At 44.9% G+C, this 72,089-nt stretch overlaps 1 protein-coding gene across 1 annotated transcript; it reads right to left on the bottom strand.

The window, feature by feature from the left end:
• Positions 1-30,858: 30,858 nt before the first annotated feature.
• On the bottom strand, positions 30,859-42,978 carry LOC144143385 (uncharacterized). Its single transcript, XM_077675149.1, has 4 exons — positions 42,538-42,978; positions 37,633-37,907; positions 34,332-34,501; positions 30,859-31,337 (listed from the first exon to the last, which is right to left on the bottom strand). The coding sequence occupies exons 1-4, from the start codon at positions 42,976-42,978 to the stop codon at positions 30,898-30,900; spliced, it is 1,326 nt and encodes a 441-aa protein (XP_077531275.1). The 3' UTR covers positions 30,859-30,897.
• Between the last annotated feature and the right edge of the window lie 29,111 nt (positions 42,979-72,089).

The following is a 72,089-nucleotide window of genomic DNA, read 5'->3' as shown; positions in this document are numbered from 1 at the left end:
GCAATGAGCGTATGCGAGGATGTTCACCTTAGTAACGCGACTTTTTTCTACGCCTTTCAGGCGTAAGTCTAAACCCTTTTGTCTCCAGTAATTCGCATTTAGGAGAAATGCCGGAAGATTGCTTGTTCACATTAGCATGTCAGGTCAGGTAAAGCGAAACGAAGCAACCTATTCAAGCAACCTAGAGGGCGGGCAAGAATGGCATCGAGGTCGCGGGAATTTCACCGGGGCTCCGGAGCCTTGCAGGAACACCTCCGCAAAGCATTCGTTCGAAGTAATTTTATTACTATACAAAAGACTTTCTGCACGACAATCTCAACTTGACTCAAACTTATGAAGAACCGCCGATAAGCTCCCTCATTTTAAATATTAAAGAAACTGTTCTTTGGAGGAACAAGGAATCTCCCAGGGCCACCAGCCGCTGCGCCTTATTTTCCAGATTCAGCGGGGGCTCTTGATTAGCTGCACGCTTCCAATTTGAATACCGTGTCGCAAGCAATGCGGCAAATATTGGCCACGTGCCTCGCCCCCAAAAAGTTTCAAATCACAGAACTGTACAAAACCTTAATATCTTCAGAAAGCTCTTTATATTGACTCCCTTTAGAGTGCGACCAGCAGTTTTATTTTTATTGTTTCGGAAAAGTGCAACTGGCAAGCACAACGGTGGGAATACACTTTCAGTTTTGTTTCAACAAGTCGAATATTCCAATCTATTCCTCAACTATCCGGGGATGAAGCCTGGGACGTATATTGGCTTCTCAATTCAGGGCTCTTGTTATGAGGCTTAAGTGGACGTGCTGTTCAACTCTGAACGCGGCTCAAGCTTATTCCCACGCTAAAAGAACTTGGTTTCTTAGAGCCTCATGCGCACGTGTGATAGCAAAAGGATACTGCTGCAATTTTGGCACTACTCTGAAATTGGGTGTTCTTGAACTCTAATAACGAAACCCGCGATCATAAAAACTGCATACGAGTGTCATGCTCGGCGTGAAGCCTTTCGCGCCCAACGTGAAGTCTTACAGAATCGTCTCCTGCGTCGAATACCTCCATTTGGGTTCTGGCGATGAGTTCACAACAGCGTGGTACAACATCTGTTGGTGCAGTTAGCAAACTTTTGTAAAATCATCAAAGCAATCATCAAAGTGATGGTCTCTCGTTTCTTTCACGAGTCATTCACCTTCTTCAAGAAAACCCGACGCCTGTGGCAATGATCTCCTCAAATAGCGGCAGTGTTTGCTCAGAGTTGGCGGCTAAATTATTAAAGGTCTTTGCCCCTGGTGTAATGTGTCACTAAGTCACTCCGCGCTGGCGCGCCCTGCATTGGGCGGCAACAATGCCTTTGCAGAAAAGGAGACTTCTATTACGGTCAGTCTGCACTTACGGGAATGAATTGTACAAACAATTCCTGGAACTGCAGGATTCTTCGACCCAACTAAAGCCTTCCTATTTACTCCTTTTCTTGTGGTGGGCTACTCACTAATACAGAATATTGCAACTGCATTCCGAATACAACGGGGTTGACCTGAAGTTACAAATAAGTGAAAGCCTATTTCGTTTTTCGGAATTCCCAGAGATGTATCAGATGATATGCGACATGTCCGTTTCGGGGTAAATACAAGACGCTCCAGAGAAACTTAGGCAATACCAAAAGTCATCACTTACCGTTAAATTACACAAATTAGGAAACGCCTCATCGCTTGCGGTTCATTTTTTCGTTGCGCCGATTTTATTAGCACAGTTTTGTTAAAGTCTGCTCACGTTAGAATCATTCGCAACTCTTAAGCTTGGCTACCAGCTTAATTAATTGATGTTGGCTTCAGGGTGAGACCACACAGAACGTGTCCATTTGTAGGAAATAAAATTAACCGCACACGCTCACTGCAAAAATTGGTCAAAGACGATAGTCTTCTGCCCGCTGTGGCAACTAGCTCCTCTGCTCTTTGTTCAGAATGATGATGGTCTTGCGACTCCCTTGTGACGCCTTCGCGCTGCTACCGCACCATCTGCTTGAACAGAGCGCTCCTTTATCTTTCTCGTTGTATTCGTATCTCAAACAAACATCCCTGGCTTCAGTTCATTTCGTTTTGTGTTTCTATTTCTTGCTTTTTTTAGACGCTTTAGCTGTTTGTTTTGTTTCTGCGTGCTGTGTATAATGCCATCCAGCAGCGCTTCGTGTAAGTGGTGCAGCAAAAGCTTGAGTGCCACATGACGAGATTCAAAAAGACAAGTGTTGCACAGAGCAGGGCGTCGGCCGCTTTAGTTTAAACTTCGGTCTGGCTCTTGCCTTGCCCGTTTATGACTTTATTTCAGGTTATAATTTGCATGGCTTACGTTAGTTGTCCGTGTTTTAAGTGACCGGTTTTTTTTAATTTTTGTGTTAGGTTACGTTACCTAGCGTTAGAAACAGCGATGAAATAGTAGTTGTTGCGGTACTTCTTTAGAACTGCTGGTTGACGCCGCTTTAGTGGGGCACTTATATACAGTGTGATCATAATTAGGTCGACAGACACAGAATGAGGTGGTAACTATTGATGTCGGCGGAATAATTAAAGAAAATTGAATATTTATATTTTAGTGGCGGTAGTAGGAAGGCATTTTGTACTAAAACGTTAGGTGCAATCGTGTTTCTACGCAGTTTCATTGAGTAATACTGTTCTAGGGCATCCGTCATCCGCGATACTGAACTGCGAAGTTTAATGGCTGTTTGCATGATTGCGCATGTGAGACAGTGAGGACTGGCGCAAAGCTCCTCCCTTTTGTGACGTACCTGCTGTGTAAGCTGTTTAGTTAAACAACAGGGTGGGGGCATAGGCAAAAGTGATAACTTGCAACATTCAGTCTTGGCTGGCGTTTTCACACTCTGCAGTGCTCAGAACCCCTATCGAAACACGGAACGGAGGAGCTTCGGTCCGGTCTTTACTGTCTAGCATGCGTAATCAAGCGCACGGCAACTCAACTTCGCAATTTGATTTGTCGCAGCACAGATAGGTTAGACGAATTTCGCCAAATGAAACAGTGTAGAAACACGATTGCGTCTAACTTCTCAATACAAAGATGACAGCTTACTGCAGCAACTAAAAGAATTTTTTTAAGTTTATTTAATTAAGCCACCGACATCAATAGTTACCCCCACATTCTGTCTCCCCTGGGTGCATGAACTAATTGTATAGGGGATCTTGACGTAAATCTATGCGCCTTAGGCGCCTCATTTGAAAAAAATGTGTATATAACATTGATCACCCAGACTTTTTTCCGTGGCATGGCACTGTAGACATCAATCTTTGAACTTCTGTCGTTAGAACCAAGCCGACGCCGAATTTTCGAATAAATGAACGCGGGTTCTGTTGCTTATGTATTTAAATTCAGCTTTGAATGTGTATCAGGCTTTTGTATCGGTAAACATCGAGGACGTGTACGACCGAAGGTAGTGATTTCAGTATTTTGACGCCTTCCTGCCAATATGTACCTGATGGTCAAACACTTTTTTTACATTGACGACTGGCTGAATAATGTGACAGATGGAAGGACAGACACACAGGCCAAAATTTTGCATTTACTTTGTTGAATAAAAATGCTTGCTTCGAAAAAAATTACGCCCACCTTCCCTCGCGGAAACCGTGGTGTGATGCGACGCTGGGGAGGGTTCAAGCGCAAGCGGAGAGCAACCGTCGACCGAAAGGCCGCCGGAGAGCGGCACACCGGTTATATGCGCAGTGCGCCCGAAGGAGATGAGACCGCGGAGAGAGAGAGTACTGCTCATGCGCAGCACCGGGCGCAGCGCCGCCCACTGGCGGAGTGAGAGCGCGCTGGGCCGCACACCCGCAGATGTTGAGCGAGAGTGTTCGCTCTCACCTGCTCACGCGCAGGCGCCAGTGCGTCTGCCGCGGCTATGACGCAACACAATCCAATACAATTCACTTTAATCCAATCCAATCCAAATGCAATCCAATCCAAGCCAATCCGAGCCAATCCAATCCAATCGAATCCAATCCAATGCCCCTCGCGAGAGAGTGTTCGCTATCGGAGAGGAGAGGGGGTGAGCCGAGGAGAGTGCGGACACCGACGACGACGGACGCACGCAGGAAGGACAGGGCCGCCAACAAGAGATGCTCTCAGCGTTGCATCTAAAAATATACGCCAGATATCGTGAGGCTCCCCCCCCCCCCACTCGAGCACATGGCAGCTAGTACGATTAGATCCCCTGATAGATGACACCTTCTGTTACATTCTGCTGGAGAACCTTAGGGGTTTTTGCAAATGTCCTGGTAACTCCGAGAAAGAATGCCGCACGACCAAAAACGTAGCTCAGTGACTAGAAGAGATCACTGGCTGTTAGGCAGAGCGGCGGCTCTAGGTGCAAATTTCAATGACCTAACTGCACTGTGCGCAACAGAAATTACAGGTGATGAAGAATGTTGAGCGCATATAGATACAGATTTGGCTTACGTGAATTTATGGTGTTTGTGCAGTATGCCGCCTGTGTCGCAGATATCGTCTAGTTTGTATTTCAGTCGTGTACTCGTGCCGATATTGTTGGTCAGCCTGGCCCTCGCGACAACGAACAACAGCAAAAACAACGCCAACCTCAATGATTATCCTTAGTCCATGGTGTTGATTAAATAATGCATGCAAACCTATCCGACCTGAGTAGGCCTTTGCCACAGCAGAAAAACCACTCGCACCCACTGGAGTAAGGCGACTATAAACATTTTTGTTTCTTAACTAAGCTACTTTTATCTGGGTGGGCTCTTTTTGTAAGCATTGCTTAAACTTGAGCATATTATGTACTAGTAGTGAGTTTCCAGGCAGTGTGCCGTGTGCTGGTTTTACAACATTTGGTTGCTTTAAGTGTTGCGACATTCAAACTCCCTTAAACGGGACCGACGCATTGGGGAATAGTTGCGTAATTCGCTGAGTATAGGTAAAGCCCTTTTTCGCACTTCTTTTTTACGTTTTCTTCATCGTCGCTCTCGCATTTCATAGCCTGTTGGATTATGTTATTTTTTATCTATCAAATTTTCTAACGTTGTTTAATTTACTCATTTCTTTTTATTTTTGTGTGCCTATTGTTTTCTTCTTTAGCCGTATTTGATTGTTCTGGCGTCGCAAATGGGCGTCGTCACACAGGTCCATATGAGTTAGGTACAAGGCAAGAACATATTTCGTGTCTGTTAAGCTTTTCATTGTCCGCGTTTTTTCAGTCGGGGTGGTGTTCGTCGGCTGTATGACAGCTTTTACTTTGCTGAAAGTTGTATGCAGGGTCCCATGCAATTTGGCGCAAGAAATTCCAGAAGTAGAATTTTATATACGGGCTTCTATCCAATATTTTCCATCAGCGCTACAATAGCACCGCTCTCCAAAATTTGTTTCGGCCGGTTGCTTTATAGCCTGAGGGAGAACAACGAGTGTGCATCGACGGAACCTGTAGCACGAGACATCTTTCTTCAACTGCTGGAGATGTGGTGCGAGCACTAACTGTTTGTGCATTTTCAGCGAGTTAACCAGACAGTTCATGGTGGAACGTTCTTGCAGACTCTATGAGAAGAGCCATTGCACCGACATCATTTGTCGCATTAACCAGTAGGACTACCTGCTTAACGATGTATTAGCAGTTATGGGATTCTAATTCTAGAATATTAATCTACACAATAAAAAATTCAACCCATAAATGATAGAGCTGCTTCATATAGAGCAGTGTTATTTTTTGCCGCAATTTGGACCTTTCTTGAGCTCGTCTTCCTGTCAAGGCAGTCTTCCTTTGGATCGTGGATGCTCCACAGGAGCGCATTTATCAGTCAAAATTTATACTAGAGTACCCTGACCCTCACCGGCACTTGTATGTATGCAGACGCCGCAGGAATCCAAGGTAGCAATCACGTCTTAGAAACTTCATCGCGACGCCGATTCTTGCCGTGTCGCGGTGCTTGGATGGGCAGGCAAAACTACAAAAGGAAAAGGACTACGAGCCAGCACAGAAGATGTCGTTAGCGGCGCATTTCGGACCTGCGCTCAACTCGTCCTTTCTGTCAATGCTGGGGAGCGTAATTGCACTAAGCTATAACATATATTGATATTGCCACTAACTCCACGCTGCCCGTGCTTTGTATCTTCATGGCTGACGCGTGCAATGTCTTCGCAATGCGGGTTATTGGAGACACTCGGTTTCCGACATGCTGCGATTATTCTAGGAAGTTTCATTGAGACCGATGATGCTCTGAAGAAGCAGCGACCACTTTTGCGTTTGTGTGGCCTAGGGGAGAGAAGTGGCGTTGAAAGTATTGCGATGGTCCTCGTGCCTCTCATTATGATTCATGGAACATTTCACCACTTCTGAGGGAAATGCCTTGCAAGCTGTCTGTCCTTTCATTAAGATAAATTCATTCCATCTAATTTCTCGAAATTAAGTTTAACGAGCTTTTCGTGTTGCAGCCACAAGAAGAAAAACCGGAATATTTCGTCCGTGTCTTTCAGTTGTCCTCGTAAGCGCCGTCCAAAAAATACGACTCTGTAGTGTTCAGCGCGAAGACGTGTGATGGCGTTGTTGATGCACTGACCGAGAGAACTGCTTCTCTGGAACGCCGCTTCAAATGAAGCCTGACTGCCATAACAGTGGTCTATCATTCCAAGGCTGCAATCACACCTGAATGAGTCAGAGCCATACAGCAGCACCTCACACCTTGAAATACCAGTCCGCCCCGCGTCTGCTGACGAGAAACTCGGGGTAGTCCTCTCTGGCCTGAGCCAAACAACGCCAAATTGCTTTATTTTTGCAAAATTATGTATCAGCTATACAGAGGTCTCCTAAGCGAAGAGCGGCCTTTTATGAGCTCGTGTCAGGATCACAAGAAGAAAAGTTCGGGACTGCTGGTTGGCGGCTCGCTCTAAACTTCGCACTTTGATCATCATGACGGCCACCTGCCTCTCTACTTCGCCGGGAACCTTACCTGATTCTACAGGAAACTTTTTTCACCTCACGTGCTGTGGCTAAATGACACGAATTCCAATTGTAAGGGTTAAAGAACTGCCTCATCAACTACCGGAAGAAGGAAGGCGATCCAGATATTGAAATTCAGCAGCCCAGACCTTGAACGGCAGAAGTAGCCGGTCCGTTCCCTTCCTTGTTTTGCGCTTTCATGATAGCGGACATGCTTGCATTCAGATATTTTCATCCACTCAAGGACTACGTTTTGGCAACCGCGGTTGACTCCATCCCTTTTATTCATGTAAAAATGTGTAGCGTGCGTACACACTGAGACGAATTTGTGTGTTATCGATAAACTAACATACTCTTCAGACGCCGTTGTTCTGACCGAAAACAATATTCATAATGTTCTACCCAACAGTTCTAAGTTGTAGGATAAGACAACCAATCTTTTCCTCATGCCAGCAGCTTGGGCGTTTGCATGGCTATTTTCTTCGAGCATACACGGCTTTCATCTACCGTCTCCACTACTTCTTCCCGAGCTAATCCTTAGTCCGTCTAAGTTAAATGGCAGCCATAATGTCGAAGAAGTGAAACAACTCACTTGACCTGCTGGACGTGTTTTCATAACGAGTGACCAAAACGTCGACCGTTTAAAGAACCAAAAACAATATCTGGTAGAATATCTAAACATGCTTGCCGGCGACGATGTTGAAGCCCCGATTATCTTCTCACTCGCATTGAACTTCTCCGAGACCAATTTGGTTCTACCTATTTTGATCACGTTAACGACTGGCTACTACGAAAGGTAAATAAAATACGCGTGTGCCCCCGAAACTTTCGCCCGATAGGCCTTCGAAAGTGTGCAAACTGCGAGGAGGGAATCGAGGGCCGCGCCTTATAGCACGCAAGCTGCTTCAACTCTAATGCAGCGGATTCAGTCGCCGATAATTGCAGCGAGTGCTAATGTAACCAGACCCATTACACAGCGAAGCGCTGCCCCGTGATAATTGTCATGCGCTGTAAGAGACATCAGCAGAGCGACGATTGAACATATCTGATAAGTAGGTTGGGTCAGTGTGGACGCATCCAAGAACGCCTATAGTTTTTTTGTCAGCGTTTCTAGGCGGCGCCGCGATGAAGATTTCCCACCGCTTTGGTGCTCTGTTTACTTCTGCGCGGAACTCTACAGATGAGACCGATATTTTTCATAGACAAGAGAGGTGGTACACATGTTTAAAATATAAATAAATCCAACGCTGCTTACCTCTATCTCTTCGTTTCTTCGCAGCATTGAGTTAGTGTTTGAGTGTCAGGTGAATGAGGAAGAATTGCGGGCTCGACTCGGAAAAATGGGCATCTACAGCCACAGAAGAGTAATACCCCAGAAATGAAGAGGAGACGGGACGACAGATGCAACTGAACAAATGCAACTGAATAAAGGAAAATACTGTGCAACATATTTCCATAAACGTTCTTACTCTTTCCATGGCGTCTTGAAGCATCGTAAAAAGTATTTTTAAGACAGCACGGAACTGCACTGCGTGACTTTCTCTTCGCAGCAAGATTCGCGTTCCGTTTCTGTTTAGATTTTGTGTCCTTTTTTGAAGTGGCAATCGAATGCTTTTACTGGTGTATCTGAAGAAAATCCGCCCGATAGATGGAAGAGGTCCCTAATGAGATTCGAGGACTCGAAGAAAGTCAAGAACAGGAAAGAGACAAAATGTTCTTGAGCCACTTTCGTATGTGCCTGATCGGCAAAGAGCAGCAATTTGGGGTTGAGATGCTTGTTGACCGATTTTTCTGAGTACTGGAACTAAGGTGTAGAAAGTGTACAGTTGAGAAAGAAAATTCTCCAGTCTTACTTAACGAACAGGCACCAATGCGTTTGTATTGATGATAACATTTCATTCTTTTTGCCCACAACAACGGGTGTACCGCAGGGAAGTGTGCTGGGCCCCTCCTTTTCAATGTATTCATTAATGATACCGTAAAAATTGACTCGGAAGCAAAATTTATAATGTATGCTGACGACTGTACTTTACTGATGTCTGGTAAATGTGAAGATAATCTAATAATGAAATGTAACGGTATTCTTGAAAGGTTGCGCTTATGGTCCCAATCCAACAGAATAAATATAAACCCAGCAAAAACAAAGGTAATTATATTTAGAGCAAAACACAAATCAGTGAAACTAAACCATATCATTAAATATTCAAGCAGTACCATTGAAATAGTAAATGAAATCAAAATTCTTGGTGTCACCTTTTCAGCATGCCTCAGCTGGGATGCCCACTTCAGTAACATTTGTAAAAAACTTTCTTCAGCAACAGGGGCTTTGGCCCGCACCCGGTCACTTCTACCTTCAAAAGTAAAACTGAAAGTCTACTTTGCATTATTTAAATCCCACCTCAATTACTGCAGCCTAGTCTGGGCAACCACCACAAAAACAAATATAACAAAAATTCAAATATTGCACAAAAAAATCATGCGACTCATTTGAGGTGTGCATTATTTATCACCAACAGCCGGTATATTTAACTCCTATAATATTATAGCTTTTCAGCATATGTATAAATTCCGCATAGTACGCTCCTTTTATTTTTCATCCTTCCCATTAAAAAACTTTTTATCGTCTACAGCACTGTTAACACATACAACAAACGTAATAAACAAGCGCAACACTGACATCTGGAACATACCCCGCTTTCGTACAAACTACAAGCTACAATCTCTTCGGCATAACCTTCCTGATATTCTTAACAGATTTAAAGCAGTACAACATTTTTCATTTAGGGAAACCCATCGATATTTTGTAGACTTGATACTACTTGATGAGAGTTGAATTATTTATGGTGTTTATCCTGTTTCAGCTGTTTTGCCAGTGTCTGCACTTATTTTTTAGTAGTTGTTTGTTATGTTGGAAGTAAAACCCGCTCTCTCTCTCTTTGTATTTTGTCGGTTTATACGTTTACTTATTCAAACAATTATCAGTCACTGCTGCATTGTACTAAGTTACGTACATCTGCTTGTCCCCTTATTTCTTTTTCTTTTATTTTGCTCACGAACAGTGATCTTTGCTAATGTTTCATTCAGTATCCTTCTTGTTATATGCTATGTTTTGTGATATCTACTGCAATTTTTATTGTTGTTGTTTATATCATACACATCTTCAAAAAAAACATTGCACTTGTTCCTAATATTTTTTTCCTGTATGCAATGTCTTGTATGCCCCGCCATAAATCGCCTGGGCCCTAGTCAAGTTGTTTATACAACTTTTAGCCCAGGAATCCATGTATATTCATTTAGATCTATTTTGGTGAATAAACGAACTGAACTGAACTGAACTGAATTAAAAAGTGTTGCGGAGTTCTTATCGAGTGGTTTGCCTGTATGTGTTGCGAAAGACGCGTGTTAGCAGTTCCCACATATGCGAGAGCCCCGAGCTGCCGTCTCCGTGCTGTAAAGCAACAAAAACATCTTGGAGATATTGCGGTGTGGCGCAGCATTGTCACGTGGCAGCCGAGCGTTGGTTAATCGCTTCTCGTTCACTTCTCTTTCACGATGTGTCGTGGAATACGTACACCGGGGTACGCCTGCTGGTTTTCCTTGGTGATCTGGCAGACTTGCTCGTAACCGGAGACCCCGGGGTTTAATTTTATCTTGAGGCGCAACACCTCCTACGTGCTGTCTTTACCTAGGGCCATCGCTAGCTGAAAAGACATGCTGTTTCTCTATATAGCTACCTGGAGAGGCATGAACATTCCCATTTGAAGTAATGAATGATGCGGGCCAGCCATCCGCTTTCCCGGAAGGAGCGATACGGACCCCCTTGCCCTCCCTCTGGGAGAGATGAGCGATGTGTCCGCAGAGCACGCTCTGCTGCATGGCTTTTCCATCCTCCTGGCAACCTCACGATGCCGGCGTATTGAAAGTGGTCATGAACCTCTAGATTCCCGGTGGATCTCCGTTGAAAAACTCTAGAAAGACACACCTTTGAAGCAGGCTACTTTTCTCTCACATCTTGTCGCATGTGTATTAGGGAGGTCATTACTATAGGTCAAAGCGTAAAGCAGAGTGTGTCCGCTGGAATTCCTGCATTACGTAAAAGGAATGTGCTAGAGGCGACACTAGCGCAGCCCAAATTTTTCTACAAACGAACAAACACCCATGCAAGCCTCACAAAGGGCCGACAGAGCTTAAGAATTCCATGCAAGATAAAGCCCCTATTTCTCGCACGTTCCGGCTCATTGATATGAGCTGTAATGGCAGAAACGGTCATCCTGTTGCTAAGGCCACAATCCTTGATACCCCTAAGCTGCAACTCCTGTTGTTACATTTGACTTCTTAGTACGCTTTTTACTCTTGTTTGTTTTTTTTATCTTGGGGGCCTGCTCCCGGCATCCAATGTCACCACTGCCGCATGCGGAAGTAAATTGGGTGTTTCACTTAGGGACAAAATAGTAATGTAGATTGCAAATGACATACATTGGAGTACCGTATGCTGCTACACATCCAGATGTGTCGGTTCTTTAAAAAAATGGTAATATCGCACAAAAACTGCCTAAGTGTGCGTGCGCTGTAACCAATTGGAAACGCAGATTTTGGTTAAGTATACCTACGAAGTTGTCTATGTTGTACGAAAAAGTTGATTTTATATGATCGACAATGAAGCAGGTCGACGAGAATGTGCTGTCGATATGTACAGGTATCTGACCACAATGAAGCAGGTCAAAGACAATGAAAGAATTGTGCATACAATGCAAAGGTATGTTCCCTATTTGTCACGGGCCAATGAAGACTCTTTTTTTCGAATGTACTCCTCCGCTGGAGTCGAAAGAACAGAAAGCGAGGAGGGGGCACACAATGATCACATTATCTTCGCCCAATCTCCGAAGGTGGGGGATTATACCTAGAGACAGATCTGGCTTACGAGCCCTACCACCATTACAGCGTACAATCAACGAGCTCATGCACATCATCCTCTGCGTCTCCAATCATCGCTTCGGACTTCGTGAACACGACACCCTACGCATGGTTCAAGCCATTCCCATCAGCAGGATAGCGAATGGCATGCCATACCTGGCCCTCAGATCACAAGAAATACGGAAACTCGACGCCACCATACGCCAGGCCTACAAGACCGCTATTGGGCTCCCAATCAGCACGGCCACCAAAAAACGTTTTCCAGCTAGGGGTCCACAACACCTGGGGGTAAATACAAGAGGCCCACCATGCAACTTAGATACGCCGACTACAGATAACGCCCACGGGATAAGCACCACTTCTCCGTCTACACTAGAACGTCCCATCACGACAAGATGAAAAAATTCGAATCCCAGCAGACATTCGGCAGCACATCCACGCAGCCCCCTACCTCGAAATATGCACCCGGTTTTACACAAACAGCGGCGCACTGCGCGAGCTCAATTGATTTACAAGGACAATCACAATTTACCATGCACTCGGTACACATGCATCGCCGTACCCTCATCAGGAAGCCCATGCATCCTGTGTCGTTAGCACGCAAGGCGCAGAACTGGCAGCAGCGACCGTTCTCACCACTTCCATCGACACTGCTGAGGAGTGTACCATCGCACTTGCTGCTACAGCAGGCGAGGAATTTCTTACAGTTATAACCGATACACAGACCGCGTGCAAAAACTTTCTAATTGGCCGCATCTCTCAACCAGCACTGCACCTTCTTCGCCAAGTAAAAAGACTACGAGAAATTAACCTCATCTGGTCACCCGGCCACCACTCCCTCGAAGGAAACGAGGCGGCACACGCCGCTGCCCGTGCTCATACACACCTGGCCGTTATCTCAGAGGGAGAAAACAACGACCGAAGAGTCTCAAAGCCAGCACCAATCCATACATACACCGAAATCTTATCCCACTACAAAAACGACCGCCGTCGCTTCCCGCCACCTCATGCACAATGAACACGCGACGATGAAACCACTTTCCGGGGACTACACACCAATTCGTATCCCCATAACACCCTAATGAACGCTGTGTACCCCACCCAATACCCTGCCACCTGTTGCTGCCCTGTTGCTGGCACCCTATACCACGTGGTATTGGAGTGCAAACGGACTCCCACTCTAACCCCAAATACCAATCCTACATCTGAGCAGTGGGTGCAGCAGCTGACCAGCTCCGAGGTCTTGGACCAGCGCCGAAAGGTGGAACGGGCCCGGACGGCCAGCCAGCTCCAAGGCATCTTGGAATAAGGATGCCTCTCACTGGGTGGAGGCCCTAACAACATCCTCCTGCTCATTACTAAAATAAATGTTTGTCTCTCTCTCTCTCTCTTCGCCCAGCCGTAAAACATTAAAAAAGCGGTCTTTGAAGGCTGCATCCAAAAACGTGTACTTGTTTCGAGCACAATCCCTCTCAGCACTGCAAAAATTCCTTCGTTCATACACCATGAAAAAAGATGATGAACGAACCGCAGCACACATAGTGCACGAAGGAAAGCAGGTTTGAGTGTAACTTGCGACTGAGGATAATTTTTTCTTAATTAGCTAAACGAAGATTGAAATTACCGGAATTTTGTTCGCGCGGGAAAAAAAGCGGCTCTTTGCTTCCCTCCTATAGAATCCCGTGTAGTGAAGACACCCGGCAGTTGCACCAGCTTTTGAACTTCCCTGTGAATTACGCAAGTACGCAATTGTGATGAGAGATGGTGTAATGTTATAGTCGTGTGGAAGGCTAGATCTCTTATAATTAAGTTCTCATATATTTAATAAAACAAATAACAGCAGTTTTCTTTATAATGCTTCTCCCTATCGATGTCCACGTGCTCAGACCAGACGAGAATGCTGGGATGCTCACAGTTTCCCGTTGGCCTACAACCTTTCAAAAAACTACATAATTATACAGTCACTCTACCGGCAATTTTAATAGAAAAAAATTTAAAGTACACATGAAAAATTGAACGCTATAGGGCGTTATAGTGCTAGAATGCTAGACATCTATATTGTGGGGGGGGGGGGGAAAGAAGATGCATGTTTACCAGAAAGGAAGGCAGAAGACTCGTTCCTCCACGGCTTTGGCACAAAATTCACCATGAATTAGTCCAATCCTTTCTCTGTGTTTCAGTTAAGAATTATACGCCATGAATAAGTTGCTCCCAATGGTAATTTGGGTACCGATGCATGGAAACAGAAAACCACTGTAGGCAGGTTTTTTGCTATAGAGGCATCAACTCCACAAGGGCAACTCCCGATGCATCCTGATCTATTCAAACAAAGTATGTACACGAAGTAAAACACGTGCTTGCAGGGCCAATTATGTGACGCCGCACCTAAAAAGAAATAAAGAACACATGTCTCTAACACAAGCCCGACCGAGTTTCGTTGCAAAATCAACGTGCTTCTCTAGTTGCTACATCGTTCCTGCATTTCCTCTGACAAGGCGCCGTAATCAACGTCGAGTCCGTTCTCCACTAACCGCCTCCAGAAATATCCCTACTTTCTACCCTGGGCTCCGGCTGCGAACAAGATAAGACGCCATGCTGGCGGAATTACACAAAACAGGTAAAGCGCTGTGTTTGCGGCACTTGTCTATGCAGGATCGCTGCAAGAAGCTTCCTTCGCGCACTGCGTGCAGAAATAGTGCAGAAATAGTGCAGACCGTGACCACTAAATTACGGGATTAGAGATGATGTCACAGCTGCATGACTTGATTAGGTGCCACGAGTCCTTCCTCGGGTAGATTGTTATAGCCTACCCGAAGAAACACTCCCAACGGAAATAAAAATACGCTTGCCTCTACTGCAGTTACCTGAATCTGAGGACATAGTAGCGCGGACTAAGGAAGAGGTTTCGGTTTGCGTCATTATTCAGGTTAAAGTAGAGACCTTGTAACGCAATGAAATCGTCCCCGAAATCCAAGCAATCATCGAACACGCTAACAAATGCATCCTCCTATACAGTTATACTTTTTCAATATATTTACCCGATTCCTCCTTTAAACTCTTCCAATACTAAAGAGATTGCGTCCACTATCGCACAAATACTGAATTTGCGTCGGCCTAATGTCGGCATTGTTAACTAATGAAGGCAACGGTATTTCGTATTCTCCAGTATTGGACATTCCCATAAAAGTTCAAAATAGTTCCTGGAATCTGGTGTCCAAATCACCTAGGTGTTATTAGCGAACAAAACATCGCATCAACACGGCGGGAACAAAGTACAGGAAACGAAAGCGTCATCCACCTAAACTAAGCGTCTAGCGAGTTAACGACCTCATTGAAAGGAATGATGAGCCGAACTCCACCCTGTGCATGAAGTTTGGAAGTTCACCAGAAGTGCCAGAATAGCGAGCACAGGAAGATACGCGGCACGTCTCCGAGTTTGTATCTACACTCTAGTGGCCAACCCGTCCAGGAAAATGAACCCCGCCCAATCGTACATTTGCGGGCCTGGTCGTTCCCATCCTAGCCGTGGTGCTTTAAACAAATCCGCGCAGTCTTTCTGTACCGCCCAAAACATCGGTGGTGCCGAGACGAGCTTCACCTGAGACTTCTCGTCTTCCGACTTCCATTGCCACCGTCACGGGTGACCAAGCGTCTACCACCCTGCCATAGGGTGCTCATTCCCTTTCTATTTTTCAAGAGATTTCCATTTTCAAAAAATTTCCAATATTGCCGCCATAGATGCTGTGTATTGGCATAACATTTAAAGCTTTAGAATTGCTTTAGTTCGCTTCCCCCATGTGTCGACACTGCTCTTGGTAACATCATTTACATGATAGCTGACAAAAATGGATGAATTGGCTGCTTATTCTTGTATCTATTCATCTGCCTTGTGCTGGTGGGGGCGATCACTTTTCGGTGTGACGTATTTGCCATCATGACAACAAACGCCTTGGTAGAATCACACGGCTATGAAGTACCCATTAATAATTATAGGTGCCTAATGCCGATTTTTCTCTGAAAGGGCAAATGAATGCTTTCGACCACGAGTACAGATTCCTGGGCGAGTTGATGTTGCACTGATGAAAAATTCACAGCGCATGCGGACGATTACAAGAAAGCCAAGGCACCACGGAGCGCTACTTTCGTGGTGTCTCCTTGGTGTCTCTGTTTTCTTGTCCTCGTCCGCCTGCGCTATGAATTTTCCTGCAATGCTTCAGTTTGGAAACGTGTGGTGTGCTGAGGTATTTGAGTTGCCAAAATATATACGAAAAGATCTTGTCAATGGGTTGGGGTAGTCACTTCGAGGGCCTCGGGTAGGCAGAAAAACACACCCGGAGTGTCAGGAGTGCTGCTGTTAGGAGGGCGAAAAGCGACGTGCACTGATCCATGTCGCTTTGAGCCCTAATAACAGCGGCACTCCTGGCACTTTTTGTGTGTTATTCTGCCTTTCCCCACACCTCAAAGTGACGGATCGAAAGCAAGAATACATGCAGTCGCGCGGTGCTGCCGGGTTGCTTCACAACTACACTCCTTTTTCGGAGAATTGGACCCCAGATTCAGTTTGTCAATAAACACATAGCTGGTCCGCAAGTCATCCCAGTGCCGGGGGATCGGGAAGGAGATCGGGTTTGTGGTTGGGTGTAGGAAATGCCGTAGCGTGTTTTTCGTCGTACTAGAGGGACGCTAAAATATTTTTTGTGTGGGTACCCTAGCCTCTGTGGGGAATATGAAAATGTGGGATGACACCAAGTTGCTCACTCCTGCTCACTCCCACCGTGGAATCGTTAGGAGATAATTAGGTACCATATACTGAACGTTTTCTGTAATGTTGATGTTTTGTTGTTCAGCAGCCAGCAAGAAACCAAAAACATATCATTCCGAGACTATTTCTGTCCTGTTATCTCTAGCATGACAAATTTCACATTTGAACCCAATGGCTCTCCTGCATACTTTGAAATTCTGTCGTAACTGATGCCTTTCAAAGTGGATGTCTTCCTCGGTGGTGCAACATGCAACATTTTTTAAGGTAAAGTCACTTTTTAGAGAAATGTGTGCACTTGCACATCAATTCCATTATTAGGCGCAGACTACTAACGAATTCATCATACATGTCAGCGCGCGTTGATCATCGATTCAAAGTAGGCATTCGATCAAAAATCCTCCATCCGACATCGTGACCCTGCTGTGGACACCAGCCCACACATGCGTAGCCGCTAATGAAGTGCTGCACGTACGTGCTCGCGAACTAATTGACCGGGTCGCCATTTTCACCAGGCCTACACGCGATGCCCCTGCAGGCAAGCCCGCCTTCTCCGCCGCCGATACCCACCCCCGCACCCACACCTCTCGCCGGAGGCGGGCCACATGCTGCGCATCCTACAAACACACACCTTCCCACACAGAGCTCAATTAATACACAGTCATCCACACCTCTTTACTGACCCTACCTGTCCGTCCTGCGGGGCACTCGACACTCACTACCATTCCCTCTGCGAATGCCCCGCAGACCCGTACCCCCCCGTTCCCTCCCCTCACCACTGGGAGCAGATGTTGCGTGACCCGGGGGAGTCAGGCCAAGTCCTGACCACCTCCCGGGCGCTGGTGGTCGCGGCGGCATTCTGGACCTCCTCCACCCCCAACACCTGATCCCGATGGACGACAAAACGTATTCTTTCCTTCCTTCCTTGTCATCCAAAGTGGTTTCACGATTCATTTGTACCGAGCGGATCTGTTAAATGGAATCAACTGTCACATGCAGTTGCGGAAATCTTGGACGTCATAGATTTTTAGGCGTGCAGTTTCAAGACTGTTTGAATGAAAATGTGTTTGTCGTTATGTTTTTACTTACCCTAACTTGGGCAGTGTTTGTTTGTTTTTTAGCCTTGTAGGCGTGCAGTTTCAAGACTGTTTCAATGAAAATGTGTTTGCCGTTATGTTTTTACTTACCTTGGGCAGTGTTTGTTTGTTTTTTTAGCCTTGTAGGCGTGCAGTTTCAAGACTGTTTCAATGAAGATGTGTTTGCCGTTATGTTTTTACTTACCCTGACTTGGGCAGTGTTTATTTGTTTTTTAAGCCTTCTGAAGTGAACTGAATTAGCGTCTCGACTCGGGCCAGTTGGTTCATTCTGATCTTAAACAACAGCGCAAAAGACAAGGACTAAGAAAGAAGCACAGAGAAGCGCTGAAAGCACAGCGCTTTTCTGTGCTTCTTTCTTAGTCCTTGACTTTTGCGCTGTTGCTGAAGTGAAGGTCCGTCGTATTTGTATTGTCCCCAGCCAAGTTTGTGCAGTGTCGAATATGTTGGAGCAGAGCTGGGTTATATGACTGCTTACGCTAACTTGTGCAACGCATGCTTCCTTAAGTAACGAACTGTTCATATAACTATCGCAGTGTCTGTACTCTTTGTGTAAAGAGCTGTTGTTATCGTATATTTCTCTAATAACTTTGTTATCCCCCACTCCCCTCTGTAATGCCCCTAGGCCCTGAGGGTATGTGAATAATAAAAAAAAAATTTGCCATTTTCCCGTAGGAAAACCTTAGTAGTATGCGAAGCAGCCATGGGGTCGAGGAGAATGAGGCGCGGGGCGAGAGGAGATGAGAGGAGCGGAGCGCGCGCGCTCATTTATACCTCGGAGCTACAGTGGCGCCCCGAGCGGAGTATGCAGTGGCTACCGTCGCACATCTAACACTAATCTGCTTAGCATTATCGTGCGCGGCGCCGCAGGTGTTGCCATTCGTCGCGCAATCCCGAAGAGAACGGTAGCTTTGGAGAGGAGAGGAGCATCATAAAGGAGCGGAGGAATGCCGGATAGGAGAGGAACTGGAGAGGACGCGCAGGCGCAGTGGGGGTGTGGACGCCCCACAACGGCGGCAGCACAACGGCGGAGGGAACAGGCGTGACCATAAGCTGCTCCGCATCTAATAAATAAATAAACAAAAGAGTAACCTGAGCAGTCACACAGCAAGATGGAATCCTGGCCAGGATTTCTGATATTGTGATTTCATTTTCGGAAAACCTGTGCCTACTTTGTAACGTTTCTTTACTAAGTGGCCACAACGCTTGCTATAAAGTTACACAGAAGAACATTCGGTAAGGCCGCTGGGAAAAGCCTCACACACGCTTACGTAATACGCTTGTCTAAGACACGCGAGCGGCGTTCACCAGACTGCGCGGGGAACTTCTAGTGACAACGCCGGGTTTGAGACTGATAGAATGTGAGCATGCACGAACCGCATCAGTGTCACAGCTGCTTCCCTTGTAGCTGTGCTCGTCGCCTTAGCTTCCGTACCTTCTTTCGCCGTGAAAAGTGCTGCCTGGCAGGGAAACAATACCGCAGATTAGCTATTGTTAGTACAGCTATTGTTAGTACAGTTTAATTACGTGCAACGCTTATTTTTTCCGGCGCCTGACGCAGTTCAGAGTGGAGTTTTTTTCTATATGCGAGAAAACAAGCAACAATAACCGGAAACGCATCGCGGCCGGTGTTGTAGATTGGCTATACATCGGTCCGTGATCGCTTGCACACTGCATTAAGCATTGTGGCATTATCCCGTCTGCAGTGATATGCAAAGCCGATAAAATTGACAGTTGGGCTAGTTGCTTTTGATTCATCGTAAGTAGCGCTTGATCCCGTATCTAGCGCTACTTACGATGAATCAAAGCCGAGCTCAGAAACCAGATAGTGGTGAGCACGGTACTAATGCAGCGTATTGGCAGAACGATCAAGCACTGTGCGCCAAAGCTAACTCAGACAAAAAATAACGAAGCTCACACTAATGCGTAAGACTTGAAGGTAGCTGAGCTGTACGCAATTGTAGCGTTTGTCCTCTTTTCCTCACCATGGTGTAATTGAAGCCTCGCCGCTGTACGACAGACCAGAGCTCGATGTCCGTCCTCCGGTATCACACACGCTTCTGCAGCGCTCCTGCCTTCGCGGCCTTCATTGATGGTGCGCTGTTACCGCTGCGGCGGCGGCCTCCTCATTTTGCTCCGTCACGTTAGTAACAAGGGTCCAAGCCCTTCACCCTTCTCTCCTCTTCTATCGCTCTCCTTCCACCGGTCTCTCCCCCTTCGGCCGTGATGAAAACCATGCGCGTCATCTGAGCGGCCTCCCAGTACCCTGGGCACCCCGTTTCCCTGCGTGCCTTCCGGTCCTTTGTCTCTCCCCCTTATCGGGTCACTCGTAAGTCCTGGCGCCTGCAGAAGACGGTGTGTTTTGACCTCTAGCGCTCAAGGGTGAAACTGGTCACCCTGCGAAGACTGCCCGGCGTAGCATTGTGTAGCAGGCGCTACCTAAACTTGCACAGCACGCTCTACGGGAGGTAATCTCCGCTCTTGTTTACCGACCCGGCAGCGCCGGCATGCAGCGCTTATTACGGTCAAACAATGTGCGAAAGCCAAGGTGACGGGCACAGCGAGGAGGAACGCAGCCATCACGCTGACACGGGCCGCGTATATTCACACTGTAGGTATCTCAAATCAGGCGTTATCACTAGGTGTCTCCGGTGCAGTCCGGAGCACGCCGCTCCCGAGTTATAGACAAGCCCTTCGCCGATCGTACTTGTCTGTTCTTGCTAGGCACTTACTAATCTTTTTTCCAAGATTTTCCCACTGCTTCACCTCACTCATTTTGTTTGCGTTGGATCGCCAGTCGGTGTTGTCATTTTCTGTGAAGTTGTATTTTTAAGCATGTTTATTTAAGTTTCTGATTGTTTTGCAAAGAAAATGGTTTACCAAGTGAGAGAGAGAATAGACTTGATTGAGCCAAACAATGCCCTAGCCGTCAGGCGCCAGATTCAATTGGGCACTCTTCGCGGGCTCCGTATGCTTTTCGGGCTTCCAGGCCCCTGGTGATCAGTTGGGTCTGGTCTTTCAGGGCGTAGCTGATCAGCAAGGTCTCCCATCGCTCAAGTACGGCGGTGCTGGTCGGGGGGTCGTAGAGAAGGAACGATGTGGGAAAAGTCGCACTCACCAATTTTGTGGCGGATTGTGCCGAGTCGCTTGCCAAAAGGGCATTGCTTGTCGTATCGCTCGGGGTAAATTTTTTTGAAGTAGGGTGTATCGAAGGGACCCTCCTTGAATTTGTCGATAGATTCATTGTTCTTGTCCAGTGAGGGAGTGGTGAGGTGGTGGGAAATGTGCCCTATCCTCCCTGTAGTGCCTGAGTATTTCGCGGCAGCTAGTTTGTTCGCGGCAGCTTCAGAGGTCTGGTGATAAACAAACTCATTGCACTCGACTTCGAAGAGCACTGAAACCCATACAAGCTCGGTTTTCCAAAATGTTCCCTCAAACACACACAGAAGCATGCAATAAATGCGGAAACCCTTCCAACTTATTTCACGCAACATGGGCCTGCCCTATCATCTGGCCTTCAAGAAACAACCCCACAAATACGGTCGCGCTATGGGAGGCAGCTCTGGCCAGCTCCGACTTCGGGATTCAGAAGGACTTAATTCTTCGAGCCCGGAGAGGAGCAGAAGAGTCTGGGGCCCTGGAAGGAGGGCACCACCCCTAAAGACAATCGCGCCACCTGCTTTTTTCCTAATAATAAACGTTTCATCTCTCTCTCTCTCTCGGTTTTGGGATTTGGAGGGTGTGTGTTTTGGTGAATGCGGGTCGCTGTGAGAGACACTTATACTTTTCTATAGTTGCTGTTTGCTCTCTGGGAGTCCGTGATGATGCTCTTGGTGCCGGGCTGAGTAAAGGCCACTTCCTCAACCATGGCTATGGCCACTTCCTCAACTTCTTCGGAAGAGGGTGTGATGAGGGAAGCGTAGTAGAAGCGGTTGTCAATTGTTGTCACGGCTACTGTTGCCGATGTAGAGTGGATGGGGAGTGATACATCTGTGTAGAGTATTCCGTCGTTTTTTTTCACACGTTTGGCCAGGGCTTCCACTCTGGCCTTTCGGCAACCTTTGTTGCACTCGCGGTTTGCTTTTGGGGGATTGGTGTACTTTCGATGATGGTGGCCCAGATAGTGGGTATGGGTCATTCGTCTTGGTGGTAGGCTACCTGCCTTCCGATTTCGGCTAAAACACATGGTCCCGCTGGGGTCTGGCTGAATCGGATTCGTTGGTTGGAGAGATGGGCCTTTATTACTTCGCGGTCGGTGTTGCGCTTGGCCATGCACAGGAGGTTTTCGTTTAAGGAATGGACGGGGAAGCGCACGGCCAGTTTGGTAGCTTTTCTGATTATAGCATCAATTTGGTCGATGTCTTTTGGGAGGAGTTGGAGGTATGGGGCATAGTGTACTATTCGGGATATTACAAAGGCTTGAACCAGCCGAAGTACGTCTTCCTCTTTAAGTCCCCCCCGCCGGATAATGCTGATGATCTGATCCAATGTCATTTTGAGTATGATGATTGCCTCCCCAGCGTGGACGTTTTCTTGGAAGAGTAAGCCTAGCATCGGGACTTGATTGGTAGGTATGATGTTGGTGCCGTCGACGGTGAGGGGTATGGAAGGTTTTTCGCTCTTTTTTGTGCGTGGTGTCATAACGAGGAGTACAGATTTTATACGAGCAGTACATGCCGCATGTTTGTGTATATTCTTAGACCGCGTTGGCTGCGTGTTCGAGGGCCTCTTCCATCCATCCGTCTGATCCCGCTTTGGAGGTCCATATGGTGATGTCATCTGCGTAGAGAGCGTGGTCTATTCCTTCTCTTGTGTCGAGGATGGCCGGAAGGGGGTAGAGGGCCTGGTTAAAGAGCATGGGCGAAAGAACGGACCCTTGCGGCGTGCCACCGTCGCCCAGCTCGATCGGCTTGGACGTTTTCTCTCCGATCTTGATGACTGCTGTGCAGTTGCTTAGGACGTCTTTGGTGTATTTGAAGATTTTCGCCGAATCCCGTCTTTGTAATGTTGTGAAGTATGCTGGAGTGAGTGACGTTGCCAAAAGCCCCTTTTAGACCGAGGGCGAGGATGGCTCTTGGCGTTTGCTTTTTAGCGCTCTTAATGACAAGCTCGTGAAGTTGTAGGAGGACGTCGTATGTGCCTATTCTTTCACGGAAACCATCCATGGTTATCGGCATCTGTTCAGTGGCGTCCAGGTGTCGTTGGAGGCGTATGAGAGCCATACGTTCCACCACATTTCCCTCGCAGGAGGAGAGTGAGATAGGTCGCATGTTGTCGATGTGCGGTGTTTTTTTTGCGATTTGGGTATGAACCGCACCTCGGCTTCTTTACATTCCTTGGGTAGTAACCCTTGTTCCTAGGCGTTTTTTATGTAGTCTAGGAGCTCTATGCGGCTCTTGTCGCTGAGGTTGTTGAGTAACCGGTAGGTGATGGTGTTTCTGAATGGTGCGCTGTCTTGGGCGGATTCGTCAATTGCCGCAATGAGCTCTTGGTCTGAAATTGGGACGTCGAAATCTTGGTTTGTCGTTCTCTCGGAGTCGGGGAAAGGCGTGGTGCTTTTTTCTGTTTGTAGATACTTATTTTTGAGGTCATGGATGAGTTAATATCTACCCCCCGTGTATTCGGTGAGCGTGCGCATGAAGTTGCAGTTGCTTGCACTTTTGCCACTTAGTGGTTCGAACATTTATCGGAGAGGTTCATGTTTTTTCTCATTCATAGGCGTCCGTGTAAGCTGTCGAACAGCTTCATCTAGTTCTCCCTGCAGAGTTGGGAGGCGTATTTTATTGCCTGTCTGTTGAGTTTGTGGATGCACCTGCGGAGCTTCTTATTGGGTCCTTGTCTCTTCCATCGTTTGCCCAGGGCGTGTCGAATATCTGATAAGTGGGCGAGTTTAGTGTGAACTTAAGGGTCAGTGCAGTGGTGGCTATCTATTGGGTATATTTGTCGATCAAGTCGAGATGCTCCTTGGCCCAGGCTTGATATGTGCGCGGCACCGTTTCGGATGTTGGCTCGGGATTTAAATTGTCCGTAATGCTTTTCGTAGCAGGTCCCAGTCTGGTACTCAGGCCTGTCGCACCTGTGCTCTGAAATTTGGCCCCTTATTGTTAGGCTGATGATGTCGTGATCAGGTCCGGGGTTTGTGCCGATGTTCGGCCGAGTCACGTCTGAGTGCCCTTTTAACAGGGAAAAGTGCGGGGTGTTGTCCTTTGACGCGGTCGTGCCCATGCGGGTGGGGGTGCCCGGTTCGTTGAGGATTGTAATGCCATGTTGTTGTATTGCTTGGATGAGTTATTTTCATCCCTTTGATTGATAGCAGTATCCCCTATGTGTGTGGGCCTCATGATCGCCGCTTGTAGGCAGTCATGGAAAATGTTCTCGAAATCGGAATCTTATTTCGATGGGCAGCAGTAGGCGCTGAGGACAAAAGTGTTTTTTTTGTTGCCTATGCTGCGGCTGTGTATTTCGATAAGGACGTGTTCACAACTGCGTTGGGGGGGATGTGCTGTGCCGCAGCAATATTGTGGCGAAGTAAGAGTGCGGTATCTCTTACGTTTTGGTCTGTGTACGTAATGTATCCGGAAAACGTGGGTCTGACATGAGTTTCCTGAAGGGCATTGCCGGAAGGTTTTGGCTCAAGGTTGTCGATGTTGAGGTGAGGCTTTCGGATTTAGTTTTTGACACCTCTGCAGCTTTATTAGTAAATGAGCGCAGTACTTTTTTGTTTTAGTTAGTCCTTTTGTTCATCTTGGCTGCGTTCGTCGCTTCTGAGGGAATCAGCCGTGTGTGGCATGCCGAATTGTTCTCATTTCAGTCCTTTCCTTTTCCACTTTTGGTGCATGTGAGCCTGGCGTAGAAGTTTGCCCCGCGTGTCGTTATTTGATTGTATTTCGCTTCGCCGGTTTCGAATCTCACTGTGACGTTGACCATTTGTTCCTGGAGGACTGTGACGTTGGGTGACGATTTGTGTCACTTGGGTGCCCATTTGGCTGAAAATGTTTAATATGGTTTACGTAGTGGGTGGCGGTGGGTATGTCGGGGGTGGAGTAGGTGTTGGTTGCTTTGTTGTAGTTTCAGCCGGTGACAGATCCGGTAAGGTGTCTTTCTTGGCTACCTTTCTTTTAGCTCCGTCGTCTCCGCTCCGAGTTTGAGTGATTGCCTCCACTTTTTCTGTGAGTGCCTAGATTATGAGGTTCTGTTTTTAAGTCTGCTTTTTTATTTCAGAGAATTGCATGCAGCTTTTGGGAGGAGGGAACCATTGGGGGGTTGGGGAAGGCAAGTGCTGTTATCGTTTAGGGCGACAGGAGGCTCCGCTGCCCAGCCCACCTGCTTGTCGGCGAGCAGCTTCGGCGTGGTGTTCCTTGTTGCGGAGCGGGACTCCCAACTCCGTCTCTTGGGCGGGGCGGCGTAGGTGCTCTCGGACCTATCCGGCGATCGCAGCTGTCGCCTCTCTTTCTCCCTTCACGGGAGAGGGAGCGGCGGCTGCAATGTCCCGGGTGTGTGATTGGCGGCGCAGCTGTGCCGTCACAGTCGGACAGCGAGCCGAATTCGTGGCCGGGTCGTTTTAGACGGCTGGCTGGCGTTCCCATCGGCGTCTTTGTACTACGTATGGCATTTTGAAGTGGCATTTGCAGCTTTTATCACCGTTGAGATGGGCCCCTCCGCAGAGGCGACATTTCGGGCTGGAACTCTTGTGGTTTTCGTCAGTGTTTTGTCTTTCGCAGCCACGGCAGATGCGGGGCTTAGGACCGGAGCAGACGTCCTGCCGATGGCCGAGTCAGGCGCATAGGTAGCATATGTTTTTTCGCTTTTGGTAGAGGGAGCACTCTGTCAAGATGTCGCCGTACTTGCTTTAGTTTGGAACCTTGGGACAGTTGAACGCAGTTATGCTCGTCCCGGTTCTTCCAATGCTTTTGCCTTGTAGTGCCGTGGGATTATATGTGGGGACAATGTTATCATTGCTACCTTGTGCTGTGTCCCTGACGAGAACTCTTCGGATGGCCCCCTTGACTGTGCCATGGAGGGCCGACTCGTCGTGGGCGCTAACCTTGTGTTCAACTCCGTTAATGATGATCTTGTCGATCGCAGCGTTGCGATCGGCGTTGGGTCATTTAGAGGTACTGACAATTACGGTGGTTTGGGGCTTGATGCGGTAGATGACGTTCGCGGCGGCGGTGGCTGTGGTACGGCTGACTTCGAAGCGGGAAGCGTCGCTGACGTCGAGACCACCCCGGGGCGACATGATGATTTTGATGTCCTCGCGTGGTAGTCCCGGCATTCTGGCAGCCTTCAAGAGGGTGGTCTTGAGTTCAAGCAGCCTTAGGCCGTTACCCGTAGGCTTGGTCATTTGTGCGTCTGTCTTGCGGTCCTGGATACGTTGTCGTGCTTGAGTTAGTTTATCACGGGCAATCCGCCACCCTTGCGCTCAGGTCACACGTCCATTCGGCTCAATGACGGTGGCGCCTCCCTTTCACGAACAACAAACCTTACCTTTCATTATGACCAAATGCATTAATATTGTGATTTCTAAGGATGAGAATGTAAGAAAACCACTGAGCTAAATTTCAGTTTATTTGCTGTATACTTTTGCAAAAACACTGGTTGTGCGGGAAAAAAACTCTGGTAAGTATTGCATTGAGCAAACGTTTCTTTTCTCTGTGCATTTCCTAACGATGGTTCTGTAACCCCGCAAAGACAATGTACACACGAGGCTGTCAACCTCAAAAGTTGTATTTTCCGCTGTTTCACCAAGAACACGAATTTTAACACACGACCTAAAGAAAAGAAACCTCTCTTTATTACAGTGAGTCACAATAGTTTGTGAAGACGCTACGCAACATGTACACGTAAACATCACACATTACATTCAATGGCGGCGTATTGTTTTTATCAAGGGCGGGAAAATTTTTCATAACAGAAAAACATAAAACCTCAATAGCAAGCCGCCGTTTTTAGCACGTTTGTTGTCACAGCCAGGTTAAAAGTAGTAACTTTTGAATAACATTCAGAGTTTTACGAATGTTCACATGCACCTACTGTGTCATATACAACTGTGTGGACTTCACAGCATGCCGAGCACCATCACAGGATTGATTCAATTTTTACTTAAAATTACAAGAAAAGTTGAAAAATTGCAGTTCAGGCAAGATAACCCCTCACAAGATGTTTTCCATAGTGATTGCTAGTATTTGTGAACTTTTTAAAGCAAAGATATGCTTTTTGTGAAAGTAGTTATTCCTCCTCCTTACATGCACAAGCGCGGTTTTTTCAGATTCGAACAGGGTCAACATGTGAATAGGCTAGCCATATAAGTTGGTCAGAAAAGCGTAATTAACAACAACTACCGAAATATTTCCGAGTATCTACTGGTTTTTATTATGCAGTCTTCAGGTGACAAGGCAAACACCACTCAAAGGAATAGTGACACAAAATTTTAAAGCTGAGATAACAATGTAAAATGCTTTCTCTTTATGAGGAGCTATCTCCCAGCAATTTTCAACAGTACCCGTTCAGCATAAGATATTGTACATCCATTTTAACCTCTGCCCACACGAGAAAGCCCACGGCGGGCCAGCATCACATCATCTGCTACTTGCCCCAAGCTGCCGATATCGGGGCTTCCGGGATGTAGCTGGCGCCCTGGGTGCGGTTGGAGGACGCTGGTACACCGTGTGCAAACGTCATGATTTTGCAGCTGACGTCTTGCTGCCCGGGCGCGCTACGATGGTAAAGACCGCGGCCGGTCTGGGCGAGAGCATGCGCTACGGTGCGACATGAATGGTGACGTTAAGGTAGTCATGGTAGCCGCGCGGCGTTCGCTTTGTCGAAACCGAAACTGACATGAATGAACTACGCCGTAAATGATTGTTTACGCCGAGATCAACCATTTAATATGCCATTCAATGATTAGTGGGCTAATAGCAACCCATAGCAGCGAAAAAACTGAAAGAAAAAAATTCGTGTCATTACTACTTTAAGGTAAATAACGCAAATGTACCATGGTTAATTATACTTGGATGGCATTAGCGGAAAACTAAGATATGGAATACTGAATTTTGGGCCGTGTTTAATAAGAGCGGAAAACACTAAATACTACGTAAATAAGAACGTTTTACTTGATACGCGTGTGCTGGCGCTGTCAATAATTTGAGGAGAAAATGTAGCTATTTTTAGTGAAGAGAATCAACAAAGCCAAGTAAATTCTTTTCATAATCGAAAAGTTTCACCTCAGACGTGCATTATTAAAATTAATTCCGTCTAGGTAATTTTTTGTAAAAAAAAACATACCTATGCACTAAGATCCACTTCCTGAAGAGCTGAGAACATTATCCTCCCAACAACGGCCGCGTTCGTGAAAGTTACGGAAATTGCCCCCCAACAAACGGGAATAAAAACGAAAGCATTGTCACAAGTTTGATATGCGGTGCCGATAATGAGCAGTATTGTCTACTAGTGTGTTGTAGGAACATCAATAACATATAAGTTCCAATTAAAGCAACACAATTGATGATGGCAATATAAGAAGGAAGGCGTTTTTCTGCGTCATTGTAGCAGTTCTTTCGCTATTTGTCAAGTGTGCACCAACCGTCTCGTGGAACTCCGCAAAATTGCAGCCGTACTGAAATAAAAAGAACGGCATTGCCTTTTTCAAAAATCATTAGGGAATGTTTCAAGAGGTAGGCAAATGTCCCACTGTAAAGGTATGCAAAATAATGTATTTGTAACTGGAAATTTCCAGAAATGTACATTGCTGACATAACCACCTTGTTGCGAATTTTATCTTCACTTTTGAAATACCTAACCCGCCAAAAAAAGGACTGAAAAAGCGCGTTTAATGGGAGATCTTTTAGAAAGATAAAAGGGTAACAGCTATCATACTGAGCCAAAGTTTTTTATCGAATAGCTTTTCTTTTGGTTGAGTAATTTTACATTGTTTTTTTTTTTCGGGATAACGTCCTAATTTTGGTCATATATTGATCGCTTTCACTTAATTAGGATCATGGGGATCGACGTTGTTGGTCACTTTTGTAAATACGTGGCAAAAATCAGAGCCCAAAAGTTTGAAATAAGACCGTTCATTGTTTCGTGGCACTGTGAAACAATTTTATAGGTTGCCGCCGCCCGGCTTGGCACTTTCCTCACTCTGAAACAAATATGTTCGAGGTAGCTTCCTCTGCTGTGCTCATGCAAGGTTTTTTAGAAAGGTACCAATTATTCAAACTATACATGATTCTGGTCTTGATTGGCGGTAATTTTGAATACAAATATAGTTGTACTAAAAAAGGACCCACATATTTCAAGTGTCGTACACCAAGAACGAATATTATTTTGTTTATATTACTACACAAGCGCTATCATGAGAGAGAACGAGTGGTGCAGTTTTGACGGTCCGAAGAGAAGTTAAAATGCTAAAATAAAACACGTTTAAAAGCCGAGAAGAGATAGCGTAATGAACTTCCTAATTATCGTGTGACATGATGGGCCAAAGACGCCAAAAGGTGGCCACTGAACGAGTTCGAAAATGGCTGCGACTTAGCTTCAATAACCTTGGATATGCAAAGCAAAAGCTTGGCTTAGTCTGGTTGAGTCTTGCTTTCGCTTGGTTAACCTTTTATTTAGCTGTATTGTCGACCAAGTCTCGAAGCCGTGCGGTTCCGTGCAACGTTAAAAGAAGGAGGCCAGGCGAACGCGGCGTTCATTGATGGTGAACGCACCCCTCATCATCGCCGGGCACGAGACGAGTCACGTTTCACGAAGCGACCCAGCGCCGCATGAATGGAAGGTTGCTGGGGTGGTTGGCTAGCTCGGCCGCAACGGCTGTCGCGACTGCTTTGGGCGCTCGGAGGCGCCAACAGCGGGCCCGGTAAATCCCGCGATGCGCTTCGAGGGGTGTGCCGCCGGGGGTGTGACTCCGGTAAGCAGGTCATTTGCGCATTCTCCACGAAATCGCTGGATGAAAGTAATAAAGCTTTGCTTTAAACGTTTAGGCAAACGCTGGTCCGGCTGCTTCATCCGGCATTATTGCAGCTTCACCGCAAAGCCAGCAGCCACGCGTAAATTGTAAATTATATAATGACCATGTGTTCATTTCTCTCTTGGGTGCTAACGATGACACCACGCATAAAAATTCCCCGAGTCCCCAAGCATAACCACGTAGAAAACTTCGCCGGGACTACACGCATAACCACACATGAACCTCTCTGAACCAATAAAAAGCTAGCTGGGGCCGCCAGCTGCATGGTTTGCACAGTATTCGCGCCGCTATTCCGACTCTGCCCCCTCCCCCAGTTTTTTGTTCTTATTTCAAAAGCTTCTTACGCTAAACTGCGGTTTTTTCTGCGGAGCAATATCATTCCCTTGTACAATACCTCCCAACGAAATATATTTCACTGAATTTCACGTGTGAGAGGTAAAGCAAAAAAAAATCAGGAAGGAAGAAAAAATTACCATCACATCCTAAGAAAGGTTACAAAAGTGCGAAAACTAAAAGTGCGCCCATGCTTAGCAGAAAGTGCGTCCAATCTATCACCAAACGTTCGAGGACCCAAATAGAGCACGAAGCACGTCCATGCAACAATTTTTCGGACACTAAAAACTCCTCCACCAACGATTTCAACATATATCGAGACATGGCTTAGAAGATAAATATTTACTCGTTTTCTTGTGACTGATGCTTATACTAAAAAGCCTAGAATGGTTCCTTTTTCGCGGTTTTCAAGTAAGCGTTTCGACCCGATGCAAGCCCAGAGAATCACGCACGGGCATGTGTCCAGAGATCTTATATCGGGCTTTCTGGTCGACCATCCTGTTTATGTTGAAATGGGTGCTCTTTTTAACCACAGAACGCCATCAGTGACACTAAGAAAGCTTTGGCTTTAATAAAAAATTCAGGTAGTGAATACAGGACCACCCTATGTCGCACCGCTCTAAAAAGCGATTCCAGATAGCACCACCCGAGTATCCATTGTCATAAAATGTATTCCCAGTATTTGTTGCACAAGGGCCAAACTTGCAAAACGTGACATTTGTGAAGCTCTATACATTTCGGTACAACAGAGATATTTCATAAAACAGTCCTCAAATGATATGTACACCTTGGTGTGTAAACGCAAAGCATACTGTTCAATGTGCAATTTGCCATTCCCCGGTTACCGTCCAAGCACGTCTTGAATGTTCGCCAACAGCAGGGCTTCGGGGCCTCAAATAACAATGTCTTCGTTCTGGCTCGTAGAAGACCTCCCTAAGCTTGACCGCATTGCACCAATGGACTCCCGCAGGGCTCTCCACCGCCCACGCAAGTAGTCGCAGAGAGCTATTCGGAACATTCTGGAACTGGCATTGTAGAGGACAAAGTTGATGGCAAAGTTTGTGTAGTACAGGAGCATGAAGTAGCGCTGAAGCACAAAAGGCAACGAGTTGACCTCCACATCGGTCTCCGAGTGTCTCAGGGAAAGCACAAAAACGTAGATCCGCATCGCGTAGCTTGGTAGGTTGAGCAGCATGAAGACTGTTGAGACTAAGAGCAGCATTCGAGTAACGCTTATCTGAGTGGCATGCGGGATTCCGCCGCCACTCGTCGCTGTTGTCGTGCCATCCACAGAAACCACTGTTGCATTCTGGTTTTTGGAAGATGTCGTAGCTGAAAGTAAAACGATTACAATTTTTATTGTCCTGGCTATACGGCGAAAAACTGTACAATTACTAGCATTCCTATTGTCAGCCTCATTATTGTTGTACGTAATGGCAGTATAAATTTGGAGGCATTCGATGTGCACATTAATTAGGCTACGCCACTAAGGCTAATTGTTTTTATTAGGAGCGTCGCTCAAGTAAAGCTTGAATAATTCTTGCCATTATGTACGTAAGTGTTGCTCAAAGACATTTTTTTTGGTTAACTTGCATTATAATTTAAACACCATACTGAGAATAATCTTCTTAGTCTAGTTGAGCAAACGGCCGAGGTTTCCAAAAATTTTCGAAGGCATCTGCATTTATTAAATATTATACAAAAAACATTCACAGATGAAGGCAGGCTTGCAGCCAAATCGAATGGCATGAACCTACCAAATAACCCAATAAAAGCTGACAACACGCTTTTACGCAGCTTGAATCTGACTAAAATAGGACTTAAGATATGATTATTCTACAGTAACACACTTAAGTAAATGTTTGTCCCCAAGAAACCGTATAGCTGTAGCAAAAATAACGAAAACGTTCAAATACGATCCTGTTTTAATTATATAGGCTTGGCTTAACGTTTTTGTTCGATGTTTCAGAAAATAAAACTTTTCTAACGTACTATAAATAAGCAGTGTGAGCAAAACATTTTAGGTCAGCTGAGTCTTCTATATTTTTAGTTAATCTGACGGCTAGTAAAATTGTAAAAGTTCATCTGAGGACAATTGTCTCTTTTAGACAGCCTACCACAACACGTTTCGACTAAAATATAGCCAAAAGCACCCGTTTCCAAAAATACAATGCCTAACAAGTACTTGTTTATTGTTTTACATTACACCGAACCCCTTGTGGAAAGAAGCATTTCCTCTGGGCTAAAATAGAATTTTGACCTATAAAAAGCAAATTAAATCTATATATTTTAATAAAAATATGCTAATGATTATATGAGAATGTTGTTTTAAAATCACTTATTTTGTATCGTTCAAGAGCGGCATTGCAAGTAGCTAAACAGGTTTATAACTACCCTCCCAAAGTGCACGTTTAATTATTATTAGGACTCCAATACCTGAAGCGACCATCAAAAAATTAAATGTGACCTCAATAAAATATCTATAAATAGAAAATAAAAATAAACTGAACGGCCACGTTAACAAGGAATAATTATTAGTCGCAAACTCTACCGCTGCTTCATCGCAAAAAAAAGCATTCGCCCTCCTAATAGCGCCTACATGCACCGTGGAAATGTTCACCATCAGGCCGGAGAGGGCGGCTTGCTTCCGAAAATAACAATTTAGTTCAAGTAACGGCAGATTGCATACGCCTAACTTTGATATAAAAAATCTCTTTACTTTTTGGGGTCCCTAGAAGATCCGGTAAATCAAAGCCGCTAAAACAAGAATATAATTTAGAAAAAAGTAGGAATCTATCTCTTTTTTTTCAAACCTACTGACCAGATGGTTTTTATAGACTTAGTTGTTTCGGAAAATATCGCTAGGTATTTTCTTTCTTAGATGCAAAAGACGACCACCGGTCATAGGCTGCTGTGCCGCTCGGCAAAGCCTAGCTTCCTGCTATCAAGTGCTTCTAACCATCACTCTTTCTTAACGTTTAGATCATACAATTCCCTTGCGTTTTTTTTTTCTTTCTTTTCTAGTCTTCCCTGTTCGTAATTATACGTTTGTGTCATTTCCTTTTCTCCTCTCCCCAACGCTGTGTCTTCTCCAACCCAGACGCAAACTTTTCGCCCTCACATGCTACCCACTGCTACCTTCGTCATCGCATTTCAATGCTGCTTCTCTCTTTTCTCCAAAACCATCTGTCCTGTAGCATTTCGCCCCGCTATCACCGCCTGCTTTCATCCAATTGATCTATTTAGTGCCCTTATCTCGTTTCCGCATTGTGTTTTCCCCCTCTTCCTGTCTCCCCGCCCATTTACTCTCTTTTATGGCGTTTGGTGTTCGCTCGCTCTCTCTTTGTCCTTTTTCTTCTATCTCTTTATTCTTCCACTACTCCCTCATTCAACCTTGTCCTTCCTCCGTCGCCTTTACTACCAATCATTCGGCTTCATGCTTATCTTGTACAAATCATTTTCAGATTTTTCTCTGGCCAGTTCTACTTTTCTTGAACTTTCCTTTCCCCTTCCCTCCCTGCCCTGACTTCCTGCGGTGCAGTTTTCTCTTTCTTCTGTTATCTTGCTTCCCTCTTACTATCTGGTGCTCCCTCCTTCTCGTATTTTGTGCCTTACTCCCTTTCCATCTTTTCCTTTTTTATGCCCTTCACCATCACCACTATTTTTGTTCTTCCCATCTTTTTTATTTGGCCTTGTGCTGGCAACTTCATTCAGACATTTACTCTAAATTGTTGTCTTGATTAGTTTTTTTTTCCACCACTTCTCCACTATAGACGTTTCATTGTCCTTCTGTGCCGAATAATTTAGGCATGGCATGTAGTTGGGAGGCTGTTAAACTCAAAACGGCGTTCTATTCCCCTGACACATACACCTTTGGGCGACTTCTGCACCATTCTCAGCGTCCGCTTTCCTCCTTTAGTTCGCTATCCAACCCTCCGTACTCTTCTTCATCTGTTACCAATACTTCCACCTTCCCACCATAATTTTTTTTATCTCTACGGCTCTTGTCGCCCCTCCACAATCACCCACTTCAATCTTACAGCCCTCTGCGTAACCATCATTTACTGTAACTCGAACCCTGTCATCTCCTTCTACACACTTTTATTCTCCTTCTGTGTTCGTGTTCGCTGGATCTATTAACCCCGCCGTCTTAACCTCCGCTTGCTTTCCATGGCCCCACGAGCCTCTCTAGTCGCCACCCAGTCCCTATCGCACTACACAGCAGGATCTGCACTAACAATTCTGGAGGATTTAGGTGACAGGAAGTCAGATTTTGATGTTCTGCTTTGTATAGTCATAAAAAAAATCATGTGTAAAGCATCTTACCCAAGGATTTCTTATCATCACTGCTGTGGCCAGATGTGCGGCGCTGCAACTTGTAGCGGGCGTAGAACAAGTAGATCGATCTTGCAATCATAAAATTCATGAAAGCTATGAGCGCGAATGGCACAATGAACGTGAGGGCAGTATCCAGAATGTTCAGGTAGTAGAGAACGCTATAAAGAAAGAAAAGACAGCAAGGATTACGTTGTGGAAAGGTGTAAGAGCGAGGCTTCATATTGTAAATATTCGAAAAGCCGTGGCTTCCGAAGCAGGAACATTCACAGATTTCTCATAAAAAGTTCGCCTCCATGGCCATCTTTGTTATTATGCTCACGACAGGTTCTTGATGCACCCGTAGCTAGAAGCTATTCTTTTCCATAATACCAGTGCTGCCTACCTTGTGAAGATTTGTTTTCAATATTTAGGGTATATTCTCTTTGTTAGGTTTAAATAGCGTTAAAGGTGGTTATTTAGAACTCTAACAGGACACCACCTTACCTTGAATTATTAAAAGATCGAACTAACGAATCTGAAGCAAAAATGCCGCACAAAGCTATTATGGCATATCAGATCACGTCAACAATTGAAGGCTTGAATAGGCCTGCCATTCAACGCTGCTCTCAAGCTTGAAGACAAAAGCTAGCACATTTTTCTCGAATGAGTGAATGTAGGGGAAGTCCACGTTCTCTCGTTGTCCAAAACTCAAGAAGACACGGACGGTGTTTGAACCAGTCATTACTTGCGAGCGATCGCCACACTGTTGCTTCATCAGAACTTTTCCACGTGGTCAGTGGCAGTGACAGGTTACAGGCTTTTGACCTGATGAATGCCAGCTGTTAACGTGACCTCAGCGTGAACTCTTGTTGCGTAGACGTAATCGAAAAAAGACTCCTTCTAAAAGATCTCCATTGGGCGTACTAGTACGATTTTACCTGATTCAGTTTTTCTATCGTTTTTTTTTCACTTTCTTGGTGCCAACGCTACATCGTGTGCAGTCATCAGGGCCGTTTTCCTGGCCGTACGGAAGGCGCCAAGCTTCCGGCGTGGGGACTCGTTGTTTGAAGTATGCTGGGCGAATGCACCTCGCGTTCTAATTAACGGGCTTTTAAACACTTACCTTTTACTGAGAACTTGCAGTACAAACTGTTACTGTTCATATTATAGATATATTCAAAATATTCAAGTTCTCAATAAATATATTTCACTCTAGTTATTCTTGTGACCCTTCCTGGTAACAGAGCTGAGCCCTAATTATTTTCTACTCACCATGCGACCGTATTGTTTCTCCTGTCAGGTAGATGCTACGGCATTCTTAACTGCTTTTCGCATTCGAATATATATCTTTTAGCACTAAAGTTCACTATTTTGTAAAGGTTACTGCTGTGCAATACGCAACTGCTTCAATGTGGATGTCTCGCCTCCACCTGAGCCTGGTGTGCGACAAAACCGTCGTTCCTCAGGAGGCCTCATTGGTCTAATTTGAAGTTTCTATTGAAAATATTCAAGAATCGTCCATTAACTTCGTCACATTATCCTTCTCAATGCGTGATGTTTTTCCCTCTTACACCTAAGCGGCGACAATAGTTCTGGCGACAAGAAATAATGGGTCCTTATATTATCATGCCACTTCATTTCCCTAAGTACATTTAAGGAGTAAATAAATGCAGGTGTATTGGCTGGAGCCGCCTCTTCGAAATTTGGTTCCTCAGTCTCCTTAAAACTTGTCTTCTAGCTGTATTTTTAACTCACGTTGTTCGAAAAAGTGTTTTGCCTGTGTTGATTGAATTAGCAATGGAGTAGCAATGTAGATATAAAAAAGGGATGTTGCAACTCACGCCCTGTGTGACTTAGTAAGGCATCAACGGCGAGCAAGAAGTTCTCACTTTTGAGGGTTCACATTACGGGAAAACTCTACTGTTATAGCGAAGGAGCGTAAAAAAAGGTTCCATGCGTTGAAAAAACCCAAGTACAAATTAAACGAGGCCAACGTGCTTTTTCGCAAAGTTATGATTGTTTGTAGCGCCCGAAACACATTAAAACTAGTTTTTCGTAGCAACTATTACCCGCAAAATTGTTTAAAATAACTTTCTTATACTTCACTGAAAAACCCAGTTGTGTCTGTCCAATTTAAAGTTGGTCGTAAATTTAGCATTTTTTTTATAATGAGCGCATTGGTGGTACTGCCTTTATACATCGATTTGTTTTGCTTGAACATTTTGCCATTATGATTGCTAAAAATTACCTTGCAGATATTGCTCAAAAAACATTTAAAACTCTAAGCGGGATATCTTTTACCTATACTCGTATTATGTGAAACTACCTCTTAAGTCCTCTAAATGCCGTGCAATAGTCGTAGAGACTTGAGCCACTACATTGCTACCGTGGCCCATGAGCTCCATATGATTGATTTTTTTTAAACTAAACGGAACTATATAAAACTTAAGTGCATAGACGTTTTCTTCAAGAATATCATTATTTCGTGGCGTTGTTCAGATATTACTTTTTCTCGCTACAGGTGTTCCCTACGGTGGTACAATGTCTTTTATAGGAACATGGACAATCTGTACTAACAAGAAACAAGTTTTGGAACACATTTTGTGCTTTGGGAACCCTCAAGATTCACTTGGCCCACAGGGCAATAAATTGTTTTTCGCTCACGAATGTGGTACATACAAAATTCAATATAGGAAGTTCAGGATCTTGTCATCAAATATCTGCGGAAACCGGTTGGTATTTTCTAAGTTACAGGCCTTATGAAATGAGCATACCTTAAAACCTGACAAAAGCATCAGGCCGAGTGCTAACCTAGATACTTTTGAAGTAACATATGAAGTTGTATCGTGGAATAGGAGCTGATTAAGCTTTATACGTGTACATGACACCCTTAAAATTATAAACAATGTACGACTGTTTCACAATTTCCTTATACCGCCTTAAAGTTTAAGCTTTGTTTGGCTTGTAACGTCGGCTATTGTCTCCTAGGAAACGGAGGCATTGGTAGCCTACAATACATAATCCTGTGGTGTGGTATTTGCGGCAAAACAGGGCGGATTTATGGATTCAACAATTGTGGTCTACGGCGGGATATAATAAAGCACCCGGACGTTTCGGGCAGCCGAACAAATGTAGCAATAAAACTGAATCAGTCTCTTCCTCATAGGTTGTTATGACCTTGTAAACACCTGTAGTTTGTTTACAAATAAAATACGTTTCACCAGCGGCTTCCGAAATAAAAAAAAAATTCGTGCGTTCATATTATACCGAAAAAAATGTGAATATCCACACCAGTATAAACAGTGCTTACTTTTCGTACTCAGCATGAAGATTGCACTCTGGGAACTCTCCATCGTTCACACCCACAAAAAGGAGAAGGTGAGCATTGAAGACAGCACTCATCAGTGCCGTCGCACCGATCACCATCCGCGGCCGAATTTTTGCTGAGGTTGTCTGCAGCTTCCAAAGGGGGTAGCGGACGGCCACGAAGCGCTCGGCAGTGAAGCTTACGGTCAACCACACAGACCAGCAGCTGAAGGCCGAAGAGAGAAAGACCAGTAGCTGGCACAACCCTTGCTGGTAAACCTGTAGAGAAGATTAACATCAGGAAAAAATATCATTAAGCGTACTGGATGCATCAGCTGTTTGAATTATGTCAACAAATGAAGGCAATTTTTGGGTGTTCCCGAACATGAGCGCACAAGTGCTGTTTTTCGCACCCGAAAAATTCCCAAAATAACACGGCAAAACAGCCATAATTTCTGCAGTCGTCAAGGTTTGGGTGCGCAAACAAACCGGCGTTTCCGCCATAGCACTTTTTATAATGGTGCCCGGTGGGTTGGGTGTGTAAAACGTATAATACAATCAGGGGTCTAAGCGAATAGTAGTAGGTTGAATGAACTTACAGATTAAATTACGCACTAGGGGATGGGGGGGGGCGAAGCAGAAGTCTGTAAAAGAGACATGGCGATCAAAAGCACATAAGACGCGCCTCTACCCTCAACGCAGATTGAGCATCACAAAATACTTTTCGTGCTATTTAGGACAATTTGAAGAGAATGTCGTCTTTATCCGTAATTTTCACTAGTGCATTCCCACTTCGCGAGATTTGCGTTTTACGCACATTAGCTCGTGTTTCTTTTCAGATTGCCCATTCGAATTGCAAATTTTTTTCTGCCTCCTTTGCGTGGGCCGACGCTGCTCAGAAATATTTCTGTTATTTTCTTTATCCGAAGATAAAAAGACAGTGAATACTGAGTTGGGGCTGAATATTTAGTTGGGCTCAACTACCTTCTGCCGTACCGATAGAAATTTTAGATTAGCTTATGCACATCACTAATTTAATAAAAACTACACTGACACTGTGAATTTAATTTACGCAATGTGTTTCTTTCCGTCAAATATAACTTTCAGTGACAATATTCTAACATAAGAACAAACCAAAGGCCCTACAGGGAAATTCAAGTTTTCGCAACAAAATTATCGTGTAGACCGCAAACAATATGCGAGGAGCGTGTCTTCTAAAGGAATATTATTTGTGAGCCCCGGGAGACTGGATAAAACCCACGTGTTAATGATGGCCGGTGCCATCTTTTAACCTCAAAATTTCCGCGTTAAAAGTGCTTGTCTGAAGTAAGCAGGAAGATGTACGATTACACTGCAGCCGGAACAACTTCAAGCAATTCGGGTAAAAATGCAAATAAATCAACTTTACCGTAAGAGATGCTGACATTGGAGAAATACAACCGTGTGTGGGCGTTTAAGTACAGTAGACGTGTGCCAAGCTGAGCGACAAAACGTAAAGGGGGTGCATAGGATTCCTTGCATTATTTCAGAATGAAAATTACGTCTCATTAACAAATAGCGTAGTATTTTTGATACGTACAATGACGTCACTAAAGCAAAAGAGAGTTGGTGACTTTCTCTACCACCTCTCCTCATTATCACCGGACTGGGCTTGTTTTTAACAATGGAATCCGCCTTAATGCTAGGTGCGCTTTCACAATAAAAGTAATGGCGCACGTGCAGTGCCAAATTTATTTGTACCTCAAGCTACCTGTCACAATCTTTTAAAGAGAAACTTCGGGCGTTCCCGTACTGTTCACCTAACGGGACATACCGCTTTCACCGCCAAGACCCTCGTTTATCTGCCACAAAACTGCCTAAGTTGATGGAAACGTTAGACAGGCGCATTCAACGTCAAACATAAGCTTCAGAGGGCGACACATAGAGTGTAATAAGACCACTTCGAACAGCAACATTTGCTTCTTTAGTACGTACAAGTTTAGAACTTCTGTCGAGATGCAGAAAGCGAACTAAACGTGATTATACGCTGAATATTAAGCATATTGTGGAATAAAAGTAGCAAACTACTTTGTCTAAAAGAATAACGTGTAAAATTCCCCATCGACTATACCTCCATGGTACAATGCGAACTTTGGGGGCACTTTAGACGCTTCTTAGGAAAAAACAAATCACTCAACAGAAAAGAGAAACCAAATGTTCATGGTGTTGGGCTATTTAAAAAGGGCCTAGCTTACACCAAAATTCAACAGATTTCTCTCTTCAAACCAATTGTTCCATAAGACAGGCAGTTCGGCACGCCCCACCGCTACGTCTTTGTTTTAAGATAGTATTTCGTTATCAAAAAACACTGTTGTAAACCCTATAGCGGATATTTCGTGGTTACTGTGATAAGGGGGAGTCAGTGGCTAATTACCGCACCCATCGGAAAGTGCGTTCTTGAACTGAAACACTTCTTTTTACTAACCAGAAATGTTATTAGTAATACCTGAAGTAACATTCGAAACCTTTCCGTGCAAATTCCAAGGATAGCCATAGGTGTGATTGGCTCAAGGAAAAAAAACTACAGATTGCATGTTAATTACCATAAATTACGATACCATGCCTTTGCCCAGAAACATTTCCAGGAGCTTTTCTTCTCAGTGGACCAAGCCCATTTTTTGCCCTCACTTTGGCCTGTAAAAATTGATCTATCCAAATGTATTTTACCACCATTTAGTTCAGTTCTAAAAAAGAAGTGGTGCGTCTGTTGTCAAGGGATCAGGAAAAAATTAAGAAAAAGTCAAACACGCGTAACCTTCCAGATATTGCTCTTTACGCTTCATCCCGAATAAACCTTGCCAACTGCTTCAACGAATATTTTAGGAACATCGGCCGCAATCTGGCCTTGAGACTGCGTCCTCTAGCCAATCTTAGACTGCCAGCTGCAACTGCTAACTCGTTTGCTTTCATTGACATCACTGCGCCCGCGATAAGCTCAACCACTCATTCATTTTGTACGGGCAAAGCAGCGAGATATGATAAGGTAATGGTGAAAATGTTAAAACTAAATGCAGAGGTGCTTAGTACATACCAAGAGAAAATATTTAACGCAGCCTTTTAGGCTGGGGTATACCCTCACCTGTTAAAAAAAAAGCTAAGGTGACCCCTGTACATAAAAGTGGCGACTACAATGTTTTAGAAAACTATAGGCCTCTTTCCGTAGCCAGGCCAATAACACGTTGTACGAAAAACTTATAGGTAAACGAGTCTTAGTATTCCTAATAAAACACGACATCTTAGCGCTTCGCTAGCATGCCTTCCGTCCAAGTAAATCTACTACCACGGCTGTAGCAACCGTTACAAATATAATAAACACTTTTTGAATGACGGCAAACGTTTCATTGGGTTATTTCTGGACGTAAAAAAAGCCTTCGTTACGGTTGACCACAATACACTTCTTCAAAAGCTAAACTGTTATGGTTTTCGAGCTTCGTCAATTAACTTTTTCCAAAGCTATCTGCACGAGCGTACGCAGGGTGTGCATATAGAAAATACAGTGAGTGAATTCCTACTTGTAACGCACGGGATACCGCAGGGATCTGTTTTGGGGCCAATTTTATTCGCATTATACGTCAACGATCTACCTAACTCCTTAGATGAAGCGCAAACTATAATTTACGCTGACGACACTGCGGTTCTACTACATGGGTCGGATATTCACAAATTAGAACAAACCGCCAATTGACAACTTGCAAACATTGAACAATAGTTTTTAAACAACATATTAACGCTTAATGTAAACAAAACTACTTAGCCGTGTTTTAGTCCTCAGCTAAACGAATAAAAAAAATCATAACACTAAAGATAGGCGGAGGAGAAATTACGAACGTACAAACTTGTAAACCACGCTGCTGTTTTGTTACCTTGAAATATTGACTTTTTCTTTTCATTGATTGTTGAAATGGTCAGTTTCAGTTCAGGATGCAAAGTGAAATTTCACTTTCTGACCGGTGCTCCCACCAGAAACGACTGACTTTACTTGTGGGAGATTTTGTGTTGCCAGAGTGAACGTATATAACTAATTGTTATAATTATTCGCCACCCCAGTTTTTGTCTTATTTGGACCACCATGAACAGCCGGCCCGCGATAGTTAAAAATATCTGGTTTCATTGCATCTGATTACATATATTTCAATAGCGTTTTTCTGTTAGCACATTCATTTCGTGGTTGGAACTTTAGCGCCACTTGGTTGCTACAGGCATTCCTGTACCATTTTGCACAATTGCCTAGAGGAATAAAATAAGATCTTTTCAGAACTGCTGCAGTATTTTTGGTTTAGCAGTAGTTGAATATATCTCGATCGACATTTTAAGAGCTCTTCAGGGAAAGCTATCTGCAATTTCGGAAAATAGTGTCCTGGTGCGCACTTCCTCGGGTAGGAAAGTGCTGATTACCACAAAAAAGCACATTACATACAGGCGAGCAGATTGTAACAAACCTGTGGCGGAGTCCGAGAGACCAAATAGGAGGATGCGGATAATTTTCCGGTGTTCGACTCTGATGTGAAAGGATATTATGGGATTTATGATTGGGCAAAGCTGCTTATGTGACGTAAGGGGGAGATATAGGAAGCTTGGACGGAAGTCGGATAAGCGCAAAAGGGAGAAAGACGGAGGGTGGAGCGATTGCCGACACTGCCTGCTAGGCTAGGTGCACGTGTATACTACAACAGACTCACTATCTGGTGAAGTGGAAAGGTAAAAGGAGCAAAATAGCGCGGCAGGTGGCAAACTTCAAGGAAACAATGGAAACGATATCAGTGGAAACAGGAGAGTGCCCCGAGGTTTTACGGCCCGAGTGGCCAAAACGGTACAGTCATTCCCTGCCATAAGGGCAGGTGTCAGCAGAAACGAACAATTATTTACTCACGTTTATTCCTCGTTCACTGAACCAGGCGAATGAAAGAACAATGAGAAAACCAGAGTCTGAGGCAGCCAGGGCTCCCAGGTAAAGGCTAGATGTCCGATTCCTTAGATATGTGAAGAGGAACGTCAGCAGAGAGAGGACGTTGCCTATAAGACCAAAGTAGATAACTATTGGCATGTAAGCTGCGTTAAGCAGATCCAGGATGTAGATGGCAACAGACAACTGTGAACGCATGACGGTATTCCGGTTTTGTCTTCTTGCAGACGAGAAATTTCCCGAACGACGCCGTCCTCCGTAGGTAGATGTGGTCGCTTCAATGAAGGCGTCTGCTGTCATGTTGAGCATGGCCGAAGCAATCTCAGATAGTGCTTCGCTCGCATGGCTTCCATGCCTGGCTGCCTCTTTATTCATGGCCATGGACTCCAGAATGGTTGCAGAGGTCATTTTGAGCTCTAACTTCTCTGTTCGCCACCTGCGAGAATGGAGAGAGCAAACCACAAACGTTGAAAGAGGGGAATACCAAAAGCGATGTTAATGTTCATAGCTGCTATTATAAAGTGGTTGAGTGGGTGCACAAAATCTCGAGGAACAAGAAAACTCCAGCATAATATGTTAGTTTTTAGGCGAACGTCTTGCGAAAACAAGGCGAATGCGTTGAACACCATTATCGTAAAGTTCTTTGGACTCCCACTCTCAGGACGACAACCTTTAGTTACTGCTAACGTTGCTTGTTCAAAAGAGGTTTACGAATTCTTTCCTAAACAAACTTCCAAAAGCTTGGCGAACTTTCACGGTACCTTACATTGTTATTTTAAGTCCCTTGGCGTGCGTATAAAAATGACAGCAAGTATTTGCGCAATTTTCAGGGCGTCAACCTGATGTTTCCGGGAGTTAGGGTGAAGTCACATTGTCTGTGCTAGCTTGGCGCGACATTCTCGAGGGAAAACGTCTCTAGTAACAGTTCCTTGGGCAATCTGCTGAATTGCTTGCGATTTTATTGCCACATAGACTCTGTACTTTTTTATGCATTTTCGATCGTTCGTGTGGTGAAAGCCTGGCTATTAGCAAATTTTTGTACTCGTGTGAAAGCAAACCAATGCATCGTCGAAGCTTGGCTAAGTCGTTTGGTAGTACTTTCGAACTCGCAAAAGTTAACTTCGAGCCTTTTCGCTTTCACATTATTTGGGGTAATGTTACTAAGTAAATTTAAAAACAGCAATTTAGGATAAAAATTATCAAGGATGGAAAATTTTTAGTCAGGGGACCTTGCAATTTCTACCGTTCTTCACGCAATTTTTGAAGTGCGAACACTGATATAAGAAAATCCAAACTAACTTCAGTGGTTGGCGCGTAGCCCCAAAAGACAGAAAGTTAATATACTGTTCAAGGAATGGAATCGCTCTTTGATTAGCGCAGGTTTGGATCATTGACTGCTTGTCGCAAAAAAATTGCTTTGATGAACGTCTAAACAGTGCATTAAAACGTGGGGCCTGGCTAGGTAGTCCAAATATTTCCAAAAACGTTGCGCAGTCCATACAAAAACACAGGTGGGAGGGCGATTTCGCCCGCGTTTTTGTGTGTCCTACGCTGGTTTTTATGGTATATACCCTTTGAAACCCTGCTTGCCGAAAAGGAAAATTTTACAGCTTACTTATGAATTCAAAGCTGATTGTGGTTTATTGCGGGGCCAATTTAGTTACTCTTAGGCCTATTAAAAAAGAGCCTTTCAGTTTGATCATATGCCAATGTCGTTTCAAATAGCGCGCCATCAGCCGCAAAGGGTACGCACAACATCCGACAGATGGCGATGAGTGTACTGGCCAGTAGGAAGACGCATTGAAACATCCCCCTCGCGAGGGGCACGATCAAATGCAGAGCATTTCCGGGGGCGCACGACGTTAAGTAGTTTGCGTTACGTTAATGTTGTTGCACTTGTGGCAACTGCTGACGAGAGAGCGCTCGTCAGCAGTAATTTGAATGAGTCAACGATATAAGGCGAGTTCATAGCGTCCCGTTCTGTGTCGGCTTTGTGGCGCAGTGGTTAGAGCACCATGTACATTGCGTTCCGCCCGCAGGCTCGAGGGATCGAAACCCGGCGCCGGATAGTATTTCTTTTTTTTATATAGTAGGGAGGGGTGCGGTGCGGACTACGGACGTCAACGCGGGTGACATTGTGAGTTACTGAAATGCTCTGCATTTAAAACTGTTTAATTTGTTCTGTGTTTTTCAAACGTTACTCCGGATTTCCGGCCTAGAGTTTTTTTTGTAACAATCTGTGAAAACCAGCGTGTCCGGTCGTTTTCTTCTATGTCTTCTGTTTACCGCTGGTTTTTATTCCATGCAAACACGTGCACACTGAGAGAAAAAATAGAGCACAGAAAAGTACGGCGACACGTGTAATTGGAGAATAAAAACGTGGGCGCCCACTCTCACGCGGTGTCTCGAATGCAGAGGCGCGCCTAGGGAATAGTAGAAGAGTGAGAGAAGGTAGTTAGCAGGAAAAGCTCGGAAACATTAGGAGCTGTGGGAGCCTCGGTACAACTGAGCGGGGAACCACCGCAACAAATCCCACCTTCGGCTTCATTGATCGATGGCGGTGCGGAGCGGCGACGGTGCTGCCACCTGTGTAATGATTCCGGAAGCGTGCTGCATCTGCCTCGCAACTCCGTTCTTCTGGCTGAAGACGTGTGGTACCACCGCAACCATTTTCAGTCCCTTTCATGTCCGCGTGCTCACATTCCGGCACACCTAAAGAGGCGACGTTAAATCACCCTAAATCCTTCAACACGCCTTAAATGAAGCCCTAAATCACGGTGCCACCAGTCCACAGAACAATGGCACCGTGATTTAGGGGGTGCACGCGGGGGGATAAAATCCATCTGCGCCCTTCTTGCCCTTTATATGACGTTACCGAATGCCCCGCCTCTGCGCGGAAACATGAGGGGCAGGCGGCTAATACGCGGGGCGCGGGCCCTCGAGACCGCCGCCTTTTGGAATTAGGGGTGGCCTCAGCGGGGATATTTTGCTGCTCACGAAACGCTAATCGACCAACCGGCCTCTTGATTAAATGACGTTTCGTGTCTCGCTGCTATCTGAGTTGCTGCAGATGACTGATAGGTGAGCAAGCCGGGCCAACTTTCTGGCACTCGGCGGCTGCTGCCAACGCACCAAGTTGCCGTACCGCATATCACCAGCATAGGAAACTGAGATAGCAGGGAGTCGTGGAACAAGAGTTGTCTCACGGGCTCGGCGCATTGCGCCGACAGCGAAGCATTCTCCCACAAAGTGAGGGTCGTCTGTACAACGTGGACAAATCGTTCCAGACCACAGCGGCGCCCTTCGGGAGCCAGACCCGCGCGCTTGTGCGGCTGCATCGCAAATTTACAAACGCAGGCGTCACGTGCCGTCACGTGATACGCGGCGCAGGAATGGAACAAGTGGATCTTATTCCTCTTGTGAATCCCCCTTTAGAGATCCTCACTATCAGCGCTTGCCTCTATTAGAAGGGCTGTAACTAATAAATTCGGCAAAACTGTATTCGCAGGCCTGCCTTTTTGAACTCAATGACGGCGATCTTTTGTCTTTCGTTGGACTGTTAGTGGCTCCCCCTCATTTTAAAGCAACGCTTTTTTTTCGTTCTCCGGTAAGGTTGAGAAAAGGTTCTAGCTGCCTAAAAGGCCGTGAAGACGAAATGGAACATTGTTCAATTTGAAAGAACTAGGTTCCGGTAACTAACTCAGCTCCATTCTATAACAAAAGACGTTTTGCTTGACAAAAATACGACCGAATTATTGAAAATGTTTAGCACTTTGAGTTGAAGGGGGGTAATACGGAGAAATGGCCAAAACGTGACTGAGATTCTGCCACAGCTGGGTATGTTTTCTTTGGTATCTCGACTGTTTTTTAAACTTCGCAATAAAATTTGCATCATTAATTATGGGGCAATGCAGCCTTCCTAATGAACCAAACATATTTTGCCTTCATGGCCTCTCTAACGACATTGTGCACCGCTGGGTACTGATACACGAAGCAACGCTGGAAGGCCGCCGTTTATCGAGCACGTTGGGCCCGGCAGGCAGCTCGCGGTAGGAAGTGAAACGTGGGTACAACCTTAGCAGGTGTTTCGTCACGTCTAAAATACTTTGGCGTGCTCGCACATTGATCACCAGATGACATGCTACATGGCAGCCCACAGACACCTGCACGTCTTTCTAGAATGGGTCCCCGGACACCAGGGAATGGTAGGGAATGAAAGGGCTCACTCCCTTGCTTGCGCGAATAAAAACCCGAGCCACCCTCAACCATGGCCCTGGGAATACAGCACTAAAGAAGAACGCGCCGCCCATCGCAAGGCTAGGAAGCAGCACCTGGAGATCCTTCGCAGTTCCCGCCTCAATGTTTTCTTCTCACTTCTGGTCTTAGACGGCGCGAATACAGCTACATCCGCCAGCGTGAGACACTCTCCGTCCCTTGTGACCTAATTCTTCAGTATATAGTGACCCCAGAAATCACGCCCCGCTGTCAGGTGTGTGGTACCTATCCCGACGTTAAACATACTGACTGGACGTGTGCTACAGGCAGACGATCACGTCACTTTCTTCATAAGCAGCTTTTACTATCCCACATTTCATACTCATATTCCCCTGGCAGATCTTCGCCTCATCCTTTGGCCTCGCCTTGCCCGGCACGCCGTACTACCAACACTTTCGGAATACCCGCCTGAACGCATTCCAGGCCCACAGGAACACCATTTTCGGCAGTCCGGACATGGGCTGCTTTAAAGTTTGATCTCTCTCTCTCTCTCTCTCTCTCTCTCTCTCTCTCTCTCTCTCTCTCTCTCTCCTACTTATGAATATTCACTCATTATTCATTATTGTGCCTGCCGTGGCGGTGCACAAAATGATCTGACATATTTATGTTATCTATATACATCTATATTCATTCATTGGTTCATTTTTAAATACTGCAGTTGATTATCTAGGGTATGGTAATGGAGGAAAGTACCGTAAGAACATGTGGTACTGGGTTGGGGTGTAATTATTTGAGATCTGGCCCAAAATGGCAGCAGTGATGATCCCAAGGGAAAAACAAAAATTAAAAGGAAAACCAGAGCATAAACAATCAAACTGCATATATCGCGGGCAAATATTACTTTGAGGGCAAACAATGTATCTAATCAAGTTAAGTATTCCAAAGTTCAACCTTGCGTGGATGACAGCTGATTTTAAACCCGGCCTATACGTGTTAGTAGGTTGAAATTAGTGATTGGTAATATGCACTAAATGACAACACTCAAAGCCTCATCGGCAACTATCCGCTTTTTGCGTTGCTCTGCGTTGCCTAGATGCGGTGCCAAACTTGTGTATTCGTTCTGTTGCGAAGCTGACAGCTAGCATTCATGTCACTGTAGCTTCCGGGTGCGCGATAGAAGGCTGTGAATTTATATAGCACTTAGCTCTAAAAGGGTATGGGGAAGGCACAAGAATTGCACCAGAAATTGCGGTGGTGACCTCATTTTGAATCCAACTTGAGTCCTTCAAGAAACCGATTTTATGTGCTGAAAGCCAACACCAACTCTGAACGCCGCTGTTAACACGAAATTTGCCTTTCTTTTTGCTTCAGCAACAAAACAATGCCAATATCGACGAAGGGTGAATGTTTTTATAACGTGTCTCGAGATTAATGCATAAATGTTGTAACTAAATTTTCATTAATTCCACCGACTTAGTAATAAACCGTTCCAAATGCACATACCATATGTAAAACACGGAGCTCGCAGTGGAAATGTATTCAATGTGAAATTTATTTCTCTGTTCGCATCTTTGAGCCTACCGTGACCACTGGAAATAAGCAGGTCTACACTTAGAGCGTTTGTAACAAACAAAAGCAGCCAAATTAATCCAATTGGGCGAAGTTTTATTTGTTCCTAATCCCCACCGCATTTTGCATAGATTAAGGTTTCTAAGCGCCCAGACTACAGAATAAAGTGGAAGGGACTGTCTTAACTGCGTAAAGATTGTTTGTACAAAATGGAGAGGTATGTGTCCACAAATCGGAATACACAAATACAAAATTCACGACGGTGCAAATACAAGCACTGCATTGTGTACTTAGTCAACGTGCCTGCGGGATCTTGTGCCAATAAAGCCAAAATATTCCATTTCTGTGTTAGATAACGGCCTATACCGAATGGATGGAAGAGCTCGTAGTGCAGTAACAGCGCCAAAAACTCTTATTTTTGTTTTCGGGAAGTGCAAGAGCAAAGCGGTCAGAATTCTGCTGTGCTGACCCTGAACCTCCACCACTTTCGGTATTTGCTTTGTGCGCTGCTTTACATACTCTTTTACAACTTCACCCGTATCTTACCATATTGCGTACTGTTGCCCGACTAGGACGTTATTTGTATAGTCCTGTGGACACACATTTAACATATGTCGGTTCAATCGTATAATATTTGTTCTGTATAATATTTCTTCACACATTGCATACTTTGTTACGAATAATAAAGTGAAACTGAACTGAACTGAACTGAACCTGCATAAAACACGATATTTGGGGGGGGGGGTGTACACATAAAACGCACTTTCTGCAGTATTTGATGCGGCTCTTGCTTGTCAGTTGCAGTCGCACAAATTAACTTAAACGCGTTTTTGGACATCTTTCGCCTCGGGCACATCACGTCAGCGCGAACAGATTTTATTTTTACTAAATGGGGTGGCATTTTAACAAGATAGGGCATAACAGCCGGGACGCTATCTTGCTTATTTTTTTCTTGACGATTCATGTTTGGTTTCTTAAAGAAATGAGCATTGATTCAGTTTTTCCTCTCGTAAGGCTGTAGGAAGTGGCGCTGTTTAATTGGCTGGGCACCCATAGAGATTGTCGGTAACCACTACAACGCAGTCCGAAAGGCGCCACATTTTGAAGGTATGCTGAATTTGTCAAGAAAATTCAGTTTATAACTTTGGGCTATGGTTTTATTTACCACCATTACCTCTCTGAACGCACGGGCAGCAAGAGGCTTCAATTTCGTGACCCACAGTTCACACCAAGAAATAATTCGCTGTCTTCAAACTCTAAAGAAATCGACCAATTTCTAAGAACATGATCAGAATAAAGGCAGATGAAAATTGGAGAGAGGAGCTATGTTTGTTACAGAAACGTTTCACTTGTGCCAGGTAGCGTGGTAATATAATCTTACAAAAAACAAAGAAAATCTTGTAAGTTTAATAAACCTCGCAACTTCCGGCCACAAACCTGTCTAACTTTAGTAAAAGGTGTAGCCCTAAACTTTCTCGCACACTTTCTATTACACATATTTTTACATCGAATGTACGCGGTTGTTGCGAATACGTAATTATAAGAGCGTTTGCTAATTTCAAGCTTAAGGTACTCCTTTGCCATAGAAATTCCTGTATATGGCTTATTATGCCCGTTTGAGTTTAGCATTTTGTTTCTGGAACGGAAGCTAATAGCAGAAATGACAAAATTAATTGGTGTATACTTTGCCGTATGGTGGATAGTTTTACACTTTTAACCAAAAGATTAATAATATTTGTTTGTCTTGGAAAAATCTACCATTCATAAAAATACGAATAAGGCAAAGGACAACGTATGCCACCATTTTATGTTACGTTTTTTCGTTGCTACCCTTTTTTTCGTATTTTGTAGTTTATTCTCGGCACTCGCGTATTAACATCCTAATACAAAAGAAACGCAACAAGCAACACTTGTCCTGCTTAGTGGCATGTTGCAAAGGCCACTTGAGCGTAAAGTGTTTTTGGTGATTTTGATACTTTGCTGTTGATGTTCGTAAAACGACCTACATTTAAAGTTTTAGATGCAAAGCATCTCTTAGTCGACCCACCGTCGTCCGATGTCCGCCGTTCGCACCTCTCCTCGTCTCCACAACACCTGTGATAAAACCACTATCTCCCCTGCTCCTCTACACAACAGCCATGCGCTAACGCGCGCTGCTCCTCCCCTCCACACCACTTGTGCGCTACGCGCGCTGCTGCTCCTCTCCACTCCCTCTGCTCTGTAAATAATCCCGGTCCGCGCTCCGCTCAGTTGCTTCTTCGGTACTGCGCCGTCCGATGACTGGAGATGGACGCCAACGATTCCGTCAGCGAACTGGCTGGCACACCTTCAACTAGCGCCTGCCAGCACACTGTCAGAGCCGCGAGCACCTCCGCAGACATGGCTGCACAGAGGAAAGCCCGCGACGCCGAATGTAAACGGCACCGTCGAGCACCGGATTCCTCGCTTCGAGAACGAGAAGCCGCTTTGAAACACCAGCGGCGAGTAGCTGATCCAGATGGCGTTCGGCAACGTGACAACGCTCGGAAACGCCAGCGTCGAGCAGCGCATTTCTCGCTTCGAGAACGAGAAGCCGCTTTGAAACGCCAGGGGCGAGTAGCTGATCCAGATTGCACGGCTTTGCATCTCCTCAGGGTTCCCACGTGGGAAGATGGTATAATTTTTTTAGTTTAGTTCAGCACTTGTGTTGCGATTCCAAAGGTGCCTAAAGAATACATCCGTTTAGTAAAGAACGTTGCGATATTACTAAACCCATGTTTGATTTCAGTGCATATATGTCCCGAAAACATTGGCCGCAGTTATTATTACTTGCAGAGAGGTCTCTAATAATGGTAACTCTCTCAGCTCGAAACTCGCACCATGATTGAGGATTAATCAAAAAAGGCAACCTTCCAGTGCAGCACGTTTTAGGCGCCGATACATTTTGGTCAATAAACAAAAGAACACAATTCCCTTACCCAAAAGTTATGCCTAGTTTCCACACATTGAAGCAACTGATTGATTATGGGGCACGGAGAATCGCAAGGCTGCTAATTCATTTGGAAACATCGGGTCTTACCTGCCTTGAACCTCTAAACACTTGTGTTGTGGTTTCACGCCCCCCAAAAAATTGGAGTGGTTGCCAGGAAACCAAATAACGACGACTTACGCCCATCGTCTTTGTCAATTATTCAGCGTACGTTAAAGTACTCCATTCCCCTGAGTGAACTTGAGAACAGACACATATAATGCGTCTAATTTTTTGCGATCCCGGATTGATAGTTATAAGCTGTTTTTCCAATATTAGTTGCTCAAAAGTGCACCTATAAGAAACCAAATGCCGCATCGCCCCTAATGGCAACGTAAACTAGCCAGGGGTTTATTACCAAACGTTTTCTTGGGGTGTGGTTTTTTCAACTAGGTGCCACAGACGTTCATCCAATGCGCACTTGCTTGGCGGCAGGATGAGGGTAACAGCCATACTTTGACGGATTGGTGTGGCCATAAACGTCGTCATTATCACCACCTTTACAAGGGCGCTCCCGTGGTTTCTAAGTTGTGTGTTATCTCTTTGCCGGGACAACCAGCTTCATACAACAAATTCTTTGGTACAACAGGTGCGCTTGATGTTATCAAAGCTTTTTGCACAGTGATTCCACACGCACGTGGCTGCGAGGGAGCTTCAAGCCTTCAAAGTAACAAGCGCATAAACGGCAGAAAAGTGCAGTACCATACATCATTTTTTTTTTATTTTTATTGTGTCGAAGCTGCTGTAGGAGAAAATACCGGGCCACAGGCACGAAAATTCTTTCCGCAACGCTAAAGTTCCACCGTATGATTTGTCGTGTTGGAAGATTGCGGACTTTCTCAACACCCCGCGTTTTTAACGCCAACTTGTCGCCAAAGCTTCCCGGCTGCGAGCATAATTTTAAGAAATTCCTTTAATATACTCGCGTAGATTGGTTCTGGGCCCACTGTAATTTTCACCCGCACCTCTTTTAGAACAAGATAAATGAAATAATCGCTCATTACAATGTGTGCGTTCTTGGCAAAACTGTCACCCCTACCTTCTAATTTATATATCTGTCGAAAAAAGAGGTCTACAGTGTGCACAATTAACAAAAAGCTAAACGTAAACCGTAAAAAACGCGTTTGTAATTATTTGATCCCGACTCCGACTCTGGCGTATATTATATATACGTTTACAAGTGCTGAACAAATGTCAAACAGTGAGTTTATTATTTATATGTGAACCCAGCATTCGTTCTCAGATTTTTATGATTCTTCCTTAAAGAAAGACCGTATAAAACAGTGTGCATTTACATGACTAAGACGTTTTCTAAACACCACATGAGTGAGTTTTGTGCTGCTTAATTGTAATAAATATTTTCGCAGGCATTTCTAATATGTGCGCGTAATTAACACTGCATCCTTAGAGACACCCAAGAAACGAACACCGAAGGTATAAGGTGGGTACAGATCCAAAAGAGTAGGCATTGTGCGACCACGTCTAAACTAAGAAACCTAATTGCCGCAATCCTCTGCATACTCACGCTTGAGTGATAGCTCCTTTGTCAAGTCCAAGGCGAATAGCACAGATTGATGTTAAAGGAAAATTCATGCGCTTTCACCAACTCCCAAGTGCACACGATCTAACCGATGGTCTTCCACTGACACTTCATCGAGTTCCCTCTTCCGTACAACACATTTCTTCATGCGTGTCTACATCTAAAAGACGCTGATTAAAACTTCACCCGTTAAAATCTCAGACGAGATGCGACTTGCATAAACAAAATCAGAAAACCTATGAAGCGCTAGCCCCCTACTTGGCGATGAATACCCACAGAAAAACTTTCCCGCACCGAGAGCGGTGACAGATGCGTGTGCCTTCAGCGGCGGCGCAACTCCAACTCAGGCCCGAGCGCAACCGGGAAAGTCCTCGGATCTCCGCAATATGCTTTCTTTTGGCTCCCCGTCAAGCCCTCTCCATCATTCCCTCATTCCCTTAAACTCGATCATGGCTCAGTCTGTGGGGCTTCCGGGAGAGCGCTCTCCCTCGCACTCATAGACCCGGATGGTGTCGCCCCCTATGAACCGCGCGTGGAAACTGAAGCAGAGGCTCGCACGTGTTTCCAGTTCTCAGTCAGGGAGTGAACTTTTTTTGGTTTCTTGTTTCCACTCTTCCGGGTACCAAATGGAGCGGCGATGGGTTGCGCTCTTTTTTGTTGAGGAAATCTACAGACCCACTCGAACTTGCTTCTGGATGGGCGCCTTTTTTGCGCGAATGACATGGGCGTTTGCGGAGACGAGACTCATACTTCAGATATGCGAATTCGATGAGATGGAAAGAATGTGAAATTGCGGAGGTTCAATGTGCAGAAGCTACACTTCGGTTATGACATAGGCCAGTCGGAAGGCTTCGAATTAATTTTGTCAACCTTGTGAACAATAACGTGCCCAACATATTGACACATGGGCGGTTTTGCGTATCGTGTGGGTTGGAAAAGCACCCGCCGCGGCTGAAAATCAAACTCCCGGCTAAACAGCACAGTATATTGCTCACTGACACCACGCGGCGGGTGTTGATTGAGAGTGGAAGGCACCCTAAATGTTATGGTAGAAGTTAATGAACGCTACAAGGAATAGATGTCTGCAAGTATAGGGCAGATCCAGAACCGTTTGCACCGATGCTTCCGAAAGTGCCCGATTTTTTACGAGCATTGCGCTTCCTAACTGATCTGTTATATAAAGGATCTTTATTACTGAATTGAAATCCCGATCGGCTGCTTCAGAGAGCATTAAATGAACCCTTTATTTTCTAATGATCCCTTAATCTAAATATTGTGGCACTAAATCTGGTCGTCCGTTCATGTGAATCCTTTGAATTATTGAAAACATACAAGCTGGGCCGTTTTTTTTTACAGAAATGGCTGAATAAACATTATTGATACAAAGAAAGTGTTTTTTCTGCGTTATGGTAAACAGCTACGCGAACTGCTGTAAAATGTGCACATACGACGATTTAGGCAGGTTGTGCTGTGTCTTATTTCCTGAAGTGTCGATTTCAAAACGTTGATGGATTACCATTGCTAAATTAGAATAAGGGGCTTGCGCTACGATCGCCTTTATTTCATCAGCCACTATCAAAGTTTTCTTCACGACCTGTACTCGTCAAAGGCGAAAGCTACATAGCCAAGAATAGGTTTTTAAGCTATTAGGCTTTGTTTTACGGAGCAACATCTGTGCTGGATAGACGAGCCAGAAGCGTCAAAACCGTTGCTTCCTTTTCCCTCTAACCACACCAAACTTGTAAAGCGGGGTATTGTGAAACCCTGCTGAAAAACATACCTTCTTTGAAATCGTACGGCCAATCATCCAAAAGAACTTCCAGTTCCCAGGTTACTCACGTGGTGAGAGTGGGCTTCCCTCATAATTTGCTGACATCAGTGGCTCGTTCTTTATTGAAGGCATAGAGTTTCGCCCATTAATAACTAGAGGGGAAACTGGCGCTAGTGTCAACGCGAACATGGCGGCGGCGCTTACGCTTGAATGGGAATGATGGCTGGTTCTGGAACCGGATTGCGTAGGATTGAAACAGGCCTATGGCTCTACAAATTGTGTTTTTTACAATAAAACTCTTATTGTCCGTTTCTCCGTTTAAAAATTACATGGCGAGCAAAATGTTATTTACCAAAAACTGGTTTTGTGAGAAATAAAACGGCGCGTTTAAATAGAAAGCACACGCGGAATCGAGGAGGTTTGTTGAGCAGGTTTGCTATTTGCCGCCAACTACACAGGACGCGGACTTTTTAGAAAATATATTTGTAAACCTTTCGGCGCTTGCAGTTTGTAATACTAAGAAACACTTTGTGCTCCTAATCCATTACCTTTGGAGAAGTTATTCTTTCCTGACTTCGTGACATTTCTCAAGCTGCGTTCCTATTAGTGGCCAGTACTGCGGGTCTACGCCGTAGGACCCGGCGTTCGCACAAAAAGTGTGGCTGTTCCAAGCAATTCGCAACCGTCGTCAACTTCGACAATACATTGCTCCGCCGAATGAGCAGTGCCGCAACTCGAATACGCAGACAACTTCGCCGCGCAGAGCGCCGTCATTTGTGTTTTCGTGCTCGCTGTGCGGCAATGAATTCATAACCCGTCCGATTCACAACTCTGGGTTATAAAACATTTCTACTCAGGGCGGCGTCAGTCAGCGTGGGGCATTCATTTCAAGGAGAAAAGTATTTTTAATGCTTCTTTCAACACACTGCGTAGGCAAGTGCGTTCATGAAAGTCCCAAACGAAAACGAAACTGTCGGCAGAATCGAATCCATAGTAACTTCCCCAAGCCATCGAGCGGAAGTTATACATCAGGCCCATTGCGACCGGTCGCTGCACCAGATTCCTCTCTACTTGTCATTGTATGAAACTATATGATTGAAGGAGGTCAAATGTGGCGACCAGGACGGCGCCGTGATAATACCAAGGAAAGAAAAATTTGTTGTACCACCCTTCATGCACAGCATAACGCGCCATCGCCAGAAGATGGGTATGCGACGGCCGTTGACGTCAATTTCTATACTCCTAACCAAATTTCCAAGCTGTGTCCGACGGTAAACGGCGGGGCAGAGAAAAACTGGGCTGCTTGAAGAAGCACAGCGAGCTGTTTGTTCAGTGCAACGAAGGAGGTCGTTAATCTCTCCCCTTAAACTAAGGCAAAACGTATATTGGCTAGACGGGCAGATGCGTCAACCAGAGGATGAGGGATTATAAGAATCTTGTGGACAAGATGGTTGTTCCGTTACACTTTGCTTCACACTGTAGGAAATGTGCTTGAGCTCCCTTGTTCGAGGAGTCCAAAGTCACCCGCAGAGAAAAAGATGAGCACACACGCGAGGTTAAAGAGCCGCTTGAAATTGAGTAGCGCAATGAAAACTGCGTAAGAATGGCTTCAGTTGGGCTCTCGCAAAAAGAAAGGGATCACGTGGTTCAACGTTTCTGACTTGCTGAGATCGAGAGGATAATTGTTGACGTCACGTTGTGTTGGCCATGCTGTTGGGTGCGCGGGGGTTTATGCCTTCCGTTGGTGAATAAAACGTAAGTTGTAGTTCAGCGCCTCGACCTGTCGTTTGTTCCATCTGTGTCACCGTCTGCGTGCGCCGGTAACCATGTTCGAGGGTTCAAGCGATTGCACATCACGAAGGGCACATCACATCGACAGCCATAGCATACAGCACCAAGCCAAATTTTTCATAAAGTGGAGTCAAACGTATGTATTTTCAAAATAAATATACATGCGCCACGAAAAGTTATTAAAATACGGTCGTATAAATTTGAAGAAATTTCTTCTTACGAACCTGCTTGGCTCTCATGATGTGCGTGTAAAAAATCCCCTTAATAGAAAAAGATTCCTGTAAAATGGCAATGGCTGTCATAAAGCCAGTTAGGCAAATATTTTGTGATATTCACATATCCTTGTCCAATTACCTCTGGCGGCCCCTGTACATAACTGACGGAAAAAAATGGATGACCGGGCGAATTGATCGGCATTTCTGATTGAATTACAACAGTGTTTTTATTAGATTCTCACTTGAATTCTTATTTCGCTGATTGTATGTGTTCAAAAATTTGGTATTGGCTGAGTATTGGTATTGGCTGAGCCGGGCTGTATTTGTTGACATGTACAGCATCTGGAGCGGGCAAAGGTATCCGACATTGACGTAGCAGGAATGTCATTAAAACTGCAGGTTCCGCGCCTCCAGGCGACATCACGCGGTTCTTCAGGCGACATAAATCGTACCCCACCCTGGCACAAAACATTTCAGGGGGGACACAGGCCCGGTGTGTCCTCCCCCCCCCCATGGCTACGCCCCTGATGCCAGCAGCATAGAGTATGCTGATGCCCAGTGAGAATCACTTTAAGATGCTGTTTTCCCCGGCCATTAACCAGGGCATCAGAGAGATCTTTACTTTAGCATCATGTGTCGGTGTTATCAACACGCAATTGTATAGCACGAAAAGTAAGCGACAGTGTTCAATATTCACGGGCAGTATTTTGTTTCAATTTTTTGATGTAATAATGTATAATTTAGATTTCTCCCGCAAAAGTTTGAATTACTTAACCTTTGGAACTTTTTTGACAACATTTGCCGTAACTATACAATTTGTGTCAGCCCATTAGCTTTTGGATTATTTATGGTGAGGAGGATTGCAATGGTTGCAATGGGTAAAACAAGTTTTATTGATTCCTGAAGAATGCCATACTCGACACTGTACCAAAAGAGTGACAAAGTGAACACTGTAAAGGGACTACATTTATGGTAAATGGGAGAACTGATAACAAATTACAGACAATGCAGTTGGGCCTAGAGTAGTAAACTTGAAAGGTATGACGAATATGGCTCATACATATTTTACGTTTCTGTGACAGAAATATTTTCAAACACAGAACGCTTGATAATACAGTACAGAAGACTTCTAAACAGATTATAAAGAACATTGAAGTAATAAAAAAAATTTCTGCGTAACCACAGGAAGAAATGGAGCTAGAGTAGTAGCAAGATAAACATAACCTGCGTGTGCGTTCAAACGACGAAAGAGGCAGCAGATTCTTGATTAAAGAGAGGCACTGTTCCAGGTCATTATAGCAACGAAGTCTATCGATTCTTTAGAACAGTTTGTGAGCACCGTCGGAGGAAGATAGTTGTGTTGAAGTGAGAATAGTTTGTTGTTACGATTTTTTTGTTCCTTTCCCATGGTTGTGTACAAGTATTTCGGATTTTCGGAAAAAAGAATCACAACACACGTGTTAGATGTTCACAGCTGAATAAAAATCGATAGTAATAACAGCTTTGATCTTTCCATTCTGAAAATTCTGCAATAATGTATAGTGCCATGCTTCGTGTAGTGGAGGGTACTGAAGGGAATTATAAGATGCGTTTGGTTAGTGTAAAGCACAATAAAAGAAAGGAAGAAAACCGGTCAAAAGCACACTAGCGGCCGAACTTGATATTTAGCACTATTTGCGATAGGACAGCCACGAAACGCACCCTTTGAATTTGTATCCTCGCCACGTCTAAAATGCTTAGCACCCTGTTTCTAGAAAATACTTTTTAACTTGCCGGCGCTACACAGGGGATGAGGCGCGCCATAGTAGAGAGAACCGGATAATTTCAACCACACGGGGATCTTATACGTGCGCCGAAATCTTTTCATTAGAACTATTTTCTACATAAGTACACGCAAACAACAAACAAAATAAGAGGTCAGAAGTGTTGTTCACAACCAAAACCAGTAGTAGTGGCATAGCCTAATTCCTTTTAGTCCAATAATGCATGCCTAAATACTTTTTAAGGGATTTAGAGTTTTTAAGGTCAATGCTTAAAGTGTTTCATAAGCTTATTGCGTAAAATGCGATAATTTGTTCCTACTTTGGGTAATACCAGATTATTTTGAGACGCAAAACGTGTACTATTACGGTTGAAAATTAAATAAGAAGGGAACATGCCTATTACAAGGTCAATATTATTGCACAAAATAACATGTTGGCAAGACAACATGCATAAAATTTAGAAAAGGGAAGAATATTTAATTAAGAAAATACCGGCGACGACGGTGATAGACGGGACGAAAACGTAATGATACACATGACCTGTTTTTGTTTTTTTAACGGGCTATTGTGAACATTGTATGGGCTTCCCCACGATAAAATGCAATAGTTTAGGTGACTGTCAACGAATGCAAAATACAGACATGTGAGACTTCGAACATTAAAGAAATGCGTTGCCCTTCGAAATGCCCTTACTCCATAAGCAATTTTTTCGCAGAAGAGACGACATGAAAATGGAATTTTAGATGCGTGTCTATAATGATACCCAGGAAAGAAGCTTTTTTATCTAACGGAATCATTTGAGAATTGATATTCAAGGATGAGATGGCGGGAAATTTTTTTAGGGGAATAGAATTGTCGAAAAAGGTTTTAGAGACGTTGATGGAAAGTCTATTTGCATGACACGACTGCCCGAGGGAGAAGAGGGCTGATTGTAAATTAGATCAAAAGGGTCATGGATTGGGCCTGTTGGTGATGCATAATGAGAACTCCAAGCGCAAACACAACAGGACGAGCGCTCGTCCTGTTGCCTCCTTTTTTTGTCTGTGTCTAATTTCCGCTTTCAGTTCGCATGATGTAAATTAGAGATAAGAAAATCGATATCCTGATGGTGTGATGAAATTGTGGCGTCGTCAGCATAAAGTATCCAAGTGGAATAGGAAAGGCACGAAAGAAGATCATTCATGTAGGTTAAAAATAACAAGGCGCCTAGTATAAAACCTTGTGGAACACCCCTGTTTTTATTACTCTTGTGGAATTGTGACTGTTGAAGGAAACAATTTGATACCTGTCTTGAAGGAAGCTTTTTATAATGGTTAAGCCTAGAGCAGTTATGCCATAATATTCCAATTTTAAGAAAGATGCAGTGATCAATGGTGTCAATAGCTTTCAAAAAATCTGTTATGACCGCTCCCGAGATGTTACCTTCATCGTTGTAAGATTAAACTTATCAGTCGGGGTGTTTCAATATCAAATTTTTTGAATATGAATCGAATACTAATATCTAGCTTCAAATATCGAATCGAAAATCGAATAATTAAGAGGGGAAGAGGCTTTCGTACTCAGCCTCTTGATTTATTTGTGGAATTCGATGAAAATTGGCGCAGCAACTGGGAATGCTTCTGTTTTTACACCTTAAAAATTTCAAGGTAATATTTTGACAGCATTTTTATTTATAATATTTTGTTTCTGTTCACCTTGTACAAAGCTTCAGCGGCCTATAAAATATAACAGAAAACGTTTTTGATATGCTTTGCATTACCAAATGAATGCACGAGATCGTAACAGTCGGATTTTTTATTATAACACGTATTTAGTTTTACGTTTTTTAGACGTGAATGTACATAAGGCACATAGACCATGAACAACTATTTGATTAAAAAATTCACAAAACGTAAACATGAAAAATCAAGACTGTCACCCCCGAGCTGTACAACAAGAAAAGCAACGCAAAGAACTCAGTCAAAAAATACCTATCGGTCACGAAGAAATAACTGGAACAAGCCACAGTCGTGGCAACAAAAAACATTTTTATAAAACGGCTTCCGAAGTTCTAACATAGATTTCATTCATCAAAAGTGGCTAGGGTTCCAGGCTTTCATACCTTTTTGAATACAGGGCTTCTGGAATGCCTTGCCTTGAAATTCAAGAGCGTTTTGCAGCCTTTTCCTTTGCATAAAACATCATTTTTAGCTCCTCTGTGAACAGCCCATATCCCAATTTGCAGTGGAAACGGGGTTAGATGGCGTTCAATGCAAAGTTGGTCAGCTGGTTGCCTGTATTACACTGGACAACTTACCTATGCAGTGTTGTGACCATGGCAAAAAGTGACGCACGCTTTTATTTTACTTAAATTTGATAACTCATTTGTCACTTCATTTATACTTTATAATCTAGTCTGTAGCAGCAACTTCGTACTCGTACGCGCAGGTGTTCATTGCCAAAGGTTTACATACCACAAGGATACAAATGAGCTACTTTGAAGCTTGGTATAAGATCCTGCGTAACCCCAGCTTCAGTGCATGCACATTTTTTTAATACGCTTGACATTCAGGACATGTAATATTCCTTGCATCAAAGCCAATATGCAATAAACTATACATGTATGCATTGGTAATAATAATTGCCCTAAAATCCAATTTGTAAGTGCTACAATAGCAAGGCACTTTTTTAACGCCCTCGAAGCGTTGTTATTCCTCACTCAGACCTTTATGAATGAATAATTGAAGTGCACGAGAAACGTTGTGAAAGAAATCGATATGGCTCGCCCGCATCGCGGCGCTCGTATAACGCAATATGTCACACTTTTTTTAAACCTGACATGGCCCGTCAGGTCGCAGGTCGCTCTTACGATTAAATCTAACGACACTGGAATTATTACAACTACTGGCGTTCAATTGTACCCTGTTGCGCAGTCAGATGATGCTTTAACGCGCAGCGGCTACGCCGTGCGCTCCGCAGCTCTTGACGCTGCGGCCGTGTTTTTCCCAAGGCTAGCGAGTCTACTGTCAAGCAACGCAATAACTAAGCGTGTGCGCACCGCAAATCAGAATAAAACTTAACTTCGCGAATAGCTATCACAAGCGCGCACACTGCGTGTAACCCTCCAGGGTAAAGTCACGCGCACCACGAAGCGTTCGGTTTCCTCCGTGTTTCCAGCCACGCAACTTCCCGTAATCTGGTTTGTGATCTCAGTCATTCCCACCTCGATAAATTTCGTGTTGAATACCACAGCAGATGAAATGACTGAACAGAAACTTGGCCGAGCGAAGAAGCAAAAATGAACTCAAAAACGCGGACAACGCAGTTCCGGTGGCCGCCATCTTGCGTTGTCGTGGCGACGCCCGATCAGAGGGCTGTTTCAAAGCGCACCGACCGGAAAGGAATTCGCGCTTCAGAATCTATTTCAGGCTTCGTCTGTGCGGCTTTCGTTTCAGCCGTTCGTGCGTTGGTGAATGACGCAGATATAAGAGGCGGCCTGTGCCGGAAAGAAGTTCGCTCAACCCATCCAATGTACCAAAATTGCCGCGCCCGGTGGCACCGTTGTCGAGATAAGCACTCCGAAAATTGCTGTTTTTTCTCTCTTTTGCGCTGTCATTGCCGGTTTCCGGCGGAAAAACTTTGCAAACGCACAGGACACAAAAACATCGAAGCGGAGTGCGTACTGTTAAAAAAAACGATGGTTTGGTCTTTTTTTCCGAAGTTAAAATCCGCATACGTCCCCCGTAAAAACTGATCAATCCAAACACTCCAAAATACCAAATTATTCAAACGCTTTCGAATATTCGAAATGTTTTGAGTACACGTTTTTTGAAGTGAATGCGAATATAACATATTACATATACGATTAATATTCCAAATTTTAGAATATTCGCACACGCCTACTTATGAGTAAAAGTAGCAATGGCACTGTCAGTTGAGAAAACTTTTCGGAATCCAAATTGGTTGAAAGTGAGAATATTAAACTTCTTGAAATACCTTTGCAACCTTACCCCTATCAGTTTTTCTAGAATCTTGTCCAAAACAGAAAGAATGAAAATTGGCCTAAAGTTGTCCGGGCTTGTAGGATCACCTTTTTTAAATACATGAACAACCTTAGCCCCTTTTAGTCGCTGTGGAAAAATTACGGTCCTAAATACACTGTTAAAAATGTGGTGTACGTGCGATATAAGTTTATTAGTGATAACAACGTGTTTGCCATTAAAACCGTCTAAACCAGGGCCTGTGACTTTTAGTGTGTTAAGAATAGACTCAACTTCCTGCGGACATTTGGGGTTCAAGAAAAAAAGATTGCAAACTGTGATTAAAAGGCCGAGAGTAATGCGAAGCCGTGACGATACGAACTATACGGAAAAATATTTGCAGAAGGCATTACAATTTCGGCGGGTTCGGTGATAACGGATACATCCTTACGTAGAGTAGTTACCCCGTCGGGTTGTTGGACTGTATTTAAAAATTCATTAGGTATTTTATACTTTTTACGTCAGTGACACACTCCTGAAGGCATTTTTCGTAATAGTTACGTTTAGCTGTTTTGACTACAAGTGAAACGATTTTACCATAATTATTTCGGCGGATTTTAAGTTTGCCATTAAAAGGTTGTCATTTAGATTTTTTTATATACGTTATCCTTCTTACGCAAGGAACGTAAAAGAGAAGTTTTAAGCCATGGTGCGCGCGGACTAGGGTATTTTCGATCCAACTGATTTACGGTAGTGCAGTTATTAACCGCACAATTAATGCAGTGAAAAAGTGGTCTAAGGCAGCTTCAGGGCCGGGACAGTTGATGATACGGGACCAGTCAGTATTAGCAATTAGGTCGAAGTATTTTTCGTTGTCAAAGAAAAACCTGAAGTTTGGTTTGTTAATGTTCATGGGTCTATTATCGAAGCACAGAAATACCGGAAAATGGTCTGTAATCAATGTCTCAATTGCACCGAACAGGGGGGGGGGGCGGAGTGAAAAAGTTTGACAGAGTGTGATTAAGTAACGACTCAGAACCCCTGATTCTACACCTCGTGGGAAGAGAAATTACCGATTAAAAACTGTAGCTAGAAATACAACTCATGTACTCTGAGCAAACAGAATTGGAGGTATCAAGAATGTAATGTTAATGTCACCCAATATTATAACGTTTTGGTTTTCGATAGATAGTCTATCAAGAACGAGTGAAAACGCACTAAACAAAGTTGATAGTTCGGATAAGGGGACCCATAAATTGTGCCGCTTTCCTCACTTTAAGTTACGGGTCGGCGGGGATTTTTTGTGCATGCATCATGTCACTGCCAAGGAAACGGGGAAAAGGAGAAGAAACAAATGGCACGATGGAAGACTGAGGTCATTGCGTAGATGTCAGTCATGTCTCCACAAATCAAGAAGAATGGAGAGCGTGCCGGTGGTACATAGTTTCAAGCAGACGGCATAGACTGCGTTAGTTTTGTCCCATAAAAATATTGTCGACTGAGGGCGCATATCTGGGCGAAAGCAGATGAACTTCCCTTCATTTCATTATCAGAAACAAGGTGGGTTATAAAATCCCGCCGAGGATGAGCCCAGTGTGCGTAAAACCAGTGTTCTTCTTGTAGAGTGATTGTGTGCAACCCAACAAACCAATTAAACCTATAAACCAGATAAGATTTCACTCCATATCATGATTCGTGCTGACCATATAATCAGATACCTATAGATTAGCTACGTTCATGAAGGTCGAAAACTGGGCTAGTTGGTGTACATTCATATTTGATTAACCAGCGCAAACTTAACGGGACGAGAGAGAAGCGCTCGTGTTGTGTGCTCCTCTTTCATCCCGTTTATAGTTTGCGCTGGGGTATCATTACGTTCATGAAGGTTGTATCACTCTCATGAATTATAAACTACAGTTCTAGACTACACTAGCCAGCAGCCCTATTGGCGGAACTACAGCGCCGAAACTATTTGTATTAAGCAAATACCTTAAAGGAGCACTGAAACTAATTTTTGGCGTTAATATTATCGCACAGTTTGCTTCCTTCACTCAACAGAATACCCTGGCTGAAATATGAGCGGCCTGCGACACGAAGAACAGAGTTCAATTGGATCTCATTTATCGCGCCGGCGGAGCAGCGCGCGGAGCGGCACTCAGGAAATCGACATCACCGTGACATCACTCCAGGAGAGGAAAAATAAGTGACGCCACAGCGCTCGTCAAAAATTCGTGACGTCACTTCACGCGCGCGGCCCCACGAGAGGCGAGCGGGCGCAACACGCTCTCAAGCGGGCACCGGTGACGTCCGCCCAAAGCGGTGAGGTCAAACCGGGACTCTGTCATATGCGCCGTTCCGGATGAAAGCGCGGGAATTTGAAACAAACGATTTTCAGGCCGTTCAATGTAATTAACTATCGCGCGCTGAAGTATTTAAAGTGCTGTTTCAGGTTCACCAGACCTTTTGGCATCGATTAAAGCAATAAAACTGTAACATAAAATTTTCCTGTCAGTGCTCCTTTAAAGTGCATTTCGAGTAAAGGCTGTAGTTCACCCAGTTTCGGATATTTAATGGCATCCTATCATTGCATCTCAAGAAGAAACCTGTCACCGGTACTCACCATCGGGGCGGAAAATTGAAGGCTCACTAAAACAATTCAACTTAAATTGATGTTCACTCAGTCAGAAATGGAATAGAACGTGGTAGGTTTAACACTAAGCGGAAACAGGACCGCAAAGTGGGTCAGGAAGCAAACGAACGTTGAGGACATATTAGTAAAAAGTACGAAGAAATGGCCGTGGCCAGGGCATGTATTCTGAAATTAAGATAACCGTTGGCCATTAGGGGAAAAGAGTGGACCCCTGTAGAAGGCAAGCGTGGCAGCGGGTGGCAGAACGTTAGATGAACTGATGAAATAAAGTTTTCGGGGATAGCTTGGCCGAAGTTAGCACAGGACCGGAATAATTGGAGATCCATGGGAGATGACTTTTCCTTCTGTGGGCGTAGACATGATGCTGCTGCTGCTGCGGCTGATTATGATGAATTTATCATGCTAAAAAGTGAAAGTAAATGTCGTCTTCGCTTTGTTACCCTAATTTTTGGTTCGCTGCTCAAGAGTTTAGTGAAGTTCTTTGTTGAAGCGTTTCTTTTATATTATCACGTTTTGTGTTGTGAAGACGCCTTATTTTGTCGATCTGGAGATGACCACACAATTACGAGACTCTCCGCACGCTCAATGCTTTTTTTAATCCTACTTTTTTCGGGTGGGTGGTCTCCTCGGTTCTCGTGATTGTTTTCTCGAAAGCATTGTGGAGCATTCTATCTGCGCTGCCCTATGGGTGTCCGCAGCGGTTGCTCATTTTTTTTGTTGCCATGATGTCCTTGCCTTGGGACATGTGGATTTCTTCTGCCATTTCTTCTACCACCTTCGATCTCATCTTGACGGGGACATGGGTGGACTTTGCATGATAGAATATTTTCACGGGATTTAGAGAACCTGCCAAAATACCGCTGCCCAAAAGAGTTTCAGATGGCATCTACATTCAGGCCTTTATCTAATATTTTTCTTCGAGGTGGGTTGATTCCTCTTCTTTTTGGCTGCGTGACATTTGTTCTACTATATTCAGATTTTTTATGCCTTAGGTCTGCGGTTGACATGAAATACGCGAATATGCCCGAGTCGTATTTTATAAGACGTCGCATGGCATACAGCGTGGCTAAAAATTCAGGCATCTCCACGAAGTGAACCATGAAGAGTGGGCGAAGCACTGGGGATCATTCTTACCGTAAATCACCCGTGACATTGCCCACTCGCGCATGAAAATGTGTGACGACGCGTGTGTACAGTATATAATCTGGGGTAGCTTATTGTCGGCGTTGGCGTTGAGCCGCTGCTTCCCGAGCACTCAACTCCGGGTCCACTTCGCGCTTTGCCGTTTTGACGTCGCTTCCCGAGCTCTCGCCTCCGGGGTAGCTTGTTGTCTGCGTAGATGTTGAGCCGCCGCATGCCGCGCCCTATGTTCGTTTTCATCAATGGCAGAAAGAGAATGTGTGATCTGGAACGCGGTTATACACACTACATTTATCTCGAACAGCAGAGCGCTCTCCCTCTCTCTCTCTCACTCACTCTGTAACCTTTTGGAAAACTTTTATTTTGTTCTTGATAAGCTTTTGTGAACCTGCTGTTCACAGATGTTTCGATTTAAACGGTGCAATCCGTGAGCACGGACGCCGGACGGATGCCGGTCGGACAAGCCTTGGCATTAAGGTGCTTCGACCCAAAAGGCCGCAGATTACACGTACTTTCAGACCTTATTCAGACATTTTTTTTTCATAAGGATGACGTTGTTTTCTTTTGCACAACTGGCACTTGCAATCACTTGTGGAGATTTATATTCGCCGTCAATCTGCGCTTGACATGGATTATGCGTGGACGTTTTGTGGGAGAATATTGTCGACCTCTACTCAAGAAGACCTGGCTGAAAGCGTGTCAAAAATTTGTTAATGATGTTTGCATTGAAGACTCTAGATGGGAGGTCTGGTAGCGTTTCGTGGGCGCCTATAGAGTGTACTGAAGAAAAGTTGTTGCATAAAACATTTGCCTTTCAAACACTGAACGTCAGCAATTAGAGCTAAATTAGCCGCGAAAGTTTTTATTGCGCGGACCAAAAAACATGGAGGCGATCTGCCTCTCTGCGGCTTAAGATCGGTTTTCTAAAACTGGCGGCTGCATGGTGTTTGTCCCGTTGCTACCATAAAGATTGACGGTAACACTGTCTATTTTCTAAGTGTAGCCTCCAGCCTGTTTGCTCGACTGAAAGTTTGGGTGCTTACAGAAAATCTTAACTAAGCCATGCCTGGCGAGGCTATTTATTTAGTCGCATTTATCTTGAGCTGGCTCAGCGCACAGCGTTGTGCCGTCATGGAGGTGGTTCTGTTAGGAAAGGCGTCACAGATGTGCTCGCTTGAAGCCTTGCCGCGCCGGTTCTAGTTGACTGGGGGGAGGTAAGTGCTGCTTCGCTGGCGCTCTGTCGTTCAGCCCGACATGCCTGTCACCCGCCGCGGTGGCTCAGTGGCTAAGGCGTTGCGCTGCTGAGCACGAGGTCGCGGGTTCGATTCCCGGCCGCGGCGGCTGCTTTTCTGATGGAGGCGAAAAGCAAAAACGCCCGTGTGTACGAGATTTCGGCGCACGTTAACGATCCCCAGGTGGTCAAAATTAATCCGGAGCCCTCCACTACGGCGCGCCTCATCGCCTGCGTTGCGTCGGCGGGTTAAACCCTACAATCAATCAATCAAACATGCCTGTCGTCTGGGCGCGCGCTTCGCCGAAGCCACAGGCCGGATCCAGCTTTCTACTCGACGTAGCTACACAATAAATGAAAACAAGCCGAATGGGGAATTCCATTTTATAAATTTTCCGATGAATCCTGCAGCCGTACAATGTTTGCTGCGTACTGTGTAATGTAGAAAACAGTGTACGCGTAAACACTCTGAAAACCAAGCGACGCTTCAAATACGGTGTGATAAAATAGGATTGCTCTATCCGAGAATGGAGCTAAGGGCATAAATTCCGAAAAACATTTTGGGGAGGAGATTTGTGTTGCTAAAACCTTGGTCTGCGAGCGGAGTTAAAGAACGAGCCTCTCGCAAAATCGCGGCGCAAACGAGAGGCGAGTCGCCAAAAGGACCGCCGCTCCCGGTGAACGTGAGAGGAGACAGCGAGCTCCGGTATAGAAAACGTTGCCTGTCCCCCGCATTTTACAAAATGCGAGGACCTTGCGGTTTAAAATGCATACAAGAAAGGCGTGTCTCAGCAAGATCAATGAAGACGGTTCTCGAAGCGTTGTCGGATGCACGTGTTCGCTTAGGTCGCGGTGGTGATTTATTAAGAAGGGAAGAGAAAAGAGCTGCGGATATTGTTGAACTCAGTCGGGAGTTCACCCTGATACAACCCAGTCCAGGGAGGGAAGGCGGGTTTCAAAGGATAGGAAGAGAGAAAGAGGAAGGAAGGACGAGAGTGGGCCACAGTCTATGTAGCGTTCGTTTCGTCCAAGGCGCGACCGCTACAAACTCTGCACTAGTCCTGTCACAACTAGGAAGTTGAAGAGGTGCTGGAAGACCTCCCGTCGTAAAGCGTCTGATCCAGTGGGGAACAGGAAGTCTTCCAGCTTGTGGCTTGGTACACCAAGTCGCTGGAATGCGGTCCTTAGTTCCTCTCTCGCGGTGTCGTGCTGACGGCAAGAGCACAGGAAGTGCTCGAGTGTCTCGGGCTCTGGGCAGTCGGCACAGGTGGGGGACGCCCGGCGGCGCTGCTGTTGCAGGCGGGCTCCCACGCTGCAGCAATTAAGCCACGGGCCAACCACAAGCGACCGGGCGACTCTACCGATGCGGCCGGGCAGGAGCCGTGGGGCCTGACCACTGACCACTCGAGCATGTGGATGTTGACCCTCCACGACTCGGGCCAAGATAGTCCTTGCAGCGTCAAACGACACCACATCCCGAGAGGCTGGTACCCCTGCCTGGCGAGCTGCGCCCTTGGCCTGGGCGTCAGCAACCTCCTTGCCCGTGATGCCCACGTGCGATGGTATCCAGTGAAGTCGCAGTGAACACCCCTGAGACTCCACTGCACGTGTTCAATTGAGTGTGATGGAATGTGCTGTTTTTTGCGTGCGAGAGCACAAGCAGGATTCGTGAAGTGTCGATCGGAACAACAACCAGTGGAACAACAGCAACGCATAAAAATGTTGCGCTGGGAACGCAACCATTCTTCCTACATGAAGAAGTCGATGTCAAAAACGCTAGGCATGCTTTATGGTCTATACATCCTACTTTGGTAGGTCTCTGCGGGATGATATCAGCTAACGCCGTGACGTTTCCCGAGTTTGAAATTTCAATTTTGATTTTAACATGCAACCATCCTGGACTGTGACGCGCGTTTCGTCGCATGAAAGTTAATGTGTTTGTCTGGCTGCAGTCATTTTCTAAAAAACCCGGCTTAATCTCATTTTTAATTAATAAATATTCCAGGCGCTGCACTTTGCTTCAAACTGGAGAGAATTCTGTCAAAGACAAGCTAGTTTTTCTGTGCAACAGCCTTATTGTACGCGGGGTTGAGTTTACATGTGCTTGTAAACATCACATGATTGCGCAATGTAGCATGAATTTTTCTTCTTTCTTTTTCCTTTGCTTGGCCCAAGCTTCTCCTTTCCCCCTCCATATCCGCGAGTTTCCATTGCTAGGAAAGCTCTAAATTCGCCGTAAACCCGCCGCGAAGGTGCTGCTTCAAGTAGGCATCACCTTCCTCGCCACCTGTGACGCGAGGGAAAATCCAAATCTTTTTCTGAAGACGTTCACGAACGTCGTACGAGTTCACACCGAGGCACTACCGCGCGTTACCGCCGTTTATCCAAACCGATTAAAAGATGGAGAAACGCACGCACGGATAGCAGGTGATTAGCCCCAAATCATGTACCCTTTATGCAGGTTCCAACCCGTATTAACATGTCGTCATCTTGTTTACGTTCTTATAGTAAAGTTCTCTTCCTTGTTGGCGGGGATGCTGATATCTTTAAAGTTTTCATCATGTCTGAATGCCCCGCCTGTTTCTTTTTTCTTTCGGGAGTTGTTGATTTCCTTTAATTGGAGACGTCGTGTCCAGGTGGTGTAGCTTTTCCGTAGATGGTTTTACGAAGGTGTCTGGTCATGCCATTCTTATGAACTGTGGTACAAAGTTCATACTAGAAGTACCTACAAAATATGGTTCTAATTTCTATTGGTTTATGTCGTACATAAACCACATGGTTTAACCAGGACACGAATCTAACTTCGGCTTTGCATAGTCTAATTATTTGCTTTGCAACTAGTGATAATGGGTAACTAGAATAGGCGCATGTATGATGGGCGTCTTTTGGAGCTACATATAAACTTTTTAGGGGTTTCAATAAGCCCAAGCTACTGTGTGTATGAGTCGTTCCGTGATAGGGGGGATTTTACCACCTGGCGGTCATTATTATCGACACACGATCATTTTTGTGTTTCGCTTCCCTATGAAAAACGCCCAAAGTGGCCAGGATCGACCAAGCATCCTTTGTCTTAAGAGCACAACCCCCATTCAGCCACCGCGCGGCTAGTGACCGCATATATTTTCTACATATAAAACGTGTAGTTACAGGGATTGATGTTTGATCTGAGTTTGAGGAGCTTTATTTGTAGATGTGACATAGTCTCTATTGTTGTATTTGTTTGGGTTCGACTCTAATGTTTGAGTATAAGGTTATTATTGAACGCAAATATTTTCTTCTGCTGTCACGTTGATGTGCGATAAATAAAGCTCCCTTTTGTTCTTTTCAAGTCTCTAATGAAGTTGTGCTATGTGTTCGTTGCAACTCTCGATACTGCCCTTCTCCAGCGGCGTTCTTATAAGCACAAGCTTTTTCATTACACAATCGAAAACACTATTTTCTGTGGCGGAGTTTTGGCTGTAATGAAATGCAGCGCCGAATACCTAAATACACCCTCCTTTAAGGGTGTTCAGAATGGCATAACAAACTCTGCCTAATGCCCCAAAAAAACTCCCCTCATCAGCCCTGTCATAAACCACAAAAATACTGCAAAAAATGTATTACTTTGTGCAGTTTGCAAAATACTCTCTCTGAGCCGAGTAAACAAAGCTCCGTATAATGAGTGCGCTAGAGGACAAGCCTTTTACTCCCTATCCGGAGTATTTTCGTTTAGTGTGTATATTGTGATTTTTCATTACACAATCGAAAATTTTTCATTACACAATCGAAAACACTATTTTCTGTGGCGGAGTTTTGGCTGTAATGAAATGCAGCGCCGAATGCCTAAATACACCCTCCTTCAAGGGTGTTCAGAATGGCATAACAAACTCCGCCTAGTGCCCCAAAAAAACTCCCCTCATCAGCCCTGTCATAAACCACAAAAATACTTCAAAAACTGTACAGTCAAACCTCGATATACCGAACAGTGCGGTGCCCGCGAAATAGTTCGCTATAACCAGAATTCGATATATAAAATCACGTAAAAAATGCGTCATAAACTGGTACAAATAAATGAATTAACGAATTGTGCAGTAAATACTCACTTGGGGCTTCAAAGTATTTATTCTTTTGGTTTAAACTACTGCAGCAAGGTAGCCTGGCGTGTTATACACGACTTCCTCAACGTAGTCCAAACGTTCCACAAGCGACAGGCCAGTGCCTTCTATAGCGCTGTAGTAGCGATGCGGTAGGGCCAAAACCGCTGAAGCCTCGGTCGAAGTTGGGAGCGGGGCACTATCAGCGCTTGCGTTGGGTACAACCTCGGCAGCGTCTTCGTTTGTGCGCTCAGTAGTAACCCCCGCTAGGATCTCCACATCCGTCAGATCCGCCGTCGTTCCGGTGCTGTCGTCACCGCCAACAAAGTCATCAATGCACATGCTTCGTGGCTCAGCACCAACAAAGCGCTCCAGCTGGCCCCAGGTTTCTTCAAGCTCGCATTCTTCTTTTGCACCGTCCAATTCTGCTTCGGTGCAACCGATGCGCAGCAGTCAAAAACGCCCATCGCGCCACCGCTATCCTTGAGGGTACTGCGGGATAGCTCGCCGCCTGTCAACAGAGCGCGAGCGGTCTGGGAAGTATGGGGTGGCGGAGTTCGATATACCCATTTCATGTCCGTCCCAGTTCGAAATA

This window comes from Haemaphysalis longicornis, unplaced genomic scaffold, assembly GCF_048455015.1.
Source record: "Haemaphysalis longicornis isolate Haplotype H1 unplaced genomic scaffold, Haemaphysalis longicornis Haplotype H1 scaffold_6, whole genome shotgun sequence".
NCBI lineage: Eukaryota > Metazoa > Arthropoda > Arachnida > Ixodida > Ixodidae > Haemaphysalis > Haemaphysalis longicornis.
The sequence above is the reverse complement of the archived record's forward strand: the minus strand, read 5'-3'. Positions and strand labels throughout refer to the sequence as shown.

What these genes read in the sequence shown, in the direction of transcription:
- LOC144143385 (XM_077675149.1), bottom strand. Translation starts at nt 42,978, where the DNA reads ATGACCTCTGCAACCATTCTGGAGTCCATGGCCATGAATAAAGAGGCA. An exon ending in CTTCATGCTGAGTACGAAAA is followed by an intron (nt 34,502 to 37,632) that starts GTAAGCACTGTT and finishes CTTTCTTTATAG; the next exon opens with CGTTCTCTACTACCTGAACA. An exon ending in TGATGATAAGAAATCCTTGG is followed by an intron (nt 31,338 to 34,331) that starts GTAAGATGCTTT and finishes TTTTACTTTCAG; the next exon opens with CTACGACATCTTCCAAAAAC.